The sequence below is a fragment of the Pseudochaenichthys georgianus genome, chromosome 7, assembly GCF_902827115.2.
Source record: "Pseudochaenichthys georgianus chromosome 7, fPseGeo1.2, whole genome shotgun sequence".
Classification (NCBI taxonomy): Eukaryota; Metazoa; Chordata; class Actinopteri; order Perciformes; family Channichthyidae; genus Pseudochaenichthys; species Pseudochaenichthys georgianus.
This window is the reverse complement of record NC_047509.1, coordinates 12,850,540-12,922,628: the sequence shown is the minus strand read 5'-3', so window position 1 is coordinate 12,922,628 and position 72,089 is coordinate 12,850,540. Positions and strand designations below refer to the sequence as shown.

Genomic DNA, 72,089 nt, shown 5'->3' with positions numbered 1-72,089 from the left:
ACCTGGGTACTTCTACTTTTACTCAAGTACAAGATATATACTTATACCACCTCCGTTTATAGCCTATGAAAAAAACTAATAGAAAACGAAGGCTAAAGCTAACGTTAGCAGATAGTGATGCTAGTTTGCTAGTTAAGTTTGCTCAACGATAATATTGCGACAGAAAAACTTTTCAGTGCACATCACGCTCTGCCGCTCCGACAGGGAGCTCTGCTCTGAACACCTGAACGGCCCGTTCACAGACTTCTGGCGTCGTTTTTGTCAACAAGCCGAGGCACAGCGGCAGTTGCACTCCCACTTGCAGCCATGCTTCTCGTTTTCTCACATGCTCTGGCAGCTAGCGCGTGGCCGCGTGCACGAGAGAGGGGAGGGACTTGGAGCGTGCTTGAGAGGAGCCGGAGTGGGACTGCAGGCACAGCTGCAGTGCAGGGAGTGGAAACAGAGTGCTGAACACACACGGCTCTTATTAAAACGCCGCTTTTTCACGGGAGTACTTTTCCCCGTCATTCTTAAAGTACCGATACTAATGAAACGGAGGAATCGTACCGTTTTTAACGGCAGGGTATCGCGGTACCTTTCAAGTATCGGTACACCGTGCAACACTAGTACAGACACACAGAAAACACTGAAAAACACAACAAGAAGGACTGTAATACACATGTATCAGACACGCTCCCCTTGCTATAATGATGACAACAGTTTTTAGATGTAAAAAAACACTTTTTTTATTTTTTTCACACACAAAATCAATAGTTATACTGATTGTAGCACCCCCAGGACAGTCTCCAGCTTAGCATTCCCCATATTACTGGAGATATCGTGATGGAGTTTTTTCACTTCAGTCAAAATATTCACGTGTATGCTGTTTTCAACACACAGATGCATTACATCTACAAACAGAGCATACAATGAGAGCACATGATACACTTTTGATGTTTGTTTCATTTCTGAGATAATGTTACAGAATGTTTCGGGAAATGAAGATTCCAGGACCACTTTAAATGTTTCGTTTACAATCGTTTCCCAATGACCCGGAATAGTACTGCCAGAACGAACGTTATCCAAAATGTCTTCCAGTTTACAAACTTCGGCCATTCTTTTTACACAGGGGTCACTACTCGTTCTGTTTTCAATCGTCCTCATCACCACACTTATTAAACGGGTAATGACTACATTATGATCAATATATACAGAGCGTTTTGCAAAGTAGTTCCCCATTTTTATTTTACTTAAAGAAAAAAGTCAATGTATCGAACAAGTCCCTGGCTTCTCCATCCAACTGCTGGTTGTTAGTCTTCTTATTCTCCATCCAACTCGGCATGGATCTTTTCAAGTCTCTCCTTGAGGCGTCTGCAATTTTTGAGATTGTGAAGAAAAGCCTCCGAAGCGCCTTGGATCCTCCAATCATCTGTGAAAATGTCTTTATCATTAAGACTCTGGTCGATCTCAGTAATGAAGTCGGTGAGCCAGAGTCTTTTCATTAACGCGTTGTAATTGTTTCTGAAGTAAAAATCGGACATGTCATTCAGAAAATCGTGTTGCCTCTGGCCGGGGTGACTGACTCGGCATCCGTTGCATATTTCTTCTCTGTACCGATGTATCACCCTCTCCACAATATCAACCAACACCGCTTTCACTGTGTCCATAAACAGAGACGTTTTGGCCCAAGGAGCAAAATCAGCAGCAGCAGTAGTATTGCAAGATTCGGGTTTCCCCCTTGGTGGTGTTGATGGTAGTCCAGTAGTCTGTTCCTGGCTGCAACTCGCGTGGAGAGTCTTGGCTTGTCTCTGCTCCATGGCTCGTTTACAGCGGTCGTCTTAGCGAGGACCTTCGTTTTAGATGATTTGCTGAGTGTAGGGTGGGGCTTATTGCGTTGAATGGTGGTAGTCAATTATAGAATTGAGAGTTTTTAGAAAAAAAGTTCTTTAAGCGTTGTAGCTTTTTCATCTCATCTCCAGCAATAGGTCATCATTTAAGAACAAGTAATAGTTTTGTCAAGATTCTACAGAAAAAAAGTCAGAAAAGTATAGAATGTCAGAAATATGGAAAAGTCATTGTGTACAAATAGTATGTTGAAAATCAAAAAAGAAAACTCAATTCAATACAATTTAATGAATATTTTACCCTGTTCTAAAGTTTTGCACCGTTAAAGAAAAACCCCTTCCTTACCAAGTACTTCATATTATACCCTTTGTTAAGTGTTGCGTACATCAGGGTGTATCTCAAAGTATCTTGGTAACATAAAATAACTAAAATATGTAAGTTTATCAGAAAATAAAAAACCTTGTTTATCTGAACAAGTGTTGCATACACCAGAGTGTGTCTAAAAGTATCTTAGTAACACAAGAAAAAGAGAAGAAAGCGTTGATGTTAACAAATACTGGATTGTTCCACTGAAATAATTAATAAATAATTTCAAAAAGTGCTCTTAAAAAGAACAAATGTATTCAGATAAAAGTATTTTGTTAGTCTATTAAGTCCACGATGATTACATGTAACCCCTAACCCATTTGTATTATATGTTTGTTTTCCTAATAAAACCATAGTGACCTGAAATAATTTTGCCATGGCTGTAATGAAGGACTGACCGTTGATTCCGTTTGTTTTTATACATCTTTGATTTCGTCTGCATCAATCCAGCTGTTGAATTTTTCGGGCCAATTATGCCAAGATACAAACATTTGTTTTTTCCCTCTCACCACACGCCTTTTTAGAATTTTCTCGACTTGAAAAGCCTTGTCATTGGCTATCTTCACTTTTTGTAACTCTTTCTCATAAAAAGTCCCCTTGATCTCTTCTCCATCATAATCTTTGAGCTTGTAAACAGGTGGCTGCCGAGGTAAGCCTTCAGACACCGTAAATAGTTCGTCAGTATAACTCTGCTCATATTTTTTTATCAATTACCCCTCTCAATTTGGATATCCTTACAAATTCGCCCTCCTTAAAGTTCATTTTGGCAGCAGCTTTTTTGCATATCGCAGAGATCTGCTTGAAATTGCTGCAGCGGTCTGAGTACGAAAACTCTGTTTCTTACAAAATGCACCCTAGCCGGCTTGTGCAAAGTATATGCGTCCTGCTCAGATAAATATTCTCTGACTTTCTCTACATTTATTTGTTTACCCATTTCATTCTGTACAGCTCTATGGAGTTTATCCACACCTCCTAAACTCCCTGGATTAGATGGAGTGTAATACACCCTATGCATAACACGTTTCTCAGACATGTTTCCTGTTACAGCCCGATGAGGTAATGAGTACAACAGTTTTTTCTTACAATGCATTTTATTGATATGTATATACAACATTTCTCCAAGCAGAGAATAATAAAAGGAAGGACACACTATATCAAGTAAAATTAAAATAAAACATACTTTAACGAAAAAGTATCAAAAATAAATAAAAACTCTTCCTAATGCTGCCAGAAGGCCCAAGCTGCTCTTGTAATCTTCAGTTGGGTCTCGTCGTTCTCTACAAGCTGTTCGTATAGCTTCTCGATTTTAGCCTCAAAGAGTCTGGTGTTTCTGAGGTTGTACAGAATCGCCTCGGTAGCTCCAAAGACTCTCCTCTCCGACACATGAAGGTGGTTCTGGTGCAGAGCGTCCCGAATGGCATGAATGAAACGAACGGTCCATAGTCTCTTTACCACTTCATCATAGTTTCGATCCAGATAGTATTCACCGGTAGGGAATAAACACTCGTGCTGCATCTGACTGGGGTGATCGACTTGACATCCGTTACATGTTTCCTTTCTGTAAAGGTACACGACTCTATCCAACAGATGAACTACAACTGCTTTTACCGTATTCAGGAATGCCGATGTCCTAACACGTTCTGTAGCATCACCCTCGGGAGCACAAGGAAAGCATGGCGAATCAATGCCTACTGCTGTTGATTCCTCTGGAGACTCGGGTGGAGTAGATGGAGGTTGAGGCATATCCAGCCACCCCGTGATATCAATACCCGCCATATAGTTGTCGAGATCTGGTGTCCAAATTGTTTGGTGAGGATGGCGGTCCTGTAGGCGTTTGATCCAGGCTGCAGGTCGTGGGGAGAGACTTGGTTTTTCTCAGATCCATGGTTGCTGCTCTCTAAAAATGTCCTTGCGGGGTCCTTACTTTTTAAATGATCTGCTGAGGTGGGTGGCACTTGTTATGTTGACTGGGGGGCGGAGTCCTCTGCAAACGTGAGGGTCTTTTTCACCAGTATAATGTCCATCGATGTCTGACTCTGTTTAAAAAGTTCTTTAAGCTTTGTAGCTTTTCCATCAATCATTTCCAGCCATGCAGTCAGAGGCACCCTCAAGGACGTTTGAAATACCCCGCAGGTAGAATTAAAATACTCCAAAACAAAATCATCAGAGGGGTCCTTACCCAACGTCACCAAACGGCTTGAGCGGTAATACCAACGCCCAGAGGGTCCGCTTTTAGTTTCCCAGACGGTGCTTGTCAGGACTCTTCTCCCTTCTGGCTGTGTGGGAATATCTCCTTCTTCTTCCTCCACATTGAGGGGTAACGATGCAAACTCATCTTTAATCTTGCATGCTGTTTGTGTTTCTTTGCTTTTCTTTGCAAATATCTTGTACACCTCTGGTTCCACGATGGTTTCTTGATGCACTACTTCTTCCGATACAATGGTTGCGTGTAGATCTCGGGAAGACACCAGAGTTAACACAGCCCAATCTGTTGAGGTCAGTGTCGCTTTAACACTACGAGGTCCATACGTTTCTCCATTCTTCAGATTGTAGAAATGCAGTTCATTAGCCATATAGTTGAATATATAACCCCAAACATCGCCATTTTTTAGAATCCATTCTTCGTGAAGTTCTTCGGCTGTAGGCGTCTGAACCCGGCATACAAACTGCATTCGTTTCTTGATTGGAGCACCCAACGGATGGCTGTAAGTTGTCACCGGTGTCTCGCTGATTAAACTCATATCAAGACGTCTCTTGGCCATTTTCTCTCGACTTGAAAAATATTGAAGAGTGACCAAAGACGCTGGCTTTTTATTTAAACAGCCTCTAAAGGGAGAGGGGTGAGGGGCGGGGAAAGTGTGTGTGTGTGTGTGTGTGTTCCCCCTCCCCTCGACCACCATATGGTCTCTCCCCTCATGTCCTGTTCGCAAAAACAGAGAGGCTGACTTTTAAATATATGTTATTTTTAGATGCTTTACTTTGATTAATTTCATGTTATTTGCAAGTATTTGTAAGTTACATTCAATACTGTATACAGGATTAACCACACAGGAAGTGGTTAGGAGGCGGGACATATATCCTATGCATACTAATTGATTGAAACAACGGTATTTTATTTTTCTAATTTTTTTAATTTTAATTTTGTAAACCGGAAGTGGGGGCGGGACATCCGCCGGAAGTGGGGGCGGGACATCCGGTCGAACGGGACGGGACTTCCGGTCGAACGGGGCGGGACTTCCGGCTAAAAGAGGCGGGACTTCCGGTCAAGCAGGGCGGGACTTCCGGTCAAAAGAGGCGGGACTTCCGGTCAAAAAAGGCGGGACTTCCGGTCAAAAATGCCAAAAGGGGGCGGGGCGACCTGTCACATTCCATGCATACTAATGAGACGAACATGGCATTTGTATAACTACTGCTATTGATGAATCCACTGACAGCAGCGATGTTGCACAGCTGTGCCTCTATGTTAGATTCTTTGATGGTTGGTGAGTGCTTTCGGGGGGATCTACTTGGATTAATTCCTTTGGATGGACACACGACCGGTGAGGTGATGTTCCACAAAGTGGTTTCGTTTTTCAAGGAGCACAAGTTGGGATTGGATCGTATTAACATGCTTGTAACGGATGGGGCCCCTGCGATGTCGGGCCGAACACAGGGACTGTCCGCTAGGCTGGCAGGTGTGGCTCCACAGCTGAGATCGCTGCATTGCCTCATCCACCAAAGCCTCCTGTGCGCAAAACTGAGTGGTGAGTTAAAAAACACAATGGACTCTGTCATGGCGATTATTAACTTTATTCGTTGTAACTCCAGTTTACAGCACCGCCTTTTCTGCCAGATGTTGTCAGACATGTCAGCTCAATATAATGATTTGCTCATGCACAGTGCCATTAGATGGCTAAGCAAAAGAAACGTCTTGAAACGATTTTGTGAACTTAAGGAGGAGATCATGGCGTTTCTCCGCAATTCAAAACATAAAAAGTCAACGCCTTTCTGTGTCTGATAGAGAATGATGAGTTTTACGCTGCTGTTTGCTTTTTGAGCAACATTTTCCAACATCTGAACCAACTCAATTTGGAGCTGCAGGGCAGAGATAAAATGGTTACACAACTTGTGGAGAGACTCCATGCGTTTCAAAAAAAGCTCACACTTTATTTTGCGGATTTATGTCCAGGCAAAATGCTCCATTTTCCAACACTGCAGGTTTACAAATCACCGAGGTGATGACTGGATTTATGGACGCATTGAAAACCAACTTTGCCACGAGGTTTGAACATTTCAGTCTCCCGACTGAAGTGATGAGATTTGCGAAGGACCCTTTCTCTGTGAATGTAGAGGGGGAGTTTGCACTGAAAGCAAAGGAGCTGATTGTGACATTAAATGAGGCGTCTTTACAACTTGAACTCATTGACATTCAGTCATCAGATGACCTGCGACAGTCATTTCAGCTGGCAGGTTCTGAAAAGTTCTGGACTCATGAAGTCAGCCACGAGAAATTCCCTCATTCAAGGGGTCTTGCACTTTTTGTCCTCACAATGTTCGGCTCGACTTAAGGCCCTGACACACCAAGCAGTCACCAGAGGACTCGCCGACGTCGGCTGTTGCGTCGCGGTGTTCTCCTGCGTCTTGGCCATGTGTCGCACGGGAACACACCGCAAAGACTTCAGTGCGTGAGTGGCAATAACTCTCCTTACCAGCAGGCGGCGGTAGTGTGTATTCGTCATTCGAAAGAGGCAACAAACGGAAGACAGAGAAGAAGAACAGACCGTGATATAAACAAACAACAAATAGCGTGCGTTCCATTTTCACTCTCATCCATCGAAAACATGTTTCGTGCGGCACTGGAGCTAGATTTGAGTTCTGCCCGCTCTGTATTAATGTCATGTTGACAGGTTATCATCATGTAGGCGTTGATAAAAGCTCATTCTAATGTTGTGTTGTGTGTGTATGAAGGTGCGAAATAAAGTTTTGCATTGCCTATCCTGCTATTTGTGTTTATTCTTTTAATCACAAAGCGATAAGAAACAATAACAATGTGCCTACATAAATGTCAGTTGCAGCCCTAGCATTAGTATTGTATATAGTAACAGCTACAACATTAAAATACTTCTAGGCAGATTAAGGAGGATAATGGGAGAATGAACAGAGAAACATCCATCCAATAATAACTTTATTTGTATATCGCACCTTTCATACAGGGGATTGCAGTTTAAAGTGCTTTACATCAGTAAGAAATAAGATGTGTAAAACAAGCAGCAAGAGCAAAGCATAAAGTGGGATCAAATAATGCAGATATTATATATATATATATATATATACAGTTGCAAGAAAAAGTATGTGAACCTTTTGGAATTACCTGGATTTCTGCATAAGTTGGTCATAAAATGTGTTCTGATCTTCATCTAAGTCACAACAACAGACAAACACAGTCTGCTTAAACTAATACCACACAAACAATGATATGTTTTCATGTTTTTATTGAACACAACATGTAAACATTGACAGTGCAGGGTGGAAAAAGTATGTGAACCCCTAGGCTAAAGACTTCTTCAAGAGCTAATTGGAGTCAGGAGTCAGCCAACCTGGAGTCCAATCAATGAGACGAGATTGGAGGTGTTGGTTAAAGCTGCCCTGCCCTATAAAAAATACACACCAGTTTTGAATTTGCTATTCTTAAGAAGCATTGCCAGATGTGAACCATGCCTCGCACAAAAGAGCTCTCAGAAGACCTACCATTAAGAATTGCTGACTTGCATAAAGCTGGAAAGGGTTACAAAAGTATCTCTAAAAGCCTTGATGTGCATCAGTCCACGGTAAGACACGTTGTCTCTAAATGGAGAAAGTTCAGCACTGTTGCTACTCTCCCTAGGAGTGGCCGTCCTGTAAAGATGACTGCAAGAGCACAGCGCAGAATGCTCAATGAGGTGAAGAAGAATCCTAGAGTGTCTGCTAGAGACTTAAAGAAATCTTTGGCACATGCCAACATCTCTGTTGACGAATCTACGATAAGTAAAACACTGAACAAGAATGGAGTTCATGGGAGGACACCACGGAGGAAGCCACTGCTGTCCAGAAAAAACATTGCTGCACCTGGATGTTCCACAGCACTACTGGCAACATATTCTGTGGACAGATGAAACCAAAGCTGAGTTGTTTGGAAGGAACACACAACGCTATGTGTGGAGAATCCAAAGGGTTCACATACTTTATCTTGCAACTGTATATATATATTAATCCCAACAGGCCACCTTGTTATAGTTCTGCTCCACAACAGTTCGAGAATGAAGAAACCATCACGTATGAAAGGCTACATGTGAATAGAGGGGCAGAAAAACGGCTTGCACATTTACATTTCAATCTTGAACAATGAACAGCAGTAGACAGTATCTCATTTAGTATCACCATCCTGCACTTCGCCGGAGGCCTTCGAGTGCTGAGTGTGCTTGGCCTCTCTCCGAGCGGTGCCGGTGTGGTGCAGATGGTGGATTTTGCCAGGCAGGGCTCAGCATCAAAGTGGAAGGACTCCTCGGTGGTGCTGGTCGAGGTTTCACTGCTGGTGCCACCGGGGGTTGATTCTGCAGCCACCGGACGTACAAACACTACAAAATATAATCAAGACATATTTTATCATGTATTATTATAGGTTAAGATACAAGCGTTATTGATCCCATGGTGAATTTCATAAGTTACCCAGCAGTATATAATGTAATTTCAATTAGCTCCTCCTTTACCAGCTGCAACATTAAGGTGATGAGCACATCAATAATTATAATACAATAATATATATATTATTCTGTTATTGTTATATTCAACACTGTAACCACCAAATGAATGAAAATAATGTTTTTGTAAATGAAAGAAGCAAGAAACACTTATTTGTACTCAACAAATAAAATAGTTACCGTGACGGTGAGGTTCGAAGTACTCCCCTTCCTTCTTGTGTAGGGCTCTAAAAACTGCAGCCTGGTTATGATCCACTGCTGTCTGCCAGTCCTTTGTGCTCCACAACTACCCGAAGGGGCAAGTCTCCTGTACCGGGTGTACTGGGTTCGCAGAGAATCCCACTTCTTCCTCAGCTCTTTCTCTGAAGCACACAAATAAACGATGTAAGCATTGTGGCTAGTTAGCATGTCCAATTCATATCTATATGCAGTGCCAAACGGCACAGCTAGCAACAGCTAGCAACAAGATAACAACAAAACACAAGGTTGAAATAACAAATTACATTTCACGTTAACGTCACTGTACGCTGGCAAACAATAAAAAGCCAACGGTATCTGCTGAAGAGCTCAATTGATGAAAAAGATAATCTTACCCGAGAAACCAAGTTGCGTTTCAATCTCTCGCCAGAGTCCGGTTTTCACTACTCGGTTCGAGTACCTTTTCTCAGTGATGTCGTACAGAGCTGGCCTCTCCTGGATCAAGGTGATGAGCAGGTCTTCGTTTCCGTCATTCCAGATCGCCATGATGAGATGAAAATGAATAGCAGTCTGTGTGTGCCTTCTTAAATCATTTGTTTACGTCCCTCACTTCCGTTTCGCTTCTCATGCACTGATTCGCTAGCTGAACAGCCAATCAGAGTGATTGTTTGGTCCGACTGCCAGACCCGATGCATGGCCGATTCAACATGTTGAATCGGCCATGCATCGGGACAGGCAGTCCAAATAAGGCGTGTCACGGTCGACGGTGCGGGACACACCAAATTGAGTTTGGGCGACAGGACACGCTTCGTCTCCCGACTTACGAAAACAGCCGAAATCGGCCTGGTGTGTCAGGGCCTTACATCATTGATCTCTTTTTCAAGGGTGACCTGCTGTAGTATTTACTGTATCTGAAGCTCTTAATATGATTGCTCATATTTCAAGTAATTTTTTTCCCGGCTCCTTGCTTTGGATCATTTTCATCAACCGGCCCCCATTCCAAATATACTTGAATAGCCCTGATCTAGTGTAATATTAGAACTTACGTTTCCGGGAGCTGTTGATAACACTATACTGGTCAAAGGCAAGAGGTCATTAATTTTGTTTCTAAGAGTAACAATTTTATCGTTAAAAAATCACATAAAATCATTACTACTGAGTGCTATGGGAATAGAAGGCTCAATCGAGCTGTGGCTCTCTGTCAGCCTGGCTACAGTGCTGAAAAGAAATCTTGCATTATTCTTATTCTCATCTATTAAGGAAGAGTAGTAGGCTGCTCTCGCTTTACGCAGTGCTTTTTTATATTCATTGAGAGTAATATGCCAAATTAAACGAGATTCTTCAAGTTTAGTGGAACGCCATATCCTTTCAAGTTGTCTAGACTTTTGCTTTATTTTGCGGGTTTCGGCATTATGCCATGGAGCTAATCTATGTTGTTTTATTTTCTTCTTTTTCAAAGGAGCAACAGAGTCTAATTTTATTCGCAGCGCATCTGTAGCACTATCAACAACATGATCAATTTGGGGTAGTATACATTTTTGTATAAGTTTCCTCCCTTACATGCAGACATGCTATCGAGTTAAGTATTGGTGGAATCTCTTCCTTAAATGTGGCTATAGCACTAACAGATAGGTCTCTGCTGCAGGAGCTTTTGACTAATGCTTAGTCTCGTAATAGTACTTCAAAAGTTACTAAGAAATGGTCGGATAAAGCAGGATTATGCGGTTCGACTAATAGTTGCTCAATTTCAATACCATAAGTCAGAACAAGGTCGAGAGTGTGATTATAGCAGTGGGTTGGTTTATTTACACTCTGACAGAAACCAACAGAATCTAATATAGAGTTAAATGCAACAGTAAGGCTATTTTTGTCATCGTCAACATGAATATTAAAGTCACCTATGATAATTACTTTATCTGTTTTAAGTACCAAAGTAGATAAAAACTCAGAGAATTCTGATAAGAATTCTGAATAAGGACCTGGTGCACGATACACTGTAACAAATAAGATTGGCTGCAAAGTTTTCCAGGTCGGATGCGTAAGACTAAAAATGAGGCTTTCAAAGGAGGTATAATTTAATTTTGGTTTAGTATTGATAAGTAAACTTGAGTCAAAGATTGCTGCAACTCCACCTCCTCGGCCCGTGCCTCGAGCAATATGAGTGTTGACATGGCTGGGTGGAGTGGCCTCATTTATGCTGACATATTCTTCATGTCTCAACCAAGTTTCAGTGAGACAGCATATATCAATATTATAATCTGATATTAAATCATTTACCAATATTGCTTTAGATGCTAGAGATCTTATGTTTAAGAGACCACATTTAATATTCCTGTTTTGTTGCACTGTAGTAGTTGTTACATTTACTTTTATTAGGTTATTATGTATGACACCTCTATTAGGTTTTACCTTAAATTGTCCTTGGGCAGACACACACACCGCTAATATTGGGTATTTTATTGGGTTCGGGATTCCTATGGATGACTGCCTAGGAGAGAGCGCAGAGAAGCGTGTAAGACTGCGACTTCGCCTCCTGGTCTCAACCATCTCAACTCCAGTTTGTCATGGATTAAGTCCACAAAGCCCTGAAATGTTTGCCGAAATGAGATCTGCACCTTCCAAAGTAGGATGAATGCCGTCTCTCTTAATCAGACCAGGTTTTCCCTAGAAGGCTGTCCAATTATTTACGAAGCCCACATTGTTTTTGCTGGGCACCACCAAGACAACCAGCGCTGAAATGATGACATGCGGCTATACATGTCATCATTGATCAGATTGGGGAGGGGACCAGAGAAGATTACTGTGTCCGACATTGTTTTAGCATAACTACACACCAACTCCACATTAAGTTTGGTGCATTCTGATTGGCGTAAACGAACATCATTACCACCGACGTGAATAACAATCCTACTGTATTTACGTTTATTTTTAGCCAGCAGTTTAAGATGCGCCTCAACGTCGCCCGCCCTGGCCTCCGGAATGCATGTGACTGTGGAGGCTTCGGTCTCTAAATTCACGTGTCTCATAATAGAGCTACCAATAACCAGAGTTGGCTTCTCAGCGGATGTCTCGCTGAGTGGGGAATATCTGTTAGATACGTGAACGGGTTGGTGGGGACCTGCGGGTTTCGTGTTATGCCCCTTCAGAACAGTCACCCAGTCTCCCTGCTGCTCGGGAGTTCCAGGGGGACGGCTAAGAGGAGCTACCTTTTGCCGGTGTTATGCCGTAGGTTGAAGCCTTGCCGTGGATTGAAGCCCTGTTCGCGGGGACGCGCAAAGGTGACGTCATCGCCTGTTTTCAGCGTTCGCCGTTTTCTAAGCTTTTTTCACCCTTTTCAAAGCTTTTTTCTCTCTTTTGAATGATATATCAGATTAAACAGCAAACGGCTGAATAAATAATGTGCATACAATTGCGAGGAGGCTCGTTTTAAGGACACGTTTTTCAGATCTGTCACAATCTTCGTATTGGAATAAACTTACATTTTTGAGTGAGTCCCACTCTGTTATATTCCTCCTTCCTACAGAACAGACAATGACAGGATAATATGTGATTTGTCAATAGTCCTATTTCTTAAAACCTTCTCTGTTGTTTAAGTGTCTGATAACCACGAATAGTAAGCAATGATATAACAGTAATGATATCATATGATCATGTCAGACACTGTGTTATTTTCAATCAAGCCTAAAAGACAATGTGTTCAAACTGGCTTCACTCACTTCAATTGCTCCGTTGAATATCATTTTTATATATTACTACTCAACACATGTTTGTATTGTAATGCAACTATTTTTTTTTAATTGTATTTTAAAGTGACATTGAATGCTTTGAAAGGTGCCCTAAAATAAAGTGTATTATTGATCTTATATCTGTGGCTTTATATGTGTTGCATGTTCCCCTCTAGTTTATGCTCACCAAAGCATTTTACTCTGCGCCCTGCAGGTGAAAAACTAAAGAGGGGCTTCAAAATCCGGCAGATAAGGTGTTGGTGCTGCCGGATTTGGAAGCCCCTCTTTAGTTTTGTACCTGCTAGGCGCAGAGTAAAATGCTTTGGTGAGCACAAACTAGAGGGGAACAGCAAGCACCAGTGTGATTTTGGTGACATTGTGACTTTCCTGGCCAAAATTACAGGGGGCGCTTCAAAATCCGGCAGCTCTAGCAACAGCACTGCCGGATATGGAAGCCCCTCTTTATTTATGTACCTTCTGGGCCCAGAGTGAAATGCTTTTGTGTGCATAAACTAGAGGGGAACATGCACCACCAGTGTGATTTTGGTGAAGTTGTGACTATCCTGGAGAAAGATATAGGGGGGGTTCCAAATCCGGCAGCACCAACACCTGATCTGCCGGATTTTGAAGCCCCTCTTTAGTTTTTCACCTGCAAGGCCCAGAGTAAAATGCTTTGGTGAGCATAAACTAGAGGGGAACAGGCAACACCAGTGTGATTTTGGTGACATTGTGACTTTCCTGGCCAAAATTACAGGGGGCGCTTCAAAATCCGGCAGCTCTTGCAACGGCACTGCCGGATATGGAAGCCCCTCTTTAGTTTTTGACTTGCAGGGCCCAGAGTGAAATGCTTTTGTGAGCACAAACTAGAGGGGAACAGCAAGCACCAGTGTGATTTTGGTGAAGTTGTGACTGTTCTGGATAAAGTTGTAGGGGGGGGGTGCCATATCTAGCAGGAGAAATACCTGCTCTGCTGAACATGTTAGAGAACAGTGCAGCTCTAAAATAAGGAACATTAATAGTGTGATATAGGCACAGATATAAGATCAATAATACACTTTATTTTAGGGCACCTTTCAAAGCATTCAATGTCACCTTAAAATACAATAAAACATAAAATATGAGTGGCATTACAATACAAACATGTGTTGAGTAGGAAACCACAGAGGAAAATTACATTCAAAGGAGCAATTAAAGTGAGTAAAGCCAGTTTGAACACATTATCTTTTAGGTTTGCTTGAAAATAACACAGTGTCTGACATATGTTATTTCTGTCATATAATTGCTTACTATTCGTGGTTATCAGACACTTAAACAACAGAGAAGGTTTTAAGAAATAGGACTATACTGACAAATGACATAATTATTATCCTGTCATTGTCTGTTCTGTAGGAAGGAGGAATATAACGGAGTGGGACTGCACTCAAAAACTGAAGTTTGTTCCAATACGAAGATTGTGACTATCTGAAAAGTGTCCTTAAAACGACCCTCCTCGCAATTGTATGCACATTATTTATTCAGCCGTTTGCTGTTTAATCTGATGGGAAATATATCATTCAAAAGAGAGAGAAAAGCTTATTAAACTAGACGAACGCTCAATACAGGCGATGACGTCACGTTTGCGCGTCCCCGCGAACAGGGCTTCAATCTACGGCAAGGCTTCAATCTACGGCACAACACCGGTCCGCACCGACTAACTTGGGCTTTACTGTAGCTGAGTTACTTTCTAAGATGCGGAGCCGGGCTTCTATAGCTATGATTCCCGCCTCCAACCTAACAACTATACTACATTTAACACATGTATCGGTACCAGTAAATGAGGTAGGGAAGTAACCAAACATGAGACAGGAAGAGCAGGAAATAACACCCAAGGGTGGGGAAAGAGCCATGGCTAGATATCAAGCTAAAGTAGCTACCGTTAGCAAACCCGAAAAGAGTGTAGGCAACTGTGGAGTTACAGTCGCTAACAGAAGGAGAGTTGTGAGTGCTTAAGCTGTAGTAACGTGTGATTACAACGTCAGGCAGATGCCGTGATCAAGAGTTTTAAAACGATCGATTAAGTTAAGATAATAAGCTATCAGCAAAAGAACAGGCACACTGGATACCCGGAGATGACAACAACAACAACAACCGGAAATTACTACATGCTTACCGCACAACCCAGTCTCACGGCATTTCGTGTTCACCAACACGACTTTTAATCTATTGATTCGTGTTCACCATCACGATTTGCCCCTTTTTTTCGTGTTGCACAGCACGATTTTAAAAGCAATGTATTTCTACTGGTCGTCTTTTTCTCCGGTCGGGTCGTGGAAGACCGGAAGCTGTGTGGTTCATAAAAACATGTTCTTACTCAATATCAAGCCACAATTATTGCTTTTATTTTAAATCGTATAATTTCGGACTTTTGTTGCCGTCTGTGAGGAAAATAAATGGGGCTCAGAGCCTCAGGATACTGAAATCTGTATTTGTAAATATTTTTTTCCTTCTAATTTGTTATTCTTTTCAAAATAACACACTGTTATTTACTCACCAATAACACACAATTATCCTTGCTTTTATTTATTGGTTTAATTCCATAATCTCGGGCTTTTTTGGTGTTCGTCAGGAACTGAATTTCAAAATAAAAATAACCGGAAACAGACGTAGGCCTATAAGGGACATTTCGAGCATCATTGCGATTGTCAACATTTCTGAGTTTAGGATGGCCGAAGACACTACACTACCCATAATCCCCAGCTATCGTTTTGGACTACAGTTCCCGTAAGGTTACGCAGAGCGTCAAACAGCTGTGTGAAATGGAACGAAACCACGCCAGACTATCCAAAACTGGAATCGAACACCCCTCCAGAACTACACATGCTGGCTATTGTGTTTCGCAAAATGTTTTATGGGACGTCTCTACTGAACGTTTTCGTTTTTCCCACAATTAGAAGTTGCCATTATTAAACACATTGGTGTTATCAAATGTAAAACATATAATTAATAAATGGGTGAAAATCACTTGTGTCCATAATGTGCAGCATTATATTAATGCCGTATACCCACATGACAGCTCATTGCTACTTTGTAATTCTACTCCACTACAATTCAGAGGTTAACCTGGTATTTTTACTCCACTGCATTTATTTGAGTTACTTTGCAGATTCTGATTAATGATGTGAAATATAAACAACCCTTAAATCAGACTTTAGTTACACCTGAGTAAAATTCAGGTAAGGTGATTGTCAAGTGCCAACAATCAGGAGAGATATTTGATAGTTGGTGCTTGAGAAGACTAAACATGTATCTGCAATTGACATGAATGGAAACAAGTAATAAAGTATATTCATTACTCGTTATTCTCTACTAATAGTTAATTAAAGACTGTATATTATGGCTATTTTGCACATCCCTTTCAAGATTTTCAAAGGTTTATTGACATATCATACACAACTACGGTGTAGTTATGCAATGAATGAAAAAACTTGGGTCACAGGTTCCTCAACAGTGCATTACAAGACATCTATCAATATGTGTGTACCTCCACCATTAAACTGTCATATTCTGCACATTTCTTATTCTATCTACATACATAGTATAAGTATAATTAATGTGTATAATATCAGTTAAAATAAGTGCTTCAACATAGTTAACATTGCAGGAAAGCAATATATTAGACGTTAATTACTTTGTCAGGCTTAATATTTAATATTTAATGTTTAAATAAAGGTTAATCCGTTTTTCTGTTTTGCACCTCCTCCTATTAATATCTGTGCATCCTGCACTAAACTGTTTTATTGTAGAGATCACTTATAGTATCTTCTTGATTTTTTATATTCTATATTTCTATATTTATACTTTCCCCCTATGAAAGTATGTACTCTTAATATTTTTTTAATCAAATATAACACATAAAAACAATAATTCAATAACGTGCTTTAACCACTAGGAGGTGCACACAAGGTGCACACAGCCATAATAACTTTGTATTATTAGTGTGTATGTACAACATCTGAAGATGTATAGTTTTATGCATGCTTTCACATCATTTTACAGCATATTGCTATACTATTTCAGACTCAGTATTTACATTCTTACATTCAAAGAAAATCAGTAATATCTTTAAAAACTACAGTCCTTTTCTATCAGCTGTGCACCGTTATGGTGTAAATATAACCTATCTATGAATTAGATCAAATGTAAAAGGCAGCCGAATTAGTGTTGATACTGCAAGGAGACGTATTGTGTGAAGAGAAATTGAAGATGTTGTTTAATTGTTGATATATTTATGATCCACGTCAAGTATTCAGTTTCGGCGGCATTTCTTCCAGTTTTTCCAAAGGTCTTCTCATCAGGGCTCTATAAATAAAGAACTACGGCAGATCTGTAATATGTAATGCAGCCGAACCGTGTATTACAATGCCGTTATGTGATGACTTTCAAAGAGAAAAGCAAGAGCACTCGGAATTAAGTATTATTTTATACTTTTAAAATGTTTTCCGGATTTCATATAATATAAACACCAAATCCCAGCATGCATTGCGGCTAACACATCCAATCAGCGAGCTTAAAACCATAGCTGAGGATCTTGGGTAATCGCTCGAAATGCCTACGTCTGTTTCCGGTTATATTTATTTTTAAATTCAGTTCCTGACGGACGCCGAAAAAGCCAGAGATTATGGAATTAAACCAATAAATAAAAGCAAGGATAATTGTGTGTTATTGGTGAGTAAATAACAGTGTGTTATTTTGAAAAGAATAACAAATTAGAAGGAAAAAAAGATTTAAAAAATACAGATTTCAGTATCCTGAGGCTCTGAGCCCCATTTATTTTCCTCACAGACGACAACAAAAGTCCGAAATTATACGATTTAAAATAAAAGCAATAACTGTGGCTTGATATTGAGTAAGAACATGTTTTTATGAACCACACAGCTTCCGGTCTTCCACGACCCGACCGGAGAAAAAGACGTGCTGCAGCCTGCAGGCACGAAACACGTTACCAGTAGAAATACATTGCTTTTAAAATCGTGGTGTGCAACACGAAAAAAAGGGGCAAATCGTGATGGTGAACACGAATCAATAGATTAAAAATCGTGTTGGTGAACACGAAATGCCGTGAGACTGGGTTGTACCGCAATAGTGGTCCGTGCATAATTGTTGTGTGCAGTGTAGTAGTCAATTTTTGGAGTAGTATGGATTCCTCAAATTGAATTTGATACATCTTGTATGTTTTTAATCATAAGGGTTCCCTTCATGAACAGCACAACAACAGATGAGGACACAGACCATACATATATTGCAAATGAAGCTTTATTGCCAGTGACAGAGGGGAAATATCCAGATAGGACGTTTTTCCACAATATATTGTATTCTGATCTTGATTTAAACAGTCCAACACCGGTTTTAAAAGTACATATATTGAGCAAGTTACCATGGCCCTTAATAGTTGCAGTCCTGCAGGACTGAAGATATAGGTTTCACCTCAACACATGGGCCAAATAAAGACGTCCAGTTATAATTTGTCAAATATCGAGTCTCGATCACTGAACCAAGGGATGACCATGCAGCATGTTCCTCCCTTGGAGTTCAATGCCATGACATATTTCCTATTGAACAGAACAACACACTCATAAAGCCCCAGGCATGGCTTTTACAAGGATACACTCACAGATACAATGGCACTTTATAAAACTTGGTAAAGAATTGCACACAGAGCTTGCTGAACATATGTCATACTATAGTAATAAATACATTGGAAAACAGGTACAGATTTCTTTTTACAGTTGATTTGGTTGCTTTTTAGCTGTTTCACCATTTAGGGTATTTGATATATGAAATAGCCTCCACATAAGCCACTGGACAACAACCAAGTCATAGTGATATTAGTTTAGAAACGCTTAAAAAAAATTCATTGAGTGGATGACTATAGCTTTTTGAATCATTTCAATGGAAGATCTGATTTGAAAATAAAACGATTATTGAGTAAAAAACAAAGATTTGTATTGCACTTTCCATCAAATCACAGGAAGTGTTGAATATTCAGAAACACAGACGCTAAAACCTCAAAGAATGTGCATTGTTGTCATAGCAACACCACAATGATAGCCATTATCCAGTGTGAGGGTCACAGGGGGGCATTATATCTGGCAATTGAGTGGCAGATCACACATTATTCACCTTTGTATCAGCAGCCATCATGCCTGCCTCCTCACAACCGGAGAGACCACAATTTTAATATATGGCATCAATTCAGTGGCTTTGATTCACAACAGTCTATTTGAAAACATAGAAGTATTGTCTTCTTCATGGTGAAATTACACACACTTCAGCCCACTCGCTAATATTTACATTGTGGGTTACAGCATGAGTGCAAAGACCGATTGAAAGTAAATGATGTATTCTTTGGTTCAAAATTATAGAAATATATTTAAGTTGTGTGTGCAGACACCTGCACAACCTTTCATAATATAATCTGTATCTTTAATAGAGCTAATAGATCTTAGACTAAGTTTTACTATTTATAATGTGTTTATCTACGAGTATCCTAAAATCACTCGACATAATCTCTTTTCTGATAACATTGTGACAGTGATGATGAAAAGAAGGAGAAAGGCCACATACTGTATATCTCTATAGTATGTGTATGCACACTGGTATAACGCTTGATTGGTAATGGATACATGTAAGCTATTTAACTTATATAATATGCATTTCATAAGACACATTCACAATGCATGAATCACAGGGAACACAGCTTGGGTAAAACAGTGATGTTTCATGATTTTCCCACTTGATCAGACTGAGTAACTGACTTGCACCTTCTTTTGTATCAATCATGCAAAACAAAAATAAATATCTATTATATTAGTATGAAAATAATCACCACTACAGCCATACACACTCACGTACTGTACACATATTGAGACACACACACTTCAAACTGCACGATAGTCCACAGTTCGAACAATATCTAAGGTACACACCAAAATAGTAAACAGAAAAGGGGGTAAGGGGCAAATCAAAAATATTTATAGCTGGGTCAAATGGGTAGCACAGAGCAGCACTGGACTCAGTGTAGGCACAATCTGCTTTTTACATAATCAACAACAGCCCCAAAGAAAAACCACAGCTACTGAAACAAGGGTGACCCATACAAGCACACAAATCAACAGGTCAACAAGTAGACAGTACATTTTGACACTGCATAGAGTTAAAAACACAGTCCAGGGCAGCACTCAGCTGTTCCGAGCTCACGTCACCAAGATCTGATTCAAGCTGTTAGCATCCACACAAACACACGACTGCGCTTGAGTTTGGCTAAGAGACGTCGTTGTTATCTAGACTTTGAGAATTCTCTAGTTTCTCCTGGGTGACTCAGTTGGCCTGGACTTGTTTTTGGCCCACTGCGACGCCATTACAGTCGAGAATGTACTGCAGACAACCTTGAGGCGGGGCCACAGCACCGTTCTTAGCTGGGTCACCGACAACCTCTCCTTTCTGACCAGTTCCCTAAAAAGACAAAGCAATTACTTACTCATCCCGCAACTTTGCTGGTTTTCTCATAGTGAGATCTAAACATTTGAGTTTTTGATAGTATATAAACTATGCACCCCGGTATCACGGCAAGACGTGAACATGTGACGATTCACCATGCTGGGAGACGTGAGGATGTCACGATTTCGTCCGTTCAAACGTGACTCGGTATTGTTAACTAGTGGAGAAATACCCGGAAATGCCAAGCAAATGCTACCCCGACGGTCGGTTGTTATTGTCAATATTAATATAATGATTTATTTTTTAATAGTCACACTCGATTACGCCGATTTTCTTGTTGCCCCAGCTGGTTGACACCTCTTTTAGCAGAAACAAAGGCTACATTAATATACATCGGTCATAAACGAAACTGGAAACAGACATAGGCAAGATCCTCAGCTCGATGATTGGATGGTTTAGCCGCAATCCACACTGGGATTTGGTGTTTATGCGATGTGAAATCCGAAAACATTTTTCAAAAATAAAATAATACTTTATTCCGAGTGTTCTTTCTTTTCTCTTTGAAAGTCATCACATAACGGCATTGTAATACACAGTTCGGCTGCATTAAATATTACATATCTGCCGTAGTTCTCTATTTATAGAGCCCTGCTGAGAAGACTTCTAGACAAACATGAAGAACTGCCGCCAACACTGAAAACGTGATCATAAATATATAAGCAATTAAACAACATCTTACATTTCTTTTCACACAATACGTCTCCTTGCAGTATCAACACTAATTCGGCTGACTTTTATATTTGATCCAATTGGTAGATAGGCTGCATTTACACCATAAAGGTGCACAGCTGATATAAAGGGACACCTAGTGGTTAAAGCATATTATTGAATTTCATTATTTTTATTATTAGATATTAATAGGATCCCTATAAAGTATATTCATTACTCGTTATTCTCTACTAATAGTTCATTAAAGACTGTATGTAATGACTAGTTTGCACATCCATTTCAAGATTTTCTAAGGTTTATTAACATATCATATTATACACAACTACGGTGTAGTTATGCAATGAATGAAAAACTTGGGTCGCAGGTTCCTCAACAGTGCATTGCAAGACATCTATCAATATGTGTGTATAATACCTCCACCATTAAACTGTCATATTCTGCACATTTCTTATACTATCTACATACATCTTATAAGAGTATAATACATATGTATAATATCAGTTAAAATAAGTGCTTGAACATAGTTACATTGCAGGAAAGCAATATATTAGACGTTAAGTACTTTGTCAGGCTTAATATTTATCTGTAGATCTGTAGATACCAATGTCACTGTGTGTGCTGTGTGCTACATTAATGTAGCCTTTGTTTCTGCTAAAAGAGGTGTCGACCAGCTGGGGCAACAAGAAAATCGGCGTAATCGAGTGTGACTATTAAAAAATAAATCATTATTATATTAATATTGACAATAACAACCGACCGTCGGTGTAGCATTTGCTTGGCATTTCCGGGTATTTCTCCACTGGTTAACATGGGTTAACAATACCGTGTAACTGTCACGTTTGAAGGGACGAAATTGTGACATATTCACGTCTCCCAGCATGGTAAATCCTCACATGTTCACGTCTTGCTGTGATACCGGGTTGAAACTATGATACTCATCCAACACAAGCCTACGTTTCTAATCTCAGTGCCTGTGTGTTACTGTACCTGGGATGGCTGAATTGTGGTGGGTCTCTGGGGAGCATTGGCTTCCTTCTCTGCCAACTGGTTCATCTGAGCCAGCACCATGTCAGCGATCAGCTGCCTGTCCTCGGCCTGGTGCTCCCCCACCAGAGGCATGGAGGATCCCACCACCTGTGGAACAAGGAGGATTTATTATAGCAGAGAGCGAGGATGTCGACACATCTGTCGCATTATTCCGAAAGTACTGAACACTTGACCTTAAGGAACAGGTGTTTTATTGTACGCTTTCAAACGGGATTTTCTCTCCTACCTCTGTGATAAAATCTCTGCCATCTTTCCCATGGATAGCTTTGACGGCGCAAATAGCCAGACCTCCAAAGATCTCTGAGCAGGTGTCAACCCACAGCTTGTACCTAGACAAAACAGTTCTGATTTAGACAAGCGGCAGCATAATGAGACACACCGGATTATCACAACTGATTACAGAAACAGGTTAACGCGCCAATAGTTGCTTGCTTCTAATTAACATGTAACATAATACATTGAACGTCTTTTTCACACTGACATTTGTTTTTGTATTGGAACATAGGAATAATACACACCTATCAGTCATGGCCACCTGTTCAAGCATAGCTGAGCCAGTATTGGTCTTCCAGTTGCCAGATAAAGACGTTCTCCTGAAGTGTGTAAAGCCCACAAATTATAACATCTTTGTTTCTCATCTAGTTGTACATTTGAGGTATAAAAAGTGGAGTTACACATACATGTAGGCCTTGTAGTCGTTGCCAATCTTCTGGATTCTGATGTCGTACTTGGAGTCGATGAGAGGTTCTGTGGTGGTGTACGTCTGGGTGAGAGCCACGACACTGGCTATGTCCTGGAACTTACTGTGATTGTCCACCTTCACCTGTACACAAAAACAGACATATGAGAAGAAACACTCAAACTAATGGACTTTCAAATCGACATGGTGCAGACAATGTTTTCTAGTATTTTGATGATTTTCAAATGTCTTATATTAACAGCATATCATTTAAAAATGGTTCTCCCAAAAAGTGTATAACGTATTCTTTCCTAATACTGCACGAAGAAAAATGTCTTTACCTTTCCAATACCAGAGTGGGCATGTCCAATCTTCACAACTACAGGGAAGGATGGCATGCTGACCTGAAGTATGAAAGTTATTGCATTATATATTTTTTCATACTGTACGTTCATCTTACATTCGCAGATAAGAAACAAATCTAGTTTAATGTCAATCACATATTCTGAAATGATCTTTGGATTTGGTTCTCACCATCTCCTTGTAGTTGGGGTAAAAGGTCTGCTCAATAAGAGGGAACTTCTCAGTACCCAGCTTCCTGTGGGTGTTGATAAGTTGGGCAAACTAGACACACAAAAGGTAAATAACTCATAATTCATAAATCATGTCCCAAAGTAATCTTATTTACTTAGTATACAACAATGCAGTCAGATTAGATCTCATTATTATTACATTACATTGCATTTAGCTGACGCTTTTATCCAAAGCGACTTACAATAAGTACATTCGACCAGGAAGACACAACCTTGAAGAAATCATATAAGTACATCAGGTTTCATAGAGCCAAACATTTCAAGTGCTACTCAACTGGCTACAGATAAGCCAGTCCTTTATTAGTATATAAGTACTCTGTTAGCAGTTCTTTGTTAGTAATTCTATCGCTCGAAGTTATCCTGTTCCCTGCTTCATTGCTTCATTGCTTTGTTTACAGTAAGGCTCCTGCTGGGTGCTTACCGCCCATGGCTTGTCACACAGGTTGTAGATGGACTCCAGCGTGTTGATGCATGGGACGCCTCCATACTGCAGACCAATGACCAGGTTGCGGAAATCTTCATTCTGGGTCATGCTGAAGGCATGTTGACGAATGAGGACAAAGTCCGGCTTGAATGACCTGGTAAGTAAAATGTAAGCAAAGATGTGACAAAACTCTTACAAGAAATATGACTAATTGTGATAAACATTGATATCAGTGTGGATGATGAATCATGGAGGTGGATACTCAACATCCCTGTTGAATCAACCTTTAAATTAACTTTAATTTATGACTGTGGCGGATAATTCTTCACTCTTTTCTTTTGTGTGGGTCTCACCTGATAACCTTGGTACCATTTCTGTAGGCTTGCATGTTAACGATGCAGTTCCCGTTGGCATGAGCCACGACGTTGATCTCATTGAATTCAGCCTGAGGATGACCAGAGAGAGACACAAAAGGTGAGAGTAATACACTTTTCCTCTACATAATAAAATGGATATCACAGGCTTGGTAAAACACATACCTGCTCCACTTTGATCTCATAATCTCCAGGTAGTTTCTTCCCACGGAATAATTTTGCCCTGGTTAAAACAGAAAGACAACTTTCAATAAAAGAAAAAGAGGAAAAATAATAGAGACCTTAATTGATTACAAACCAAAGGGTAAATTAAGCATTCACGTATCACTTTATGAATGAATGTTGATAAATCCTGCTTTGTTGGGTGAAAAGGGTTCATTTGCAGCACAGTATAGACAAAATCTCCCTTTCACGCTCTTCAAACTGCTGAAGCACAGCCTCCTCAACACTTCTTCCCTTCAATCTGGTAAAGCGATAAAATATTGCAACACTATTCCAAGCTACATGATTGTTGAAAACCAAGCCCTTCAACAGCATACACGCAGATGCAATGAAGACTTTCCTATGGCCTGATCCACTAGCAGTACCACTCAGAAAGTGACACCTGTGGGTCTTTTAATTCCCTTTTTTCCCATGGATCACTGGATAAATGAAACATTTTTGCCATGGGATTTAAGACTAAGATGGACCAGTGTCTACATACCGACACCACACAGAGATGAAAGCTGCAGCAAATAATGATTGTCGGTGTTAACTCTGTGTTTGATTTATTTGACTTTTTCATAGACCTATGTAGCAGGACTGGGCCTGAGAAGATAAGCCTTGAAAGTACAATTTGGGTGAGCTCAAATAAATCAATAATAAGGATGGACCAAAAAAACCTTTCTACCCTTTTACTTCCACAAATTGCCATGTAGGAGTTTTCCTTTCCACAGCTTCTCGCTCAAACTTAAACTTAGTGATATTTACTGCAGTGCAACAGTGTTCAATTGGTGTGAGGCTGAGCATTATGTAACTAATAGGATCCGTAGAACCTCCATGTTTTGGCTGTGTTTTTAGACGACATGCTGTGGAGTTCTCATTCCCTCTTCCTCTGAGTTTGCATCACCCTGCTGTCACGTACCCAGCACTCCCTGCCAATGTTGCGCGGAGGTAGATCTGCATTATTCATCCCCAATCTAATTAGGGCATGGGGATCTATTTGGCTAGGGAGGACAACAAGCATTAAAGTATGAATCACTGCTCATATATCTGGGAAAATGAAAAGCCTACTCTGCTGTGATGAATATGCTTTGTCAAAACATACAGTAGACTGAGGCGGTGTTTCCATTACACGACCCCGGGAACAAACACAGACACAAGGCTAAAAATACTATGATTTCATTTCAATGTTTGAACTGTACTTTATCACTCTGCAGAACACAGCCCAGCTTAGCATACTGAGCATGGAAGCCCCGTGTTCAAAGAGGACACCACCCTATAGTTCCTTTGAAATCTTTCAGCACAGTGCAATAATATGCATAAGTATTTGATAGTCAACTCACATTAAGCAGCTCCTCTGCATGGAGGCCCTCTGTTTAGTTGACCTATTCTCCTTATGTTTGCTTCCATCCAAAAATAAAGGACGTTATTGTTATGTATAAGCAACATTTCTGTTTCTGAAATGTTTACTGACCTTAAAGAAGAGTTAGACTCTGGGGAATGTGCCTAACTGCTCACTGATATGAGCCATGAAATGAAAAACCAAATAAGGCCAGAATCCTCTTCCTCTCTTCTGATTTTAAGAGTAAGTAAGACAACATAGACAATGAAAAATTAAGCAACCTCATTAATTGTTGCAGGTTGTCAAATTGCCAAATTACATATTGCTGCGAAATTTAAATCACTATTTATTCATTCTGATGAGTCACCCGGGAGCTTGGTTAGCAGGAGTCCATGTTGAATTTTTATGTCTCATCACTTAGCCTACTTAAGATTCACCCTTACACGTGGGCAGGGTTTGAATAAGGTACAGCTCACAGTACAAAACATGCATGTGCTGATTCCTGTTCGAAGCAGGCCCATTTGTGTTTTTGTAATGTTGAACAGTGTGACTGAATATAAGGACTCTGAGCCTCTCTACTTTAAATTGAGCGACAACACGGAGAGAATAAGAAGCAGTACATGTCGACCATTAGTCTGATAAGACAGGGGAACAGCTGCTCCTCTTGCCATAAGAGATATTTCTAGCTCAGTATTCCTGGCACAAAACAAACCTCTCTGACTGGCAGCCTCATATAACAAGTCAAAGCGTTGTCTAAATGACAAAATGCTGCTTTCTCTGCTGTGAGCCTGGTAATTTGCATTGATGTTATCAGCATGCATTTAATCTACAGATAATTATTCTGCTTAACACAACCTGTTACACAACCCTTTCTTATTCAGATACATGTCAATAATGATGTGCTTTTTGTTTTCTATAACTGGCTGATTCTAATATTGCAGGACATTTTTGCATTTAAAGGCCTCTGTGGAATATGTCTCACTTACAATTCAGTCACTGTGATTTTCCAGAAATGTTAAGGTTTACACACAGTGTTGTGTTTCCCAATATTGTCAGGGTGACACAGTATGCAGACAGTGCTGTACGAAAATGTGTTGTGTGTAAAATATCATCTGGGATCTTAAAAATAGATGTTGATGACAGAGCCTTCTGCCAGATGCAATTAGTCTGAAGGACTCTTTCCTGCTTTAATTCTGTGTCACCGGTATTCATCACTCTGGCTTTTATTTACAGCATCAGGCAGACATACTGTCACACAAGATAGATACTGCACATACACAAGCTGAAAGACTCAAGGTGGGCCAACATTACAGAGGATGTTGGGTACTTAGTGAAACCTGCATACAAAAAAGACATATTTCATCTCCTTAAAACTTGTCTGCAGCTTTATTGTTTTGAGGTTTTCTTCCTGCCTCTTTGAGAGCTGAATACAAAGTACCCGTTTATACATTTCAGCCCTTTTCTCAATCTTTCTCCTCTGAATCTCACTCGATGTGATATTTGTTTCTTTATGTTATAGTTAATGGTCCAAACAGCACAGTTTGGTACCACATAAATCACCTATAAGCTACAGATTAGCTAATGTGAATGAAGCTGACACTACACAGAGTAAATCAAGATTGATTTGTAGTGTCGTCGTGACCCAAACCCCCTTTGTGAAAGATCACTTAAAAGCAACCAAAAAGAACCAAAAACATGTGCAACTCCGGACTCAGTGAAATTGAGCAGTCATGAAAAATAGATGCAGCACTCAGACAGAGGAAGCCTTTTGAATGAAGCATTTCAGCTCATTCTCCCAAGTGGATGTGTGCTCGATATATGAAGCAAGAAACCATTTAAAACGATACTAGACTGCAGAGCCCACGGACCCAATGAACTAACATTATATCGAGCAAATTGTATAAGGAAAGAGAAATAATGTCTGAGCAGTAAAACTCTTGCTGGCAATACTTCAGATATTGTTTAATACGGACAGTTAGAACAATGGAGTGTAAAACATGATCTCACTCCCAGCTCTACCAACTCAATATTCTCAATTAGAACGACCTTTGATAAAAGGCATGGTTTAATTTATTATACTGCGTTTCTCTGCCAAAACTGCAGAGCAGAGTCAGTGCATTGGCACATCAGACTGTAATCCGTATTCTCCAACAAGCAGCTTGCTATCCACTCACAACAAATGTGGAACAAGTGGACACAAAAGTCTGGCGCCCATCCCACTGATCTTATTAAAATTGATCAACGGTTCTGATATATAAATGGCTAGTCCTGCACGCATAAACAATGTATACTGCAAGTCCACCTGAATGAACCATGCTGATATCCTAATTTCTGTGGGACTTGTTTTAAGGGCATTTTCCTCTGAAGATTTAATTACATTGTCTGTTTATGTGCATCTAAATCAGCGTGAAATTAAATCCTGCATATGCAGTCATGAGATACAGATGACATACAGTATTAACCTTGATGTTAACCATGTATAAAACAAGACATCCAGACCAGATACATCCAAAATGGGAAGGCCATCCTGTCTAATCTGTTTCCTTGATCTGTTGAACAATGTTTACTGTAGGTAATTCAAGTTAAAAATCAGCTCCAACTACCGAATATTGTGATTTGACAGCGGCTCTTCTTCCTCCGCAGGCTGAGGAGGTTCACCATGGACTCCAGGATACTCTGCAACTTCTATAGGTGCACCATAGAGAGTATCCTAACTGGCTGCATCACGGCCTGGTACGGCAGCTGCACCGCCCTCAATCGTAAGGCTTTACAGAGGCTGGTGAAAACTGCACAGAACATCACCAGGACGGCACTGCCATCCATGGAGGACCTTTACTCCCAGTGGCTCAGGAAGAAAGCCCTCAGGATTATAAAAGACCCCCATCACCCCAGCCACAAACTGTTCTGTCTGCTGCCGTCGGGCAGGCGTCACCGCAGCATCCGGACTAAAACCACCAGATTCATAGACAGTTTCAAGACTGTTGAACACCTGAACTGCTGAAACAATATTCATAACATTCATCTGCTACTTAGTAATTATTTATCTATTTATCTAATATATCATTCCAATAGCTTATAGACTCTTATTTCACAATTCCACTTTTTTAAAACTATTTTTCTTTTTGTATTTACTTTTTAATATTTACTTGAACTATATTGTTCTGTTTATCTGTATTATTGTGTTGCACTGTTGGAGAAGCCTGTGACCTAAGATTTTCATCGACATAACTACCCTGTAGCTATGTTCGTATGACAAATAAAGAACCTTGAACCTTGATATTATCCAAGCATTTGGAGTCAAGGGTCCATGAAATCAGTTTACCATCCAGTGTGAAAGTGCTGAACATTAAAAAGGCATCATAAAGCTGAGTTTTGGTTTCCTGATTTTGAACTCCACTTCCATAGATGCTTTGCAACAGAATGGAATATCACATAAGATGAGTTGTGGGATATTTAGTAGAATGTGATATCCAGATGCACAGCTCTACACACACACCTTGCTGTGGAAAATATATCTGCTATGCAAACAAGTGTTGATCACGAGGGGATATAATTAACATAATGTTTAATTTACAAAGATATATGAATAACTAAACAAAATAGGTTTTGTCTAAGGCTGTGTGCATACTGATTTGAAGCAATTGAATTCCTTACTACAGTTGACTGACAACGATGCTTGTTCTAAGCTACCTCATAGTTAGATCCCACAGGACGCTGACTGTCAGTGCATCAGCGTTAATGTCGTTACGAACCCTCTATTGACATTAATGACACAATGGTCCTTGCTCCCAGCAGGATGAGAATATGCAGGCTATGGCCACCTTATATACTGCCCATGACTTGTATGTTCGACCAATGGAAACCACCATGTGCTGCAGATACATGTCATGTGATCTATCAGTGAGCAGGGGCAACCCCAATGATGGAGGGAAAGCACTGCAGTATTTAGATCACTAACAGGGAAATAATGTACATTTCCATATTTTGCCCAACTTGTGGATCATCTTTTTTCAGAATTTCAAAAAGTTACATTACAGGGCACATGTTGTGAGTTAATGGGAACCATTTTTTAAAGGCAGCTGTCATAAACCCTGCTACAATATGTATAACCTAACCAAATGCCACAGAAAACCCCATCCTAAAACACAGACAAATAGAGCACAATAAAATGTATGTATCTCTATCTAATGTAATTACTCCTAAAAATTAACAGACCGTATTTGCTTAATTACTGTCTGCCTCTTGTAATATCATTACACAGGGATGCTAAACCATCAAACCACAGGAGTAGTGCCCATTTCCATCTGCAGGCTGCATGTAACACATGTTGTTGTCAACGGATTCATGTGTAGAAAATCAGTACAAGGATGAGCAAACAAATAATACATAACCCATAAATGATTTGAGATGCATTTAATGACTGAATAGAGAAAACATATTGTCTTACCACTCCTGTTGTGGTTCATCAATTACCAGGAGAATCTTGAACCTCTTAGGCGTCGTGACTTGTGTCTGCTCCACTAGCCCTGCTGAGGCAGCTGTCTGCTTAACAACGTTGGTGATGGAGCTGAAGAAGCCTGCTCCGCTTGACTGAGATGGCTGGGGTTTTCTCTCTGGAGCAGGGGAAGTGGCTGGAGGTGAAGGCCCAGTAGTAGGAGACTTGGCAGGTGTGGGGGAGGCAGGTGGGGCAGCCTGAGCCTCAGGCCTCTGGAGGTCTGTCATGTAGCCATTGGGCAGGTTGGAGATGAACGTGCTGTCCGAGAGACGCCGACGCAGATAATTCATGGCTACAGCTGAGAGAGGAGAACAAGCACTGGGTGTGGAAAATGATTCTGCAGAGGAGTCCCTGTTCCCAGTGTGCAGCTGACGATGGCTGAGCTCTCAATGCAAACTCCCAGCAAATGTGTTCCCTCCCAGTTCAGCAGAGCATCCTCAGAGCACCCCCTCACGAGCGTGACGCTTCGCTCTCCCTCAGCCAATCCCTTTACCCTGTGCTTCCCTCACCCACTGCAAATGATGCTCCTACTCTCCTTTCTCCTCTCGCTCTCTCCTCTCTTCACTCTCACTGGTGTGCATGCCTTCCCTACCCCTCCCCCATTTTATACTGCCTCGCAGGCGTCATGCTTTCTTGAACCACAGCATTTTAGATAGAGGGGTTTCCAGTGTAAGTGCAGGAGGGTATACAGAGTACTACACAGTAATCGCCTTCCTCCGGCTCCCCCTGTTTCTTGTGTTTTCTTTGCCCTCTGTCCATGCGCAGCATGTGTGTGTGTGAAATGCAGCCATGAAATCTAAAATGGCTGTTTGGACTAGTGGGCAATGTTGAATGAGAGGAGAAGCGTCAGCAGCAGTCCCCTGACACACAAGTGCCTGCAGTAAAGCCTCTCTCTTAATTGATTTATCGATCCCATTTAGCTACTGATTTTGGTTATTACATTTTCCTACAAGACATTCTTTTCCTGACTGTTTTATATGACTTAATTAGAAGGCACTTGTCTACTATGGCACAACAATATTATGTGCAATTACATTTTGATATACACATTTACGTGTGTACACAATCGAAATGCTTATGAAAGCATAAAAACACAACATACATGTTCTGTATTATATTGTCTGTAACTGAACATTTACTTTCATAAATGTTGCTGAAAAAAGATATTGACCAACTTAATGTCTGATTTAGCAAGCATAATGTGAATGTCAAAGGAGGAATCTGCCCCTGGTACTCTTTTATATACATTAATGGCTGTTCTGACATCTTTTCATTGGTAAATACAGGGAATATACTTAGAAGGAACTAAAGCGGTTTGATGAAAACCTCAGAGACTACCACATCTCGTTTCCAGTAATACATTCATATTTTGAAATTGCATCAAGAAACAGATCAATAGATCAATAACTCATCAATAACACGCTCACCACAAATCTTGTCATGGGGCTGCACAGTTCACACGATTCTGAAAGATACAACATTGACTCTTAAGCACAAATCAACCTAAGATTAATAAATGTTATTACTAAGGCAACAGAATATTTATTTCACATGAACATTTTTATACGCAAAAGCCATGAAGTTAACCGCTTTGAGCAAACTCCCTCAGCCATCAGGAGATTTAAACCGCACTGACAGGCACAGGCCACTTGGAAAATTGAGTAAATATAGTAACGGGCTATTTGCACAAAAACACTCTAACCTTTAGTACATGGGAAGTAGTATGTCATTATACAAAATAGTACATTGTGTATGAACTGGGGATAACAAAAGAATACAACAAAATATCTTTCGAAAATACATCCTTGCATCTTTTATATCCCTTTCATAAGTGAACGCTTTGTCCAAATGTGCTTTGTATTATTCTACTGTTACTATTTCTAGACTTAATGGTGCACAAATAAATATATCTCTACGTTTTCAGAGGGTTCATTTGTTTAACACACACATGTCACTCATTTGGGGATGGAGCTTACTCCTCTGTTTCAAGGAAATTGAACAGAAGGGAGATTTGGATATTTAACAATGAATCATACAGAAAAAAATTACCATTTGTCAAAAGCTTCACATGAATAGTGGAGTTTTGTTAAATCCATGAGTGACAAACTCCAGCTCTAATTATAGGTTGTTTGTTTGCACTTTAATATTGCCATTCTGTTTCCCCATATTGTAATTTTGCTGTCACTCATTCTGGTTATTCTAAACAACATCTGTTGCATACCTATTTTCTACAGTCAAATGTTTCTCTGTTATTGAATTAATTTGTTCTTAATTGAATCTATGGTCTAAAGAGATAAGTGGAGACCATATTTGGTGATATATAAATAAAGGCTTTAAAGTGTATTTACATGTTACAGTATGAAGAACAGTATAGGTATAGGATGAGGTTATGGGGAACCCCTTGACTGAATATCCATGTAAAAGGACAAGGGTGTCTCATTTACTTTTTGAATGTTTATCATAACAGACAGTGGTAAGGATAGTCTAAATGTTACTTGTATTTTTACTTGAGAAAAGCTGCACCACACACAGGTACTTATAAGGGTTCTTATTCAGTGAAACTTGGGTGACATCCACTGGTAGCAGCGCTGTAGTGAAACATTAATACCAACCTCCACACTGTAGAAGATCAAAGTCTATAGATGAGAAGAGTATACAGTAGGAGCAGAGGATAGCCGAGTTATGCCGAGTTAGCCGAGGGTGCCAAATCCGGCAGCACCATCACCTGATGTGATGTGGTGTGGTGTGACCATCACCACAATATATTTGTACTTCTTAAAGAAGTAATATTTTCACTGCCCTTGATCAAATATTAATTATTGACATCCTGAATTATAAGTGTGTGTTTTCATTTTTACTATGTGTCATTTCTCCTTGCTTAGAGGACAGCATAACTAAAAACATGGCTCAACTTACCCCACTCTCCCCTATGTGTTATCATTACTTGTCATTTTTTACGTATTTTGTATTCGTGGTTATCAAGTATCAGACACTTAAACAGAGAATGTTTTATAAAATAGTACTATACTGACAAAACACATCTTATCCTTTCACCATGTATTCTGTAGGAATAAAACATAAAAACACTGACGTGTATTCTCCGCTAGAGCCGCTCGCCACTCTTTTGTTTGGGGACTGGTGCAGTGGGAAAGTACGTGAAGGCAGTGTAAAGGCAAGCTGGACTAGCCATGGTAGTGGTGAGGCTGTGAAGCGTTTTGTCGATAAAGTGAGTAACTTTAACATCACTTTTAATGTTACGCTGTTTTTGAATGGTGTTATTGGGCATACATCCAGTAAATGTACCGTAGTGTAAGTGCTCACTTGACTAGTTGGTGTAAGGTTGTTCAACGTTTATTCTGTTTAGGCGAACTAGCTTGACTACAAAGTTTTGGACTAGCTTAGCTGCTAATGGCTAACGTTAGTTTGTCAAAGTCGCTAAAGTTAGTCCAGTTTGTTAGCTCCTGTAACTAAGACAGCAGTTCCGTAACTATTGTAACAATCATTGTACAATTATTGTAGCAACGTAACTTGCTGATCTACTTTACTCATTTGTCAGTGAAAGGTAACATAACATTGTAGCGGTTAGCTGAAGCTACGTGTTTAACTAGTAGGACTGCTAACTGTTAGCATTCAAAGCGTTAACGTCAACGTCAGGAGGATACCTATCGTTAGCCAGCTAACCGCTAACGTCAAGGGAACATTATCCTTTTCCGTTAAATTACTTTAAATATAAGCTAATCTAACACATTGGTTTACGTGATGTTTCCTTTGTTTCTCTTTTATAGGATATAACTTGTTTGTCGCTTTCGCTGGTGTGCCTTGCTAACATCAATGTTAGCAACAAGCCTGTTCGTGTAAATGCTATTCACTAGAATGGACCTGTTGAACTCTCAGTTCCTGGACAAGATGAACAATAACATCGGGAGACTGCACTATGAAGGTTAGTTTGACATTGTTTGCGTGTTGTTATGTGTCCCAATACTGTGTATTTCACGTGTTATGTTGAACCAATAAGTTTAGGTTTCTTTCTATAATTAAAATGTCATTGTTTTCGAGTGTTTTGCTTTTCAACTAACGCTATTTCAGAGACGCAACTTTTTTTCTCCTTTTTATTTTGTACGTCAATTTGGAATAAAGATACATCGGCATATGTTAAACTCACCTTGTTTTAAGGAGATAAAGTGAATACTACTGTCTGCATGTTTAACTTCTTAGTTGGAAAGACTAGCACTCACTAATTATTCACTACTAATTCTAAATACCGGAAATGCTACAAAAAAAATGACCATCGGTTTTTCTCATACCCTCCCTTCAAAGCTTATAAGACATTCTAAACACACACATATGTGAATACTGTATGATGAAGAGACATAATATGAAACACTATAAATATGGCCTAATTTGATGTAGGAAGGACTTATGTCTGTGTTCGCTGATAGTGTCTATGGGGAGGCCATCCTCCAAAATACATGTTGTTAAAATATGAATAAACACAGTTTCTAGAGAAATATATTGACAACAACAGTGTTGTTTTTGTTTTTAAGCAGAGGGTTTTACTTCATAACAAAAGGACTCTCTTGTTGATTGCACAACAATTTTAATCAAAGCTGCCTTCAGAAATAAACAAAGACCTCAACCTTCCATAATTAGGAGGGTAATCTGGAAGACTGTTTACTTGCCTTTTTAACAATAATTTTTCAAGATGAATAATAGGCTTAATTAAACAATTTTCTGCTCTTATTTAGCAGACAAACACCAAATTAGCTATGGTCATGTTCATGAATCTAAAGTTAATCAAGGTTATTTATACTACTGATTCCTTTACCACAGATGAGTCCAGGACACCCTCCCTGCCGACTGCCATGTCCAACATCACTGGCCCTCCTCCTCACTGCCCAAGCAAACGGAAGTATGGCGAAGAACAAATGGACGACCAAATCAACTGTGATGATGACCCCATGACCAAAATGAGCAGATTGTTTGCCACTCAACTGTAAGAACCTATACTCAAAACTATGTCGAAAATAGTTTAGTTTTTCGCATACATTTTTTTTGTACAGTGTATCATTTAAGTATTTAAAGGTGGGGTAGGTAATTTTGGAGAAACCAGCTCGAGTGCGCTAGAATTTGAAAATACACAGTCGGAACAAATCTGCCACTTCCTTACAGAGCCCCTCCTCCAACACACACGAACGCGCACATGACCAATGAGGGCACGAGATAAGTTTGTGCACAGCAGAGTTCCCGTTAGCCGGTAATTACCGGACTACGACCGGTAAGATGTGCTGAAGATCGGCAAATCTAAATCTCTCCGGTCAAAGTGTCCGTTCAAAATAATTTCCGTTTAGCGCAATACCACATCAGTTGCGCAACTTGCGCCACTTATGTGACAGACAAAAGAGTATGTGACAGACAAGAAGAGTCCATTCTAATGTCTAACACTTAATGTGGAGAAAGAGATGTCCTGTGTGGGTTGATTGTGCGTTGATCTGTTGGTAATGCCTCCGGGTTCCGGTGGGCATGTAAACAAATGCATAATGCTGCGCTATACTTTGTGGCCTCACCCAGTTGCATAGCGACGCTTATTGTTTAGGTGTCTTTTAATAAGCAGGTAGTCCTATCATTAGCTAGAACTAGTTAGATCTGATCGATATGGACATAAACGCGAGTAAAGTCTAATCTGGCGGGAGAGAGAGATCAGCTGCTGCTGACGAGTCGACACGCAGCTCTGCATGATCACCTGCAGCGGTGAGCGCACAAAACACACACTTCAGGTTAGAATATCACACATAGCTATTTTAATGACCTCTCAAACTACCTAAACTAGTTATAGATAAGTTTAGTTTTACTGTCGGGTCACTCATACTGACGGGCTGTCAGGAGAGGGAGAGAGCGCTCCGTTTATTATTCCCGTGTTATTATAAATTACAGTACACTTTTGAATAGTTAATCTACTATAATTAGTTTGTTTAATATCGAATAATATCAATTTGTTTTAAAGCACAATAAATAACAAAGAAGACCTTTGACCGGCAATTTTATCATTTTGTCCGGAAGATTTAAACTTTAACAGACATGTTGACTGGCGAAAAAATATTCTAACGGGAACTCTGGTGCACAGGTGGAAGGCTGACAGGCAGGTAGGCCATCCAGTTATTTTAGCCGAGCCGGCTAAAATGATTGGTCGTGCTTTTTACAGCGCTACGGCTTCCACAGATGACGTTTTTTTTATGGATTTGTTGTCAACGCACTTAAGATATTCATTGCTATCGGGATGTTAAGAGCATTCCATGGAATATAACAAAAAGTGTATCTCGAGCCGGTTTCTCAAATGTACCCACCCCACCTTTAATCTACGTCAACCACCAAAAGTGGAAAAAGGAGATATGTAGCTGGTTCAGAATTCATTATGCTCAGTTATGCATTTTCTTTTGCCAACAAATTGAAATACGTAGCACAAGGCAATTGTTATATTGCCTTGTGTGTAATATTTATATATTTATATATATATATGTAATATTTAAAGGTACTGTGTGTATAGTTATTCAAGAGTACTGCTTTATATTAGTATTATCCATTTCCCCAAACCCCAACATTGTTATTTACTCTCTGCCTTGCTTTAAACAGCAGACATATTGTATTAAACACATACACACACATATCAAACCATTCAGCTTGAAAAAGCCCAGTTTTAAGTTTTTTTTTTTAAACAAATGTCTGAATGCGACCTTACAGCATTAACTCTGGTGGAATGCAAGGATCATCTCCAGGCTATAAAGTGTCATGATTTTAGGAGAAAACTTGATAAGCAGCAAAACAAATTCTGCAGTAGTGAATAATCATAACAGTTTCTGAGAGATGCCTACAACCACTGATGTGCTGCACAATACAAAAGACAAGACCACCACCCCAGTTTACGCTGTGTAGATGCAGCTATGGATTGTCTATGAAAAGGTAAAACTGTTTGTGGTATATATTTAATATTAATGTTCTTTTTCTAGGGCCCGTCCCTCTGCTGGAGACAATCGTAATGAACACTGGAGCCTTGCTCACACTCCGATGGAGCATGTTACTTCCTCCTCCAACGGTCTCCATGGGAACCACCTGTATGCTTCTTATTCTAGCTATGCTGTAGACCAGCCTCTGGCTCTGACCAAAAGCATCCACGACGTTGGAGTCAGGACCAAAGAGAGGTCTGTCATTAGCGGGACTGTGGAGCGACAGCAGGTATGTCAACTTCTAGAACTTATTTATGGTATAACTTAAGCTAACAGTGAGAAGAAAAAAGAAAGCACTTAACTTGTAATGGGGGAGTGATACAATAGAGTGTGCGGCATAAACATTAAATCATTTTGATAAATTCAAGTGGTGTTCATGCCTGCTGTATCTGAGCGGCCATGATTGATCCACGTGATGTATATTTTATCGTGTAATTATAAGCGTGAAGGTCCACCAGTCTTATTGCAACTAGGGATGGGAACGATTAATCGAATATTCGAAATGATTCAGGTATTCGAATATGAGTTAATTTTTTGGTTTTTTGGGAGGGATGCCTAAGTTGATTACATATTATCAAATTGAATAATTCAATGTATACGACAGTGCCATAGCTAAATGTGTTAGTTGAGGTCTAAAGGTGTGTTTTGCTCCGCTCACCGGTCCCTCACAGCGGGCAGAGCTGCAGGTGCTGATCTCTCTCTCTGTGGCGTCCGGTTATACTTCACTCACGTTTATGTCCAAATCCATCAGATCTAGCTAGTTCTAGCCAATGATATGGCTGCTGCCCCTCCCTACACGCAGACTCAAACCTCATCTTAGGCCCAAATGTGGCGCAAATGCGCTCCGCAGCCGTTGCGAGGTTCCGGCGCTAACTGTTCATGAGCGTGCTCCCCCGCCCCCTGTCAACACTCGCGACACATGAGTGGCCAGCCTACACAACAATAAGCGCTGCTTGGCAACCGTGTGTGGCGGCAAAGTACATAGACATTTTGACAGGAGGGATTTAGTTTTGCCGGTATTCAACATATTTTACCAGTCATAGTCCAGTAATTATTTACACTCTAAGAAGAGTCCTACACAACAGACATGGCGTCAAAAAGGAGTAATGTGTGGAAATATTTCGACCAGGTTAGTGAGTGCGGTGTAGAGTGCAAACTATGCCAAATTAAACTTATATACATGCTATACCTTGCTATACCCGCAAGGGTCTTCTCTACAGCTGGCCTGATTGTGAATCGCCTCCGCACATGAAAGCTGTAGGCCTATAGCTGTCAAACTGTGATCACCAGTTCAATACATTTGAAAAATTCAACTTGGTTTCTACACTTATTTGAACATGTATTTATTTATTTCCAAAAGTCAATGAAAAAAAAGTTTTATATATATACATTCCGGTTAACCGTTTTTTGGGGGGTTGAATATTCGAATATACATTTGCTTTCAAATTCCCATCCCTAATTGCAATTGAAACATTTTGACTGCGCAAGCTGTCCCACGTCGATGCTTCTCTCCTCCTCCTCCTCCTCCTCCTCCTCCTCCTCCTCCTCCTCCTCCTCCTCCTCCTCCTCCTCCTCCTCCTCCTCCTCCTCCGTACTGATATATGTTAATCTCCTTGGTCCTACTTTTGGTAAGCGATCACACCCATTTTCCCTTTATTCCTTCTTGTTATTTAACCAAACACTTTCCTGCTGCAATGAGATCGGCATCTTATTAGCTATTGTCTGTGTACCCAGATCCTAGACTGTAGTATGTATAAGATTGCGTACAACTGTCCGTGTACATATTGTTTTGACAACCCCTGATTCTAATTGTATTATATTTCAGATTAGTCTGTTGGGTGTACCACTGTCATGTTTTTTTTGTAATACCTTGAATCTGCTGGATTATCTTGGTATATACATATTCAGAGAACGTTGAATTCTCAATTTAAACTCTTTTCAGTAACGATGTGTACAATATATTAACAATCTCAGTATTTTACATAGTTCTTTGTAGCTGATTGTATGAATGTTTTCCACCTATAGAATCGTCCCTCTGTTATTACCTGTGCCCCTGCGAGCAACCGTAATTGTAACCTCTCGCACTGCCACATGAACGGCTGTTCACCCAGCCCACCTGCTGATGAGATGAAGACCAACGGTGAGCCAATCATTACTATACATCATAATAATAATAATCTAATGTTTATATATAGTAGTATAATATTTGTGATATATTACATGCATGATAATAATCAGGTTGTATTGCCTCCACACATAATGGCCTTTCAGCCAACACAGAATGCGATCCTGTGATTGAGGAGCACTTTCGTCGCAGCCTTGGAAAGAACTACAAAGAAGCAGAGCCTTTGTCCAACTCCGTGTCCATCACCGGTTCAGTGGACGACCACTTTGCCAAGGCGCTGGGAGATGCCTGGCTTCAAATCAAGGCTAAGGATGGGGGTCGTCAAACCCCAGAGGCAGATCAATGAAGCAGAGGGAAGTTAACATTACCATCACTTCCTTACTGTATCCATATGAGAGTGGAGATGGCCCACCGTCACGTCTTGCCAAGCATCAACTTCCCTTAGCCAAGAACAATGTAAGTCATATGGTGCTCACATAGGCTGTTCCCTTGTGGACATCCAGGTCGACTTTTTAGAACACTCAGTTAATATTTATACTCTAAAAATGAGCTCTTCATTGAGAAAATAAGTATTACGTAGTTGGGTTGACAATGTTAGATGTGGAAACTGTACAATCAGAATTTTTATTTTGCATTTCAAATGAGATTCACAAAGTGTTTGGTTGTTTAGGAGCTCATGTTCTTGTTTGACTTGCCTTTACTTTGCATCAACAGCCAAAGAATTTCCCTTCATGTCCCATCAATATATAAGCCATACATCTTCCTTTCTAAAATCACACTGCTCCTCTTTCATCTCTTTTTACTTGAAAAAGTCAGCCAGATGTCATTTTCTCTTTTTACAATTCTGACGTTGAGGTAGCAGGTTACCTTCATAGATTCCTTTTTGAATCAACGTGTTCAAGAACGATCCTTGTGTTTTGAAATTGTGGACATGCAATTCCCCCCCCCCCCCCCACCCCCCACCCTTGTACTTTCTGAAGACATTAATAATGTCTTATTTATTATTCTGAACTGGACTTATCCACTATTAACTGAATTATTTTAGTTTCCTGTCTATATGCTAACTGTGGCTGATTACTTAGTAAACTAATATCAATCATAGTAGATGTGCCTAACTAGAAAGCATGTTTCAAATAGCTGGTTTCTATTACAAACCTTATTCTATACTATATATTTACTCAGAATTTATTTTTTATCTGTAACATTTTAGAAATACTCACTGCTGGTACAGTTGTACTCAATATATTTTTTGTATCTGGTTTTCATTACTATATGTAGGTGTATATCTTAGCACCGACCTACAAATCGCAGCCTCTGGAAAGGTTGTCTGAATGCAGTTTTAAAAGGCTAACTTGCTTTGTTATTCTGTGGACCTGGATGCTTACGCTTTCTAAATGACTGAATACAGCAACATCTGACCTTTCAGTAGCAGTCTGCTAGCAGTGGCTTTATTTATTTTGAACATGTCAATAGTTACATTTTGGACTTTGGCAAAAAATGGTGACAACAAACTCTGTGTTACTTTCTAACAGGAAGTCTTCAATGCTTCAATTGCAAAGCAGTTGATTTCCCTTAGAACTAAGATTTAATGCCCATGCAATTCCTGAACAAATATTATTATTATTATTATTATTATTATTATTATTACACCATGGCTGCCTGACCCTTATTTGTCACTCCAGTTTTGTTAAGAATGACAAGTATGTTTGTCTTTTATGATCAAGGCGGTGTCATGGTGTGAGCTGCCATATCTTCCTTTAAATATAGAGAAAGGTGTCGGTGGGTAACAAAGGTTTTTTTTGTGCAGATGCGTTTTGTAGAATATTTTTTCTTTTTTCTTTCTCACCCTTCTGAAATTCTCTACTTAAGGTAGCCTAACCTATTTGTCAACACTGATTAATATATGGTATTGCAATTTCAGTTTTCTTTTGTATGTTAACTGTCCTATACATTTGTATTAATATCTTACAGTTTTTGAAATTGTTACATACACTCTCCTGTCTTTATATATTTTATTTTACTCCTTTAAGACTATCGTTGCGCCGCGCGGAATGATCATAGATATTTTGTTTTGATTCAGAGTAGTGTACTCCTATGTAGCATGGGTGCTTATTATCTTCTAACCATGCTTTTGTATCTTCCTAAAGTTGTTTATCTTCCCAGAATTGTCAGATGATGAATACGTGCAGGAACACAACAGTCTTTCGATCAAAGACTTTCTTGGTACAGTGTCAAAGACTTCTGTACTAACAGTTAAAGAGTTAGTTTAGCTTCTGTGTGTACCTTAGCGGAGTTTAGGGATTATCATCGAAATCTGTTTGTTTGACACAAGTAGATTTTTCAGTAAGATGTTTGGGGTATTAGTCCATTGTTATTTAATTGTTATATAGACTACCTGTACTTTTAAGACTGTTTGCAGAAATGACCGGCTCCAGGTGTCATACACATAGAAACAAAGGTAATATTTGTTCACTTTTGTCCTTTTTTTCTCTGGAAGAAAATGCCACTGTTTTGTACTTAATTTCTTCCAAATAAACATAAAAATGTCTACCTTTTGCATATTCTTGTAACATCATTCATACTAAATCAAATGTGAAACAATACACACATTCAGCCACATACATAATGTTAATTATAATCAGCAACATTAAAAGTATGTTAATCCAGTTAAAATAATGAAGCTTATGGTTGGTATAAATAAAAATACTTATCAATTGGATTGCTAGGATAGTAGGATGCAATTCAATCTCATCCAAGTGTCTTTGTTGACAATGAATAACAAATAGGGTGTTTTGGAAAGAAACCGCTTTAAGTTGTAAGGTTATTGTTTATTGCAGACTGCTGATTAACATACAATTTGTGTTATCGTACTGTTATATTGTCAAACTCAAGACATCTTGTTGCTTCATAACAAGGGGGTTACTCTGATTAGAGCCCAATACAAGCAATAAGGAGTCATGGCTCCTTCTCTATTGTCATTGGACCAGCGCTGCCACGGCTACAAAATGAAGTGATTTGACAACATGTTAACCAGAACCGTTTTGTTGGGAGAGACCAACATTGGAAACATTTCCTTTTATACTATACTCCATAGATATTAAATGTGATGATACTATCTGTAAATATAGTATATTGGACAGTGCCTGGTGTGTTCCTGGTGCATCCATAATTGTACGTATGTTGACAATAGTCTCATAACAGCTGTATGTTTAACACCTTTTATTTGTACTTAATGGCTGTTAGTACATAATAAATTCTATGGCAGAGTCATGTCCTGGACCAACAGCTGACGTCTTCTCACAGACATTAAAGTTGAAGCCGCTTTGGCTAGAGACATTGTTTGGTTGATCTGGTGTCATGGTAACAAAGAATGGGATGATAGCTTTTGGAAAAATCCATTGCTTTTAAAGAGAGAAAAGGGTAGGATTATCAGTGATACAAATGTTTTGACTCAGACTTGAGCATTGATCTGATAAGCCTTCAGCCTCAACATTATTATGCTATAATGGAAATGAGATACTGTATGACAAGGCTGTAGTTAAATCAGAGAAAAACTGGATTCTCTTTCCCAACCAGCAGATGGCAGTGTTAAACCACTCTACACACACACACCCAAATTCTCTTATTCCCTGGAGATCAAAGACACGAGCGTCATCATTTTGGGAAGAGTGATATGGATGCAGCATTTCTTCAATGTGTCCGTTAGTAATGTGAAAATGTCCTTTTGTTTTAAAAATAGTCTATAGGTGTCAAGAAATAGCTGTCATAGTACTGAGAGCAGAATAGATTGTGGATGTTACTCAACATGGCTCCATATCCCAGATTATTGCCTTAAAGGATCTTTTTTTAAATTTAATGTGTATTTATGTATTGAAAAATTGTGTCAGATTAGCATATCCCTCTTTAAATTGTAGGATATAAATATATCCCTTAAAGGCTGAATGGAAATGTAAATGAGTATACCTCCACTTTGGTTAATTAGAATTTGCCGAGCACCATTCATAAAGCAAATCTTTAAACTAGAAAGAGAGCTTTTTTTTCTTTCTTTTTGGTGTTTGTTGCTCTCACCCCTCGGGCTCAAATCTGCTCAAAAGCCCCTCCAACAGTCCACTGCCTCCACGAGATTAGAACGAGCCATTCACCAACCACAATGCCCCTGCTTCTGCTGCACCATGCCTTCCAAGGAAGCCTGCTCTTGTGGGATTATAGACATTTTTCCGACTTGTGCAAAACCAATCGCAGATCCACGCACCGACAAACTACTGCACGCACATACTGTAGAAATAAGGCCACATTGATAGCCGGTATGAAAATAGTGTCTCAATCAAGATGACACATCAGGGTCACGCCAATTTCGACTTGGCCCCTTCAATGTGTGAAGGCCACAAGGAGCATGACATCTGGGCCTGCGATGGAGGACTGGTCTCTCAGTCGCTGCCCCCTGTTATTGCTGTAACAGGATGGACTCTGCTGCTTTCAGACATGGTCAAGACACACATGTTGAACACTGTTCGCTCCGTTTTGCTCTTGGTTACATAAAAGGAAGGAACCAATGGAAGCGGTTCAACAGAGTGGACACGGTATGGAATGATAATTAATCCACATGGATAAATGCATGATTTTACTACGGACTGAATGGAATAAGTTGCCCCAGCAGTGTCGCACATGTTGGCTCAAATGTTGCCTCCATAGCCTATACAAATGGCCGATAAAGACCTTATTATTTGCATAATTCCAAATGTGTTATGCCTGAATAGAATGTGAGGCTGCACCCATATCTACAGCATCCCGAGTGCACAACGTCTGGGGAATTTGCATGATTGCCTGTAGATTATTTCAACATTATCCATTCCCCCTCCTCTTTTTTCTTATTTCCGTGGCTCTCTGCTGTGAGGGTGCACACACATCCTTGGGCAAAAGAATCTAAAATAGATCATACAAGCAACTGGAGTAGATGCACAGGAAGCAGCTCACGGGCACACTTGAGTCATGCTGGCAAGATCATGCACCCTAAGCTGACAGCCCAACACACCCGATTACCAAGCACGTCATTTCTAGAATGCAGCCGTAGCCTCACTATAGGTCGCATACAAGGGCGGAAGTATTGCCATCATTGTGATTTACCTATGAATGACTGTTGAATGTGGGATTGATTGAGTGCAGGGTCGGTGCGTACTTTAAGATTGAGCATCTCTGGCTCCAACAATTGTGGCTCATTCATTCTGTCATGTGGACTGCTGGCAATGGCATAACCTTTGAGGAGGGAAGGGAAGACAACACGGTCACTCTGGATAACAGTCTCACGATGAACAGAAACAGACCCTGTCAGGCCATCTCAACATCAGCTCTCAGCTGCACACCACCGCCAACACACTCTCCCAATCGCTCTTTGCCTTTTCCTCACTTCCTCCTTCGATCAGTTAAGACAGCTCCTTCTTGATTAGGCCATCTTGTGTGGCGTGCATGTTACATTGATTTGGCAGGGTCCTATTAATACATTTCTCCTTTGCAACCCTCCATGTTGCATGCTCCATCTTTGACCTGTTTTGTCGCGCCACATTTGGCTTGCCATAAGGCCGTATGGTGCTTGACACAGCCAGTTATTTCTTACCAATACAGTTGGCTTACACTTCATACTTTTATATATTATTGATTGATTTGTAAATGATTGATTTTAAGGGCCATCTGCTTTGCAGTTGCATGACTGTGCTGCCATTTTGTGCTCCTTCAAGGTAATGAATTGCTTCCAATTAGGGCATACAAATGATGGGCTAATATTTCGTGTTACAGACTATATTTTTCCTACAAGATCAGGAACCCATGTAATTATTCAAATGAACGCTCTTAACAGATGTGCATTGAAACAGTTAGAACTGGGCACTGAGCAGGAGATACATGTTTGAACCGTCACTAAAGGGCATTCTCATGTCTCATTATGAGGCTTGTTAGGCCCCACATTACAGCGGCTTGACTAAACAGCTGTAATGTGGAAAGTGACCCAACACCAATATGAGCAGCAATGTTTTCCCTCACAAGTCCATCTACTACTCCTGTCTTCCAGGGCCCTATCTCTTTCCTCTGATCTGTCTGCCCCCCCCCCTCACCCGCCTTTGCCCCCCGTGTGTTTGGCAGTCACACAGTCGGCCATGTGTGTGCTGAAGACGTTACATAATGCCCTCCTTTCACTGCACTCCAGATCAAAGAGACCAATCCAGCACAGAAAAATGGCTCCTTACTGATTTTTCTTCTCTTCCACCTGCACATTGTTTTATCAGACTTAAGGGCCCAGAGAGTGTACAGTAGACTGCTTTACTATCTGCTCCAACATTCCCCTTCATGTTGAAACGCTTACAGAGCAAATGGGGAATGGTCAGAGGTTCAATGTAAAGAAGAAAAAAAAAAGCCCCAGGTTCGAAAGACAAGATTCTTCATGTACATAAATCTTTAGATTGCACCTTTCATTCACACATTTGATGTGTATTATATACAAATACAGGGAATTTGACTTTGACCCTGTCAGAAGAAAGCATCAAATTAGGTGAGCTGTGGAGATTGATTTTAATTAAAAAAATGTAATTGCTTCACGGAAAAGCTACAAAACGGTTGAATACGTCGTAGCTTTAACGTTGTATCCACAGGGGCTGGCCTCTTTTACAAAAGGAAAAACATCCTTAAAAAAATGATGCAATTTTGATGAAATGACTATTGAGAAAGGGTTTTGCAGATCTCTTTTTTAACTCCTTTGTGCACAGGGAGAATGATTGTCACTGTGACGCAGTTACATTTTCAGCATCCTCACACAAAGCCAGGTAGCCTCGATACATCAAACAGAAATAAATAGAAAACAAGGTCAAAACTAGAAAAAACCCAAATCCTGTCTCTATCAAGTGGAAGAAATGGTGACACAGAGAGAGAAAGAGCAAGAGCATCAAAGGCTGTCAAAGAGGCCGGGTCTGTCCACAGCGTTGTAAGTATTGAAATAATGAGTGTGTGCTGGGGGAACATTTACCCCAATGCCAAATGTAGACAGCGCATTTTGAGACTAAAGGGCACTAATGACAAGATAAAGGAAAGAAAAAAGCTGATCCGTTAGTGTACAAGTGTGAGGAAGTACTCTGTAAGAGGAGAAATGTGTTCAGCCTTTGCACGGTGGTCTAACAGGATGAGGAACTGTATTTGGCGCTTGAAGGTGTATGTATAACATGTCTCCCCACCATGAGCCTCAGCCCTATTTGATTTCCTCTGAAGACCTGGGATCAGCAGCAGTCCTTATTTCAGTAAAAAAAACAGTGATGGAGAGAGGTTGGTGGTGTGAGAGAGCGGAGCATCAGGGTTATCTCCGGTCCTCAGCATCGGGGGAATGTGCCAGGAACCAGGAATGAAAGCATCTTTAGGGCACTGCACATGCTTGCAGTAGTGCAGACGGTGAGCTGTGCGGCTGCAGCATCAAATGAAAAGGCTTCAGAGTGGGTTTGGTGCTCAAACTGTTATCCCACCTGACAGTGTCTGGTTTGGGGTCCAGTGGTGCACGCGGCATACGTAAGTGGCTGGTCACCTGTAAGGCAGAGTGATAGGGTGTGACATTAGGCCCGGCCAGAGGATGTTTGACACAGGAACTTCACTCCATCTCCAACACTTTGCCTCCCTTCATATTGTCAGACCTATTTGATAGTTCCAAGCTCAGATCCACGGTCTTATTTATCAAATGTAGGGTTGTATTTCATGGCCAGAATATGGAAACATGATGAAATAATTAAGTAAAAAGGTTGGCCATTGATTGTAAAGTAAAGTTATTTAAAAGTATCACATTTCCACAAATCCTAACTTTTTTTATCAAATGCTTTTTTATAGTTACATTATAAAATCTTTGTAGCTTTAAAATAACACTAGTATTCCTTATGATATCTTTAGAAAATAACCAGTGGCATTCAAAGTTCGATTCAGGTTTGAGGAGGAATTTAATCAAAATAGATAAAAGATCGGCTATACCTTGTGTAAGCACTACACAAAAGGAGAGGATGTGATATATTTTAAATTAAATACATTAGCACTGAATAACTAAATATGATGTGAGCCTAATCCGGTTTAATTTAATATGAAAAACATAGCATCTGCCCATGTGAAATGATGTCTTCTGTGCTGCTGAGTAGAAATGTGTCCTTCACGTGTGTCATAGTAGGTTTCTGACCTCAGTGATCCCGGCTGTGTCTCTCAGCCCTGCAGTGCGTAGGCAGCTCTCGGGCGTCTCACCTGTCACCGTTTATGTCAGAGGAATCAATCAATCAATCAATCAATCAATCAATCAATCAATCAATCAATCAATGTTTATTTATATTGCCCAATATCACAAATGTTACATTTGTCTCAGTGGTCTTCACAGTGTGTACAGAATATCGTACAAGGAAAAACTTCCGAAGAAAACCCAGTTTGAAGGGAACATGGGAGAAACCTCAGGGAGAGCAACAGAGGAGGGATCCCTCTCCCAGGACGGACAGACGTGCAATAGATGCCGTGTGTAAATTTAAAAGATAATACATTTGCAACATAGGTAGACCAAATGTTTGGAAATGCATGTGTGTATAATAGGAAGATGAATCCACGAGGATATCCAAGGAGAGAGCGGGGCTGAGGTGCCCGAGGAGGAGGAAGGACAGACTAGGCAGGACTCTGTGTCCCTTCCTGGTCCGGCTCACTCATCAGTGAGCACAGTTTCCTCTCTGACAGATGAGAATAGAAAGCACGCACCACATCAAAGCTGTGAATCACTGCAGCCCTGAGTCCACACGTGCACTGAAGGCCCTCAGACCTCTTAATCATCGCGTGTGCCTCTGTGTGTGCATGTTGTTTAAGGAAGAGAATGAGACAAACAAGGAATGAATGAGCTTGTGAGCATACGACAGTGCTTCTATTAAAGTTGCCCGTGTGTTTTTAACATGTCAGAAAGAGTCAACCGCATCTGAACAGGCCGTCAAAATGTTTCCCAGAGCATTGCATTGTACGTGTCTCTCGTGTTTGCCTCAGTTTTCGGTTCATATTTGAGGGAGCGGGGATATTTATGTATGTGGGTCAGCTTAAATATCTGCCTCTTATAAAGTGTAGTCAAGGGCATAACTACATGAGTGAAAATGTCATGCAACAGGAGGGATAATGCATGCAATGCACGTGTGGAGGTCACTTTGTCACATTTGCATATAAAATAGGGCCAAAAATAATCACATCAGCTCACAGAACAACACCCAAAAGCACAAAGACAATGAAACTGTGATTCTCACCTACTGTTAATACAAAACAGCAATGCAAGAGTTTTTGATTACCTTCAATGTACTTAAAGGTACGTTTGAGAAACCGGCTCGAGATACACTTTTTGTTATATTCCATGGAATGCTCTTAACATCCCGATAGCAATGAATATCTTAAGTGCTTTGACAATCCATAAAAAGATGTCATCTGTGGAAGCCGTAGCGCTGTAAAAAGCACGACCAATCATCTGAGGGGCTCTGTAAGGAAGTGGCAGTTTTTTTCCGGCTGTGTATTTTCAAATTCTCGCGCACTCGAGCTGGTTTCTCCAAAATGACCTACCCCACCTTTAACATTACTTTGAATGAACAGACATGAGTCATGAACCTTCCTACTCACCTGTGCCTCACCTTTCACCTCACATTCACTTCCCAGCTGTACTCAACTGAGCAGACTCAGCCAACATCCTGAGGAGTGAAGTGTTATGTGTGTGCTGCGTAATCTGACAAGAATTCATTTAGAAAGCAGGTCTTTATAACACTTTGCCTGAAGCAGCTGCCTGCCTTGTACACTTATCAAGAGTTTTTGTACACTTCACATATTCACACTTGTTTGTGCATCCGCTTATGCAAACTGTACACATAGTACATGCATATACAAGCAGAATGTGTACACTGTGGACACACAGAGGTGCAGCATTGCTAGTCGGTGTGGGTTAAGTTCCAGGACATTTGCTAGAGAATAATGAAATTCGGTGGACAAAACTGTGCGTTTCTTCTGTTGTCCATTCTGTGTAAGAGCAGGGAAACAAATAACTCAGTTTGATGTCGGCAGAGTTTTTCATTTGTCAGCTATTATCAAAGTCGCCCAGGGTAGAGCACAGGCCTGAAACCCTTTGGGCAGGGAATCCAGGAGGAAGCCATTAGAGAAGCTTCAGTGGAGAACTAGCCCTTCCTCCCACTAGCTTCACATCAGAGCACAAGATCATTCAGAGCACCCACTGTGCGTGACATCCAGGCAGAGTAACATGTCTTGCTCACCATGTGGAATTTCTCCCCTTCGCTTACGTTTCCCATAAACTATTCAGTCCTTTGAAAAAGCCTGCTCTGATAATAGTCGATTGGTATGAGAAAAAACCCTGGCTCCAATATTCTAAAAAAGACAAATGTATATTCAAATACATGCCAGTCCATACACACACATTCAGCCAAACACACTTGAAATTAGAAATAAATTATTCGACACATATGTACAATAAGACAAATATTGCAGTTTATTTTCCCTATATGTCCTGCACCCTGATTCCAGTTTCCAATGCTTCACTCGGCCTGATTTGCATTCAGGGTTTGACCCAGGCAGTAATCTACAATGACTCATTGGGGAGACATTATAAGCTGTGACAAAAGACAAGAAGCACTACAGCAAACTGAAAGTAGCTGGGGACAGTCTTCCTGATTAGCTAAAATCGTCCTCTTTATTGTGACTCAAAATTCACTCACAGAGATTCACTTTGGTCACAGATGCTTCAATATTCCTTCATTGAAAATGCCGTCCCCTTTTTAGATGATACAGGAAAACTATACAGTTCTGTGTACAGAAACAGACATTTGAATAGTACACATATTTTCATTAGACATCAGACAGGTGCAAGGTTTTCCGTGTGATGTTGAAGGTTTATGAGCTGCCAAAAGCGGCAAAGTGGGGAAGGGTAATGTCATGTAAATTGAAGTCCTTTTTGAAGGGTCTATATGTATAGGGATTTGTTAATTCAAACCCATAGATTTCTTACGACGTGGGTGATAAGCGCTTATGATTTGTGACAGAGTAACCTCTTTGGCATGGGATTCAGACTTACATTTGCATCTGTACTGAAATCATATGCTCCGCTTGCCGCCGAGCTGCCTGAACAAACTGCAATATTTGCTGTGTCACGAGAGCACGGTATCAAACGGAAAAAATCATTGGGAATCCACAATTTCACATGTCCCAGAGTGCACCCGGTAATCTCAAATCTCACCCAGCTGCACGGCATACATGCTTGATAAGTAAGCAGCAGTGCAGTTTGCGTGCATGTGCAAAATGACACCTTCAAAAGTGAACTGGTAAACAAGTTCATTTCAGAAAGGTTCATATTCAGATTGGAAAATGGAGCCCAATTAGCATATATGCAGAGAGGCTTTGCATGCTTGACATCCTCTCAGCCCCTCTGCTGGAAATAGCCATGCACACAACATCCTCTGATTACATTGATATGTAGATTCATGCATCTGCAAAGATTAGTTATTCATTAATGTATTTGCTTTGAATTCTCGGGTGAATGTACCTCAGACAGAAGACAGAAGTCTGGAGCAAACCAAATGCACCAGAGGAAAAATGTCACAAATGATCACACAAAATCCACATCAAAAATATGCAGGTTCAGTGACCCACCACAACATAAACCCAATAGGGCGTTCCGATAAAAAAACTGGGGTTAACAACAGAGTAGTATACACATAATTATCAGCCTTTTCATCTTCAGCAGAATTAGTTTCCCTTCCTTTAAGTGGGCTATGAGGATTAATCATTGCAGCCTGTGTGAGTTTATAAGCTGTAGCGTTCTGTCATCCTTTCATAAAAGCATCATGGATCACCAGTTTGCTTCTTCAGTGTCCTCTCTTGCGGCCAAACTGCAAGCACTTTTTAACTTTAAAAATAGGCTCGCCACAGTGAGCGCCAAGAAATGCTAAATACCAAACAATGTCCCCTCGCTCAGATCTGGCCGCAAAATGGAGCTAACAGACCCAGACATTGTATAAAAAATTGTGTCATATTAATTAGTGCTTTTTAATATGTATTCATGTGTACAGTGCTGGTACATACACATGCAAACTGTACATATTTGATGGTCCACTTCCTGAATACACCCCTTTATCACAGTGACAGAATACATGGGCTGCAGATCATTCACATAATGAGATAAGAAATGATGGGGGGGTTTGGGACTTGATCTCTTTATTTGCTCATTAAGGCGAGAAAGAGAAAACTGATGAACATGGGCTGACAAAATGAGAACAGAATAATACAAAGTAGCAAGAGTGATTGAGTGAAAATCCAAGCTGTTTAGACATCAGCATCAACTTTTCCACCATCTTCAACTGCTGTCTTCAGGGGTCAGTCATCTTAGGAACAAATGTTACACTGAAATGTGTGACCTGTCAGATTTAGTGACACAACGGGGTCAGCTATATAAAATAGACTGTCCAAATATTGACAGGTCTCTTTAGGCAGACCTTTAATAAGGATAAAGGTTATTTGTATAGCACCTTTCAAACAATGCTACAATTGTTGTCTAAGTGTTTTAGAGAAAAACAGAACACAATTAAATACAAAGAATGAAATGATGTAGAAACCGTATTGAAACAAAGGAAGTAAAATAAACCTTGTACAACACAGTAAAACAAACCAGTGAAAAAACGTAATAAAATAGAGGCTATTCTGAAAATGTGGGTTTTTAAAAGAGATTAAAAAGAGTTTCCCGCTCTGATCTCCTCAGGCAGCCCTGGCAGCGACGGCTCTCTCCTCTATGTTTGTACCTGGACTTTGGGACGACCAGCAGCCTTGCTTCTGAGGATCTCATGGTGCAGGAGGGGACAGAGGGCAATAAGAGGTCAGACAAATAGCTCACCGTCTCCCAGGGCTTTTTAAGTGAGCAATAGAACCGTAACATCGATTTCTAAAAGCAACTATACACAAATAATCACTAATCCCAATCCAGATATTATTAGGTGACAATGTCTTACTGCACCTTTTTTAAGTATCTAAATACTATAGAGGATCCATTTTCAGTGATGTGTGAACTATGATCAAACATCTGAAGAGGCAATGAAGCCAACATTCCTAATTCAATCAATGAGTCACAGCAATTAGCATGACACTAAGGTGGCAGCAAGTATTGGTTGTTTGAGAAAGAAGAAAGAAGTTATGAATTAGGTCAGCTATTTGTACATCCTCTCTGGAAAAAAATAAATATAAATATATACTGAATATATATTGGTACATTTGTAAAGACGTTTGATCCATCACTGCTGAAGCTGTGGAAGACTAATGGTGTTCTGCGAGATTGGTCCCACTCCCAACTAATCAAGACCTTCCTCGTCGCTGTCCTCCCCCTGCCAAAAACAATGATCTATGGCTCCTGTTGATGGAAGACATCAGTTTGGGTTATCTATGGTTTTCACAGGTAATGATACAATGACACAACTGGGAATAAAGGGGGATAGTTTATTTGAGCTGCCATTAGGGGCATTATTCAAACCCCAGTCCACTCCAACAGAGCTTTCTGTCCATAACAACCCACCCCCCTCCCTTTCTCCCCCCCCCCCCCCCCCCCACACACACATACAGCTACACACAGGCACACACAGTTTGCCACGAGCTACTAGAGGGGACATCTCATTCTTTTATCCACGGCGAGTCATTGTGGTGGTGTCAGCTGGTGCTGTCTCTTTTATCACACTGGAAGCTAATGGAAGCAGCAACGGCAGGAGGTGGGGGAGAAGATGCAGGCACGCACGCACGCACACACACACGCACGCACGCACGCACACGCACACACACACACACACACACACACACACACACACACACACACACACACACACACACACACACACACACACACACACACACACACACACACACACACACACACACACTCAAATACACGGAATCAAACACACAGAGCCATAAGAGGTTGTGGAGATGGGGCGGGTGGGCACGCCAGGCCCCCGGGCAGGAGCTGTTCTGTGGGGATGTTTTTCATGCCGAGGCCTCTCTATCAGCTTGTGTTTCTGACACTTAATAAACCGCAAGGAAGGGCTAGAAACAATTTTCTCTATTTCTCTTTTGATGTTTCATTTTACTGTAATGGTTATTTCCCTTTTCCCCCCATGGTAGAATAAAGCTATAGTGACAGAGGAGGTTTTGTTTGATTTTACACGTCCAACATGGGTTCTTTCTAAATACACAAAAAATGAATCCAGCTATAAAACACTTTGTACTGAATTCCACTTCATTCCTGCTGGTTAATGTATTGGTCTTACATGTTTCTATATGTTTGGCTTGAAATACACTAAAGACAACAGGGTTCATCTACAAGCGAGTAAACAATAGCCAATTACTGCTAGAGGATTCAGCGCAGAAAACGTCTTTTGATAGGATAGTTCAGTTGACCTAATTTCCTGATAACAGTGTTGAAAAGCGTGGGGTTGCTACTTGAAACACACATGCTATAAGGGACATATGCCAGGCATATATTGAATTTATATTTTCTATAATTCTTTATTTTTTCAGTCTTTTTCTGTTTGTATAACATAACAATCGTGCTTTATCATGTGACACCATTTAAATACATATCATGTTTATATTATGTTTTACATTAGGCAGCGAGACAGTTAAAAATATACAAAACAATATTGTTTTACTAGACTTAGTTTCTATTTTTAATATAATCCTCAGTATCTTCATTGTCATCATCATCTCGTATATTTCTGTAAGATATGTGCTTTAGCTTCTGTGATCAAAATATTATTGCAGAAAACAGCAACTCCATTTTTTCAACATTTAGACAATAACTTCCAATGTATTACAGACATTCACAGTTACATGTTTTACACAGTACAGTTTTACAACAAAGTTCCAGAGAAAACTGTGGTAGAGTAACTTTATACAAAATTCACAGGACATGAACTGTAGCCATTTCACATTTTCGCTCAGTTGTTTTGCTTTTCAAAGTAAACATGTTCTGTTCAACCAGATGCCTTTCACAGTAGCTGCCATAGAAGCAAACTAGCATTGTCCTAACACGCCATGGCAAAAGTCTGGGGAAATTAAAGCTTGTGCTTTTCACTAGTAAAGCAAAGACAACATAAACAAAAAGAGAAACAGACCACTTGCTTACTGGCCTGGACTTATACATCTACATATGTATTGCTGAATACATATTGATCAAACTATAATTGATCATTACACATAAAAAAGACTTTACTTAAACACAGAGTTGGTCCAGGTTTTTGTGCTAGCATACAAAGTTGTATTTTGTAATTCTGCCAGTCATGTAAACAGACTATGGCTTTGTTGAAATTGGTGTATTGGCTTAAGGCCTTCTCTCTTCTTCTTTTTTTATTGTTCGTCAGGAGACATTTCAGAAAGTTTTCACTGATGTTCCTGAGGAAAGCATGCAAGACGTAAACAGGATTGACTGTCAGCATGAAGGGATAGTCAATGTTTGTAAATCACTTCTCTAACCCCGTGCTTTTTTTTGTTGTACTTCTTTGTACCCTGTGCTTTGCCAACCAAACACTAAATGGCATAGTTTTTGCTTTTGTCTGCCTATTGATTTTGGTCCTCCATCACAACACATATAGTATAAAACATCCTAAAAATAATTCTAAAAATGTTTCGATCACATAAAAGTTTCCCCTTTTTTTTTACTGAAAAAAAAGGAAGGAAAAATAACAGTCTCTCTCACACACAACATCTTTTGCAAGAGCTCCTAAACATGAACTTCTTATTGGCATTGTGCTTACTCCCCGTTTGTCTTGTGGCCTGTAGTTTACCTCACAGAGTGCAACGTTTGGAAAAGAGACAACTGTGTGAGGTTTGGTAAACATCCACAATAAAATTGACGACATCCCTTCCACTTCAATGATGTCAATTTTTCACTACTTCATCTACTATATTCACACGGTATTTACTTGAATCATGAAGATATTCAACAAATCTCTAAACTATATCTCTGTTTTTTTCTTTTCTCACAGTATTACACAGTATGTTTACATATTTTTTTTTTTTACTCAGATGTATGGTTGTATTTGTCAACACTAACAGTCTTTGACATTGTTTTCTGAATGAAAACCAACAATAAGACATAATTGGTATGGTTTTTACAAATGCAGAAAAAATTAAAGATGGTTTGAAAATCAGTTTTGATCACATATTGCCCCTGGAGGTAGGTGAATCAATTAAAATCTTGGAAGTCCTTTGTAATGTTCTCTTTTGTCAACGTGCTCCATGAGGGTTTCTTTGTTGTCTACACATTGGCCTCTGCATTGGTCAGGTTAGAGGTTGGGCTCGTTGGGTTTGGGGGGATAATAGGCTCCGTTGGGCTTGCTGGGTTGGGTGGTGGGACGGTCGGGCTAACAGTTGTGATAATAGGGTTAGCCGGACTGGCCGTGGTGGTGGCGGTGGTGATGGTGACAGTGGGACTAGTTGCCGGGTTCACCGGGCTAGTGGCAGTGGTTGGATTTGCTGGCAGAGGGGCCGGGTTAGCTGGAGTCACAGGGCTGGTGGTGCTGACTGGAGCTGGAGTGGTGGGGCTGGCAGGGTTAGCCGGGGCCGGGGCCGGGCTGACAGGGCTGGCGGGGTTGACAGGGCTCGATAGGGTAGCGGTGTTGGTTTCTGCCTGCTGCTCAGGTCCATTCTCCAGAGGTCGCCTGACAACTGCAGGAGGGTGGAGCATTATCCTCAGTCGCTGGTAGAGAAGAACAAGACAAATCATTAAGGGGTTAACTTGCAGAATCAGAATAGATAGAAATATGGTGAAACAGGCTAGCAAGACCTCATCTTCACCTAACAAACCCAACAGAAAATACACTTCTTACCTCTTTGTAAGTTCCCTTGAGTCCGAGAAACATATAGACCATGTATCCTGGTATGAGAATCATGGAGGACATGGCCATGAGCCAGCCCACTCCCTGACCCCAGCCTGGGTACACATAGTCTCCCATTTTGAGAGGAACCATTTGTATGGCGCTGAACAAGAACACACCCTGTGGGAGACACGAGACGCTTTATGCACCCTGACAACACTGACTACAGGCAGCGCTGTCTCAGTGCGACATGGCTGCAGGCAGGTAATATTGACTTTATTTATTATTTCATTTTTCATGTCATGACATTAGATGTACGGTTGTATTAGTTCAAAGTACTCACACCAACAATGAGAGGGGTGAACACGACCCAGCACAGCTTCCACCATATACAAGGCTTGTAGCCAATCATCTCCTCAATGTTGTCGTAGAACTTGTCCACACCTGCGAGACAAATTAATCTATGATCAAAATATTCATAACCAATTTATTTCAATTTTGTGCCCATCTGCCATGCATAATGATGAGGACGGTGATGTGGAACACATGAGTTCTCCTGACCTTGAGGCTGAATGACGTTTAAAGGTGCGCAAACATGTCTGGATAGGTGTGACACTTTCTAACCTTCCTATCTACCCCAACTTTTCACGTGTGATAGTAAACTACCTTAATCTGTTAAATTGTAAAGAACATTTGAATGTTTTTGTGACACACACCGTAGAACCAGGATATGGAGATGCATTCAAAGAAGACCAAGAACAGGAGACACATTCCACTGGCAGAGTAGTAGTCAAACAGCTTGAACACATAGATTCCACCCTGGTTACAGAGAAACAGGAAAAGTGTTACAACTTCAGTTACACAAAGTAGATGCCTGCGCTGCATCTCATTGTGTGCCATTAATAACAAAAACGGCGCCTCTGCTGTACCTGTGTGATGTTTGAAAGTCCAATTATATAGGACACGAAACAGACGGCCGCGATGAAGATCTCTCGCCTTCCCCTAAGAGCTCTGGGATACTCGTCCACCAGTGCAGTGATGAAGCCTTCAACAGTGCAAAACTGAAAAAACAGAATAATAGAAACACAATTAAGATAGTGTGGACATGTGCACTATATGCATCTGCTGCTTTTTTGTTCTTTACCACAAATATGTTTTCAATACATACATTGTTATTTTTATTTATCTTGTAGAGGTCTGTGAATGTTTTGTAGAAACTTTTTTTTATTCAGTGTTATGTTGGTATTTAGGTTGACTGATGATGATAAAGAGTTGCTGTGTGCACTGAACCATGGGACAGAAACACTAACCTAATCTTCTGAATGACCAAGCATCCACTTCTTGCAGGCCATTCTGGCAATGGCTCGGATATGCAAAGACTATTTACCCAATTTACAATTTGGTCATACATTTGTGTCTTATACTTTGGAGTTCTGGTGGTTATATAACTGCATTTATAAAACGGACAAGTCAAATCAAGTAATCTGATTGGTTCTTAGCCGTGATATACTGAGCGTATACCACGGGTAGAATTGTAAGTTACTTTTCACAACAAGTCAGTATCCCTCCGCGTCTGAGAAAAACAGTATACAGTCGGGCCGAACCACGCCCCTTAGCTGTGATATAATGAGCATATACCACGGCCTGTCGTGAGCTATTGTTTGTTTGTTGATGTGGCCTATTCATACTGAAATAGCATACACAAGGGTAAGACACACAGACAGGAAGACCTGCGGCACATAGAGGTGATATAATTGCCTTAAAAAGACCTGACAGCTGATGTCAAAGCTCAGCTATATCTGTCCGTGAGGAGCAAATTGCATGCTTATCATGCAGAGACCAGGGGTGGGCAGCATGATATGTACCTGCATTTAAATATTTAGGTCAGCCCGTGAGCAGATCATCCCCAAGCCCCTTACCTGGCTGTCTATCCCCAGCATGAGCAGCATGGAGAAGAACAGAATGGCCCAGAGAGGAGACACGGGCAACTGGGTTACAGCCTCAGGGTAGGCCAGGAAAGCTAAGCCAGGACCTGGATAGCAAATAGGAGAGTCATATTTCATCAGGGTTATACTGATAGTACCCTGATGTGACAGCAACCACACACATTCAGATAGAAGTGATGATAAATGCTGTATTAAGTAGTCAGTATCAATGACAGTGCTCCTTTTGTGTGTGCAGCGACAGAAACATTAAAGAAGAAGAACATCTTACCTGAAGCTGCTACGTCTGCTATGGGTCTCTTTGTCACATTTGCCATGAAGCCAACAATAGAGAAGATGACCAAGCCAGCAAACATGCTGGTACAAGAGTTGATGCAGCACACAATGATAGAGTCTCTGGAGAGAGGAAACATGAAATAGACCCGTTGATATCGTGACTCTTTTCTTTCTCTGTGTCAAGCTTCCATAAACATTGCAAAGAGACTGAGGTCTGAAAGGGTAGTTGTGAGGATACATCACTGCTATTCATTTCTTTTGGTCATACAGATGTTTGAACATTTGTATAGTTTATGACAGACTTAAACAGATCTTATTAAAGAACTAATGATAAATCATGAAAATGATTTCATGTAGTTTTCATAAATGTAGATCTAGAGCGCACAAAATAAACACAATTATTTTGATGTAACTAATTGTTGATGTGACCTAGAACCATGGTGCTGCAGGAGATAACATTCAGGCTTTGCAATCACACTTGTTATTTTCCTCCCTCTCGCACGCACACCGAGACGAGAAACAGCCTTCTCCTTACATTGTTATTCAATTCATTAATAAGACCCTTAAAGGGCTCTTACAAAGTATCATTGAATATGGTCTTTAATGGGAGCATACAATACAGTTAAATAGCAGCAATTTAATTACCGCCATCTCCAGCCATTATGACTTGCTCTGATTAAATTCAATTTGCCAGCGTTCTTTATCTCTTTCTCAGAGATTATCTTTAGTCGTGAATCATCACCAGTCTTACCTGTAAACATTGTTTTTAAAAGGGTTATAGCTGCCCAGAGCTATAAGTGAGCCCAATCCCAATCCGTAGGAAAAAAAGATCTGCGTAGCTGCATCCAGCCATACCTGACAAAGAAGCACATCGTTTAGCTGCATGATGCCGAGCTCTCCTCTTTCAGGCATGCAGTACATGGGTATGAATGATATGCATTTATTACCTCAGATTCTTTGAGTTTTGCGAAATCAGGGGTGATATAGAACATAATTCCATCCATAGCTCCAGGTAGAGTCACCCCACGGATGAAGAGAATAAACAGCATGAAGTAGGGATATGTAGCTGAGAAGTAAACGACCTGTACAATGTGAGACAGCAGGATCAGCATCATTACACCACTGAACTATAAGTAAATGTATGATGCATACAGAATTTAAACATTTCGAATTTGAGCACCATACAGACATTTTCATGAAGGTTTTTAAGATGTTCTGTCTTCTTCCGAATAAAGAAAACATCTAAACAGATAAAAAGACCAAATATTTGGGAAAGAATTCCCTGGAGCTTCACTTTCAATTGCTATGTGCGTTTATAATACTGTGCAAGCAATTTGTGAGCAGCGTGTGCACTGTGCAGGGGGTGGGGTATTTTGTGACCAAAACAAATGTTATTTGCAATGGACACGTGATGTACTCGACTTTCTAAATGTGGCATCACAAGGGAGGGAAACTGCTCCAAGTAAAGGGAGAGGAGGAAACCAGATTGTAGCGTATGCTCCTCCTATCATCAATCCACACGCGGTATAGACACCGTGTCAGGAGAATTGGAATTAGAGGAGCCACCATGAGGCAGAGTGGGATTAGTGGACATGAGTGTTTGATGTCTCTTCTCTTATTATAAAATCAGTCTTGACAACGCTGACTGCAGTCTAAATGAATGATGAGGTTATATTAGACATTTAGACATATATAATTCTGAAATTTTGTGGGTTGCAGTATTGCATAAGATGTATTGGATACCGACATTTGGCAAACGTCTTACCTTCCCTGTCCAGGCAACCCCTTTCCAGATACAGAAGTACACAAGGACCCAGGCGATGGCCAGTGTTATTGCCAGTGGCGCTCGAATCTGGCCTGGTTTTTCCAAGCCATCGGTCATTTGATGCATGTTGCGCCTGTAAGTCAGAGCGAGCAACAATGGGACTATTATACACACAGGGGGGAAAAGCATGCAGCAGAGGAGGCTCTCTTGTATGTGTATCTGGGATGCAAGCTCTGCTGCTGTTAAAGCAAAAAGAAAGCAGTCAATATCTTACTCCCAAAACTCCACCACTGAGCTGGTGAGATTGGTGGTATCTACAATGGAGTAGTTTGTATAACATTTCTCTGTGTTCCAAGCGTTGTGACATGAGCTCCATGGAAGGTCCTGCAAAACAAAAATGATGGTGTTTTTTCCTGCTTGACACTTTTATGGATGTTATATTTCTTACACATATCACAGGTTTGGTTTTAGCTTTTTTATGAATCACATGAGCATACTATGTAATACTTACATATGTGAAGGAGTTGTACAGGTAGTAAATGGCCCACGAAATGATTACAATGTAGTAAATGTTTAGGTAGAAGGACACGACAGCTGCTGCAAGGCCCACACCTATCATACAGAAATGAATTAGGCAGTGTAAAACTATCATTGGATATGTGTTATTTGGCCTTCATAAATCCTGACTTAAATCATTGAAAGCAACGAACACCATACATATTTTTAAGACAGGCCTCATATAAAGACACTTTTGTCCAAAAATATTTTTTGTGAAGTATACCTTTAAACATAGGAGCCAGTTTCCACACACCAAGCCCTCCAATAGAGGTGTATTGACCAAGGGAGGTTTCCAGTAGAAACAAGGGCATCCCAGCAAATATTAGGGTCAAAAAATAGGGAATCAAGAAGGCTCCTGCATGGATAAAAGTAAATCAAGTTATACATTAAAAAAACAACAGTGTCAACTGCACTGACGCATCACTTAAAACACTTCAGCACAATGTCTATTAATTATGGTTCTAAATATATGTGATAGGCTATTTATTATTTTCATGTATTCGACACTGTCAATGAAATGCTCCAATATGCATCATGGAGCTGAATGGGCCATGCAGTTTGCATAAATTAGCAGTGAAAATATTGTTTACCTCCACCGTTTTTTCCACAGAGATAGGGAAATCTCCATACGTTTCCCAGTCCAATTGCATAACCCACACACGACAGGAGAAAATCAAATCTCCCTCCCCATGTTTCTCTAACAGGCAAATCCTTTAGATTCTTCTCGGATTTCACGTCCAGTGACTTGGGCTTGTCGTTAGTGGCCACCTCGTTCAGTTCTGTGACCTGTCCGTCCGTTTTGGTGCCGTTCGTCGCCATGTCTCTGGGTTTTGCAAAGGTCCTGGCAGTCGGACGAGAGGCTTCAACACCAGTCCACGTAGACAGCAGCTTCGCAGTTTCTAGAGCTTACCCGTAGATCAATTGTCTGGAGGTGAAGCCTGTGCACACACGGCTCTTCAATCGCCGTTAACCTGCAATCGTGAATAGAGCATTTGGTCGGTTTTTTCAGTAGGCGCTAAACATACGGTCACTTGTAAAGCAAACACATTTTCCACTGCATTTATTTACTCCTCGGCAGGTTCAACAATGCATTTGAATTACTAAATAGCAATTAAAAGAGGCACTCATTTATACTGAAATATGCGTTTGAAAACTCGCACTTATCTCATGATCATTTGACCGCCTGACACATTTTCATTCTTATCGAACTCAACAAACACTGATAAAAAAAACATCGTTAGCAAAGTAATGCTGGATTCTATCCCATAACTAAAACACATACGACATATTTCGCGTCAATTAACAGCATCCAAAACCAGATCAGCACACACATGATCGCCTTAACAAAGTCTGCAATTAATACAGCCACACACAAAAAGTGAAATGGATGTTTCTGACAAAAAAAGAAAACTTTAAGACAAATTACACGATCCAAACATGCACTCCACGCGCAAGACGCACCGCAGCAATAGCAAACAGCCGGCGATAATAACGCATTATAAAGTGGAGTCCAACAATTCCCATGCAGACTCTCCAAACAGTTATCCACATACAAAATTGCAAGCAGAATTGATACGGAGAGGTCTCAAATAAACTGGGACACAAAACGCATACTAGAGACAAAGGGATGTCCAATGAGTAAAATCTTTACTCACCAAGCTGCACAAATATCCACCCCATTCTATGCGCTTAATTGAGAACTAAACATGTTATCAAACGCACGAAATAGCGTCTCCACATTTGCACCATCCAATGGACGAGCGAACAGCGATCAATTCGGCATTTAATTGGCTGTAGCGTGTAGGTGCAGAACTCATCGTGCAGTCATTACATTGACCCCAGCAACACACTGACAGTCTCATTCACAATTTAATCACACGCACAATCGCTGCAACGACACATTAAAAAAGAGACATGCATTAACCAGACTCGTTAGTATGAGGTTTCCAAACACGCACACACGCAGACTCAATATTTCACCAACCAGTTTACTCACAATGAATCTGTGCTGTGTGCCGCCGAGGATACGCTGCCTGCCACAAATCTCGAAACGAGGTATCCTTAGATTCCTCCTGTGGATGAAGTTGTAAACTCCCAATATTTCTTGGAACATAAATAGATGTTACTTCCATTAAAAGACTTAAAGGGACCATGCAGCGTTAGAGATGTCCAAGCAGGAGCTGTCCAGCGGGGAGCAGTACTGAAGACCAAGAGGAGGAAGAGGAGGAGGAGGAAGAGGAGGAGGAGGCTGAATCAACACGGGCAGCAGCCGCTTCGCCTTGTGCGACTGTCTAACATCAACAACCAGAGACTCAACTCCCATCTACACAGCCTCAATGTCATCTCAAAGTCGCCCCCCTCTTCCTCTTCCTCTTCCTCCTCCTCCTCATCATCATCTATAGGCTACACTGACATCGCACTTGCAGTTTGTTTTTTAATATTTCCAAAAAAAATGTTGTACTCTTTCCCTCCGTTTTCATAATAAAAACCTATTCACATGTTTTGCCTTGACCTATAGCCATTCACGTTTTGCAATCCTAAAAACTGCAGAAAAATTAAGACAAACCCAATTTCAAAGTTCTCAAAATTGGTCAATTTTGGGGCTTTTTTAAAAGGTATTTAATTCAGGGTATTTACCTCAAACACTTATAGGATTTGACTGTTTTTAAAATGCAATTGTCTCTGCGCCCAGCAACACAAAATACCCCCACCCCCTCCACAAAAAGAGCACCCCCTCCCCTCCAGTAATGAAATGTATGGTCGAGGTGCAAAATGGAAACATATGGAGGGTAATATAAGCAGCATTATCTGGTCCAAACGCGTGTATGGACGGTGAGGCCAGTCAGCGGCTGTCTGCAAATCTGGCAATAAAGGGAACCCGTCAAAAGGGAGGGAGCAGTGTCTGGTGTCTAACTCAGCGTCCAAAACCCGGCGTCTTCCATAAATGAGGGGAAGAAAAACTCGAGGACTATATATATGAATAAAAACATAAAAAGTAAAAGATCAACTGTTTTTAAAATCAGCGGGAAAACACACGGGGGAAGAAGTGTTCACGTGGACAGCTAATCAGCGAAAAGTGGATCCAACCGCGGATTTTTTATCATGTTTTTTTTTTTTACAAAAACCGTCCGGAAAGTGATTTACAAGAACTACAAATGACTTCAAAGAGCGGATCGTCAATTTCAAGAGCAACGGTAAGTGAGCTACTAATGTAAACGGGCCCACTTGTTTGATTTACTTGAGTTTTTAAGTTTCTCTTCAGCTCAGCTGTTTTTGTTGCGTGAACTGTGATGTCACGTTGGCTTGTAGCCTACTTGTTTGTGATTTACAAACTTAGGCATGGTATCTGTTTTCAAACTCCACGTGCCCTGGCTGCTTCACTTGTCAGAATATGAATGGATAAGTTTCAGTAAGGTTGGAAGTGCACACTGACTGTTGTGCAAACTTCTGGAAAGGCTCTTGCGGAAGATCAGGAGCGTTTAGATTGCAGTGTGAATTTCCCTATCACAGGCTGAGAGGGCACCAGATGGCAAACCAATGAGGGGTGAACTAACCTACTAAATGATACCACATGAAATGCAGCATTTAAAATCCCATCTCGGTTGCAGTCCCTGCGGACATAGGGTGTGAAACATGATGTCCACATGTATACACCTGCTGATGGAGCACACAGGCATGTCCAATAGGCTGGTGACATGTAGCTCAGCCAGCTGACCTGCTAACCCCGCAGCTCTGCTTTGATGCAGCTCACTGCCGTTTTTCTCCAGCAGCCCACAGTCTGCTCATTTCAGACGGAAGCTCGTATTTGGCTGTTGTACGGGCTCCGTTGGGCTGAGATTACTTGTCCTTTCTTGTAATGGCTTTTAAAGTGTGACTGAGATTGACTCTTGTCCCTCTTTACCGGCCCACTGGCAGAATGATGTGAACAGTGCTGTGCTTCACCTTAGTTGTTTCTTGTGTATTCATAATGTATTATTGGCAAAATATGTTTAGAAATGACAGTAAATAAACCTAAAGTTAAACATAAACATGTAATAAAAAACACAACATATTAAAAAAGATAGGTCCAGTTCATCTCATGTATTTCTTAATTGTGTTTTCTAAGCTCAAGCTTAATTTGAAAAACACGAGATAATAATAGATAATTTTGGATCTAACTGATATCCTTTGTGTCAGCAGTACAGGCCACTCTACAAGACATTTTCTCCCATATACTGTTACATAATCTACCTTGAAATGATTGCTTTAGCTGCTCATCTTTCTTTAATTCTCTGAGCATTTCTCACTTTTCAGAATGCATTTTCATGGACTCATATTCCTCAACACCAGCCTGCAATTTGAGGCCACAAAATGAACTGATTAGCATGATGATTAGTCATTAGTATGCTAATCATAAGCAATTCACATATTTTATTCATATTGACTTGTTTTTCTCCTTCTGGTAAAATTGTGTACAGCTTTATTTTCATATTGTAAACATGCAGTCAATCTGGTGACGTTTGACAATCACCAGTGAGAAAGGTGATTTGTACACATAGTGCATCTAAACTCAATGTTCCCCTTTGCACTTACAATAGACAAAGATAACATAAATGAAATGGTAAAGATGTAAAATAAGAAAATATTGCTTCAAACCCCCGTTCAGGATAAATCTGGTTGCTTAAAAGTTGCTACATAAAAACACAAATCTGCACAAAACAATTCACAAACAAGAAATCACTTGCTGTTTACAAAACCCTTGTTGTTTTGACAGCAAGGCTGTCTTCAACAGACTATTTGAAAGATAAATATGTCTTATTAGGTAATCCCACAAAGAGGTATGCTGTCAGAAGCCTGGATGTGCTGCCTCTTTTCTGTTGCCGTCTGCTCTTTGTTTTCATCTGCCTCTAACCTGGATTGTTCCTGTACATCCTTCTTGATTTGCGAGCACAGAGAGAGTGTAGAGTATAACCCGCTGTGGTGTACCACTTGTGTCTTGATGCTTAAAGGGATTGGAATATTCCACCGGGGACGTAATGCATAACTGAATAACCGCTCATTCAATATCTTAATGTTAAGCCTTGATGTAATTTGGCCCACCCAGGTATGCTTTATCACATTTACCTCACACTTGCTGCACTTAACCACCTCAGACAGTCTCTGCATGTGCAGCTTTGTTTCATTCTGAGTCAATGCATTGTGATGTGTGTGTAGCTTCAGATATACTGACATCATTTCAAGGCTAGATGCTCGTATTGGTCTGTGCTTCTTTAGTATAGCATTTGTTTAGCATGACCCAAATTGCTGTGAAGTGAGTGTCTCAGCAGCTCTGTCTCGCCTCTCTCTTTCTCCCTCCCCACGTCTCTCTGTGTCTTTGTAAGTCTCCTTTTCTCTTTCAATTTCTTTCACAGGCACATACACACACACACACACACACACACACACACACACACACACACACACACACACACACACACACACACACACACACACACACACACACACACACACACACACACACACACACACACACACACACACACACACACACAAGCAATACAAGCTGAGAGGACAGTTTTTTATTTATTTTTATAGCAAACAGCCTTTGCCAGATATTATTTACATGTGTAGTGAAGTGTTGTTGGATGCAGGAATCGGTGAGGTGGGCTGGCCAATGATATTTCAGGAATAGTGGGTGAATCATCCAACAAGAGCATGCTCTGTTTTCCTCTGGGTGTTTTTGTGTTACCTTCCTGGAGGGATCAACTATGCAAAGAAGTCAAATCCCATGGCTCCAAAAGACAGCCTTTTCCCTCTGTTGGGATTCTGATGTAGCATTTGCCCCTCTCTCAAAAGAAATGCAGTTTTCACAAATCCATGGAATTAGACCGCCATGATTTTAGAGGAATCGGCAGGTTTAACATGCTTTACACCGGACGTGGACCGGTACCTGTGCTGATCTGTGGTCAGCCCTGTGTGACAGCCAGCACACGGTGTGGATTTAGTATACATATGACCTCCATGAGAACCAGTATGGGGGCACTAAATCGCTTCAAATTTTGTACATGTGTTGCTAGGCAACAGTATAATCGGTCTCCGTCTCTCGCTCCTTTATATGGCTCTCTACTGGGATTGCTGAGCTGCTATCATTGAAAATGGTTAATTAACTTCTACAAAAAGTCCATTAATGGTGCAGATTAGGCTTCTGAGGGTTACAAAGCACATCTAGGCTATACGCAGGAATATACGCCAACATACAAATGCATGTCAAAGATTCAAAGGGTCTTTGAAATGAATTATCCTAGAACCAGGCATCTGGTTGTTTTCTAGCAATAACAGCTTAAATGGTTCTAAACAATATTATCTGTATTATAAAAAGCGTAAGTGGCAAATTGGACATAGTGGTTTCAGCACTGACGAACTCATTGACAGGGATAATCTGGTATGATTGATTCACCAAATGAGAAAACACAAGTAATACAATAACATTCTGTAATGCTATACTTGTAGAAAAACAATGTGTGTTGAAACACGTCGTCACAAACTTATATCTACATTTATAAACTTGTAGTATTTTTTTTTTACTCAACATACTATACTTTGCTTTTATTTAATATTTGCTGACTACAGCTATGCAAAAAATAAGCTTTACATTATCTATGGGATCATGTATGTACATACACTTTAGAATTCTCATCAATTGCATTTCACCCAAATACTATATATTGTATTATTTACTAATAACTATGTCAATCAATATATGAAATGAGTTGGTCAAGTAAAATCATCAAAACATAGAAATTGCACCAAAGAATGGGTTAGAGGTTAATGTTTCGTTTACAGCAAGCTGCTTATAATATAATGTCTGCTATTCTAAAACATACATCTTTAAGGCAGTGCTGTTGAGCATCAGTATGACAACCATGAGTCCAATATTGTAGAAATTATGATTATAATTTTCTACTGTTTGATAGATCACGCTTCACTTCAAGCACACGTTGGCAGCCTCTGAATTCCTCCAAAAGAAAAGCCATTTTCACTGAGGTCATCCTCAGCCCTGGCATTGGACCGGCACTGCTTCTGCCTCAACCCCTTTGTGCCTTTTATGTTTTCCTATCTAGAATCATTCATTTTAAATTAATGTTTTAAAAAAGCTGCCCTCAGTGATGGCATTTGAAACGTGTCCTTCGACATGGATGGTTACTGTGCTTGGTCATTTCAAAGCATTAATAGCTTCTCAAACAGGTGTATTTAAAGCTTCTTATTTTTTAGATGGACTTTACATCGGCTATGGGTTAGATATTTGAGATGGACTGAATAATCTTAATAATCACAAAAACAATGTATGTTAATAAAATGCTTTAACAAAGTGACCAAGTAAATATAACCCTATTTAGGGTACAATGTTGGATAATGACTAAAATTATACTTATTATAATCCCATTTGTCTTCTGGCTTCTTCTTGTTAAACCGCTTTCTGTAATTAAGAGTTGCATTTCAGCTCCCATAATTATTTTTCCTTGGTTATTCTCATTATAACCAGAGAAAAAGTGAATCGATAGAAAATAAAAATAATAGGATTTAAAGCAATTTTAAAACAAATAATTACAAATCCACTATAATCGCATTATAATTTATTTATTATAATGTGGCCGAGAAACGAGACTGAGATTACCGACACATAATGGTTAATCATTGTGATAAGGATTACATTCCTAAAATGACTGCCAGTGTGTCATGTGAACCTCAGATCTGCACTAATCCATACAGTATAATCTGAAGCTTTTAAGTGAGTAGTGATAAAGCCTCTTCTCATGCAGGAAAGTTGTACTTCAGAAAAGTTGTATAAAACAGGCAACACTTTAACAGTTGAATGGCATTAAATTAAGAATATCCGTATGGCTGTTCATTCCGAAGATGTATTTTTGGCAGCAAGGTGTGTAACATGGCTAACAACTGGCTGATACAATATTGTACACCTGAGAAACCGCCACAGAAAAAAGAGGCAGCCGTTTCCGTGCACATAAAACACGTCTGCATCAGAGGGAGTGTGGGGAGTGAAGGGAGACGAAGGGTCCATCATCAGCATCACCAAATAGGAGGGAGCCGAGACATGGAGCTCTTTAAATGCAAGCTCTGACAGAAGCCTGCAATCCTTTCTCACCACACTGCCCCTGCTAATCCTCTCCATTCAACCACATCACTATGGAAACTGACTGCATGTCTCACCAACACATCCTCACTCCCAGGTCGGCCTATATTGACGTTATGTCAAGTCCCCTGCCGGCTTTTTCCAACGCAAGGGGGGGGGCCTTAGCGTCCATTTTCAACGCAAGGGGGGGGGGGCCTTAGCGTCCATTTTCAACGCAAGGGGGGGGGGGGCCTTAGCGTCCATTTTCAGCTTTCCGGGATGTCCATGTGCTTCTATGGACGCTCATGGAAGCACGGCATTCGTTTGTGTCGACTGCCCTTAAAGGCAATGTGAGCGTCCATTCTCATTGGATAGCGGAGAATTGTACACCCGGAAGTAAATATTCCCCTTACTGACGATTGATTTTACAGTGATATCTGCACTACTCATCGACTAAAAAACACCAGATTATCCTTGTTAATTACACAACATTGATTGGTTTAAATTGTGTGCAATGCTTTTGTATTTTTCCCCTTCGATTCGGAGAAACTAATCTTTTTTCGGAGTAAAGGATGGCAGAAGACACTACACTACCCAGAATCCCCAGCTATCATTTCTCCCTGCAGAAAAAGAAAACATGGCCGAACTTCGTTTTATTCTGGGTGTAAAATGCCTATTTTAAAGTTAGTTTGGCCATTAAAATGCGTTTTGATGTCATTTGATGCGAGAAATATGAGTTGTTATTTCAGATTATGTGTGCAGTGGATGTACATGATCTTTAGTTTGCTAGTTATTACGAAGATTACTTCAGGAAATTGCGTCCAACGTTTTCATTGTTACCAAGGTGGTTGCTAGGGACGCTGCTATCGATATTATTTATGTTATGTTGTGTAACTGTTTAATGGTGTTATCTTTATTGCTAACCCCTTCCCCGTCAATGTATAGTGTTGGTCCACAGCGCAAACATATTAGTTTAACAAAATCCGCATCTAAAGATACGTTATTTCCCCTTGTGCAATTCCAGTCTCACATCTCACAGCACATCGTCATTAACAAATACCGAAAACATTTAAAAAAAATAAAATAATACCTTATTCCGAGTGTGCTTGCTTTTCTCTTTGAAAGTCATCACATAACGGCATTGTAGTACACGGTTCGGCTGCATTAAATATTACATATCTGCCGTAGTTCTGTATTTATAGCCCTGATGAGAAGACAAACATGAGGAACTGAAAACGTGACGTGGATCATAAATATATCAGCCATTAAACAACATCTTACATTTCTTTTCACACAATACGTCTCCTTGCCGTATCAACACTAATTCGGCTCACTTTTATATTTGATCCAATTGGTAGATAGGCTGTATTTACACCATAAAGGTGCACAGATGATATAAAGAGACACCTGGTGGTTAAAGCATGTTATTGAATTTCATTATTTTTATTATTAGATATTAATAGGATCCCTATAAAGTATATTCATTACTCGTTATTCTCTACTAATAGTTAATTAAAGACTGTATATAATGACTATTTTGCACATCCCGTTCAAGATTTCAAGATGTTCTAAGGTTTATTGACATATCATATAGGCCTAACACAACTATGGTGTAGTTATGCATTGAATGAAAAACTTGGGTCGCAGGTTCCTCAATAGTGCATTACAAGACATCTATCAATATGTGTGCATACCTCCAGCAATGTTAACTATGTTGAAGCACTTATTTTAACTGATATTATACATAATGTATTATACTCTTATGATGTATGCAGATATTTCATCTCCGGCCTTGTCAGGTATTGAACAATCAATAAATAAAGAACACAGAATTGTTAAATATAAAACACAGAATTTGTGTGATTATACTAAATTATTTTCAAATAAACACCACTGCATATTTAACTGTTACACATGCTGATGTAACGCAAATGTTCCAACTTGGGATCAATAAAGTATATCTTATCTTAAGCTGATCGATGGCTACTGCCATATTTGCAAAATGTGCCTCTGAACCTTGACAAGTGCATGTTTCAGGCTTATCAATTAATGTAATGTAATGTAATGTTATCAATTAACAACAGGAGGGGTCACAAACATAAGTCCAGCTGTTAAATAAAGCTCTTCTGACCTTAGCTGGCATGTGGGTATATATATTAATACTGCCCATTATGGGCACCAGCAATTTTCACCCATTTATTAATTATATGTTTTAAATGTGAGTGTTTCCTGTCCCCTAAACCTCCAGGGATGTACACAGTTGAATACTGGCAACTTCTTATTATGGGAAATACGAAAACGTCTTTTAAAACTACAACTCCCAGTAGAGACGTGCCATAGAGAACATGTTGCGAAACAGAATAGCCAGCATGTGTAGTTCTGGGGACGGGGTGGGGGAGGGGGGGGGACGCGGTGGACCCGTTCAAATCCAGTTTTGAACAGTCTGCCGTGGTTCCATCCCATTTCAAGTGCTGTTCGAGGCTCGGTAACCCTCGGAGCACACTCTCCAATCACAGAGCTTGAGGACTATCACGGGGTTTGTCAAAAGAGCACATGGTGTCCAAACGATAGCTGGGGATTCTGGGTAGTGTAGTGTCTTCATTGCCTTTAAGGGCAGTTGACACAAACGAATGCCGTGCTTCCATGAGCGTCCATAGAAGCACATGGACATCCCGGAAAGCTGAAAATGGACGCTAAGGGCCCCCCCCTTGCGTTGAAAATGGACGTTAAGGCCCCCCCCCTTGCGTTGAAAATGGACGCTAAGGCCCCCCCCCTTGCGTTGGAAAAAGCCGGCAGGGGACTTGACATAACGTCAACATAGGCCGACCTGGGAGTGAGGATGTGTTGGTCTCACCCTAGCCGCCTAACTTGTGCCATGCGGCCACGTCCGCCACTGACAGTGGTGCAGTTAAATGCCTGATCACCGTTCCACAACACGCCTCATGTCTTCATGCTGTGACATTATTGGCTATTAGGGGGCTGCCATATTGCTGCAGGACCTTAAGGTTAATGTGCTTTCAAATCTGGAAGACTGCTCCGGAAGAGACAATCACTGTAGCATAAGCTCAGCGCTGTGCACTAGTAAGCACTTCAGCCTTTCAAAGACTAACTTAGCCGTATGCTGGGGAGTTTGAGGTGGATGAAGCACATTTTCATATTCCTGCGCCTGCTACCTTTTCCATTTCTTTGCCTTTCCTCAGCTTTAAAGCTGCGGGAGCTGGTCGACCAACCCATCAGTGAGACCACGCAATCCTTCC

General features: G+C 40.4%; 3 protein-coding genes across 4 annotated transcripts; 1 reads left to right on the top strand and 2 right to left on the bottom strand.

Annotated features, from left to right (window-relative positions):
• Window positions 1-18,105: 18,105 nt before the first annotated feature.
• syn2a (synapsin IIa) lies at window positions 18,106-30,722 on the bottom strand. Its single transcript, XM_034086891.2, has 11 exons — window positions 30,142-30,722; window positions 24,317-24,374; window positions 24,131-24,222; window positions 23,775-23,931; window positions 23,295-23,384; window positions 23,102-23,164; window positions 22,762-22,904; window positions 22,600-22,674; window positions 22,308-22,410; window positions 22,022-22,168; window positions 18,106-20,320 (listed from the first exon to the last, which is right to left on the bottom strand). Exons 1-11 carry the CDS (start codon window positions 30,477-30,479, stop codon window positions 20,186-20,188), a joined length of 1,401 nt encoding a protein of 466 aa, XP_033942782.1. The 5' UTR covers window positions 30,480-30,722; the 3' UTR covers window positions 18,106-20,185.
• Window positions 30,723-33,330: 2,608 nt separating this feature from the next.
• vgll4a (vestigial-like family member 4a) lies at window positions 33,331-40,271 on the top strand. The gene is made up of 6 exons (XM_034086892.2): window positions 33,331-33,415; window positions 33,975-34,129; window positions 35,020-35,182; window positions 37,191-37,416; window positions 39,213-39,327; window positions 39,459-40,271. The coding sequence occupies exons 2-6, from the start codon at window positions 34,048-34,050 to the stop codon at window positions 39,656-39,658; spliced, it is 786 nt and encodes a 261-aa protein (XP_033942783.1). The 5' UTR covers window positions 33,331-33,415; window positions 33,975-34,047; the 3' UTR covers window positions 39,659-40,271.
• A 13,580-nt stretch (window positions 40,272-53,851) lies between these two features.
• Window positions 53,852-63,076, bottom strand: slc6a1a (solute carrier family 6 member 1a). 2 transcript variants are annotated; one of them, XM_034087789.2, is made up of 15 exons: window positions 62,719-63,076; window positions 61,313-61,693; window positions 60,946-61,077; window positions 60,676-60,776; window positions 60,439-60,548; window positions 60,165-60,297; window positions 59,347-59,481; window positions 59,151-59,254; window positions 58,395-58,519; window positions 58,100-58,212; window positions 57,110-57,241; window positions 56,897-56,999; window positions 56,524-56,624; window positions 56,193-56,360; window positions 53,852-56,062 (listed from the first exon to the last, which is right to left on the bottom strand). In XM_034087789.2, the coding sequence occupies exons 2-15, from the start codon at window positions 61,539-61,541 to the stop codon at window positions 55,622-55,624; spliced, it is 2,127 nt and encodes a 708-aa protein (XP_033943680.1). In that variant the 5' UTR covers window positions 61,542-61,693; window positions 62,719-63,076; the 3' UTR covers window positions 53,852-55,621. The 2 variants fall into 2 exon arrangements, with proteins under 2 accessions (XP_033943680.1, XP_033943681.1); XM_034087790.2 differs by lacking the exon at window positions 62,719-63,076 and adding an exon at window positions 62,378-62,458.
• Window positions 63,077-72,089: the final 9,013 nt, after the last annotated feature.

Bases quoted from the DNA above. Each gene is read 5' to 3' on its own strand.
- vgll4a (XM_034086892.2), top strand. From the start codon at position 34,048: ATGCTATTCACTAGAATGGACCTGTTGAACTCTCAGTTCCTGGACAAG. The intron at 35,183-37,190 runs GTAAGAACCTAT...TTCTTTTTCTAG, and splicing joins AGATTGTTTGCCACTCAACT to GGCCCGTCCCTCTGCTGGAG. The intron at 39,328-39,458 runs GTGAGCCAATCA...ATGGCCTTTCAG, and splicing joins TGATGAGATGAAGACCAACG to CCAACACAGAATGCGATCCT.
- syn2a (XM_034086891.2), bottom strand. From the start codon at position 30,479: ATGAATTATCTGCGTCGGCGTCTCTCGGACAGCACGTTCATCTCCAAC. The intron at 24,223-24,316 runs GTATGTGTTTTA...GGTCATCCTCAG, and splicing joins ATGAGATCAAAGTGGAGCAG to GCTGAATTCAATGAGATCAA. The intron at 22,169-22,307 runs GTAGGAGAGAAA...CTTGTTCCACAG, and splicing joins GCAGAGATTTTATCACAGAG to GTGGTGGGATCCTCCATGCC.
- slc6a1a (XM_034087789.2), bottom strand. From the start codon at position 61,541: ATGGCGACGAACGGCACCAAAACGGACGGACAGGTCACAGAACTGAAC. The intron at 60,298-60,438 runs GTAAGATATTGA...TCTGACTTACAG, and splicing joins TCAGTGGTGGAGTTTTGGGA to GCGCAACATGCATCAAATGA. The intron at 58,213-58,394 runs GTAAGATGTTCT...TTTGCTATCCAG, and splicing joins AGCAGACGTAGCAGCTTCAG to GTCCTGGCTTAGCTTTCCTG.